At 35.0% G+C, this 70,511-nt stretch overlaps 9 protein-coding genes and 1 non-coding gene across 11 annotated transcripts; 3 read left to right on the top strand and 7 right to left on the bottom strand.

Annotated features, from left to right (window-relative positions):
• Positions 1-729: 729 nt before the first annotated feature.
• Positions 730-3,993, bottom strand: LOC114762303 (G-type lectin S-receptor-like serine/threonine-protein kinase At4g27290). 2 transcript variants are annotated; one of them, XM_028951772.1, is made up of 8 exons: positions 3,982-3,993; positions 2,550-3,833; positions 2,332-2,454; positions 2,021-2,178; positions 1,711-1,921; positions 1,377-1,617; positions 1,144-1,294; positions 730-1,066 (listed from the first exon to the last, which is right to left on the bottom strand). In XM_028951772.1, the coding sequence occupies exons 2-8, from the start codon at positions 3,829-3,831 to the stop codon at positions 761-763; spliced, it is 2,472 nt and encodes an 823-aa protein (XP_028807605.1). In that variant the 5' UTR covers positions 3,832-3,833; positions 3,982-3,993; the 3' UTR covers positions 730-760. The 2 variants fall into 2 exon arrangements, with proteins under 2 accessions (XP_028807605.1, XP_028807606.1); XM_028951773.1 differs by lacking the exon at positions 1,144-1,294 and having other exon boundaries at positions 981-1,066.
• Positions 3,994-5,358: 1,365 nt separating this feature from the next.
• Positions 5,359-5,982, bottom strand: LOC114762305 (calcium-binding protein KRP1-like). The gene has a single exon (XM_028951775.1). The coding sequence runs from the start codon at positions 5,855-5,857 to the stop codon at positions 5,501-5,503; it is 357 nt and encodes a 118-aa protein (XP_028807608.1). The 5' UTR covers positions 5,858-5,982; the 3' UTR covers positions 5,359-5,500.
• A 2,608-nt stretch (positions 5,983-8,590) lies between these two features.
• Positions 8,591-16,070, bottom strand: LOC114762309 (G-type lectin S-receptor-like serine/threonine-protein kinase At4g27290). Its single transcript, XM_028951779.1, has 11 exons — positions 14,755-16,070; positions 14,100-14,434; positions 13,812-14,022; positions 13,495-13,732; positions 13,264-13,408; positions 12,538-12,839; positions 10,458-10,570; positions 10,283-10,305; positions 9,996-10,206; positions 9,680-9,917; positions 8,591-8,997 (listed from the first exon to the last, which is right to left on the bottom strand). Coding segments are annotated over exons 1-11 (3,111 nt in total). The 5' UTR covers positions 16,049-16,070; the 3' UTR covers positions 8,591-8,996.
• A 1,390-nt stretch (positions 16,071-17,460) lies between these two features.
• On the bottom strand, positions 17,461-20,411 carry LOC114762304 (50S ribosomal protein L19-2, chloroplastic-like). Its single transcript, XM_028951774.1, has 5 exons — positions 20,175-20,411; positions 18,466-18,717; positions 18,298-18,384; positions 18,066-18,199; positions 17,461-17,964 (listed from the first exon to the last, which is right to left on the bottom strand). The coding sequence occupies exons 1-5, from the start codon at positions 20,301-20,303 to the stop codon at positions 17,859-17,861; spliced, it is 708 nt and encodes a 235-aa protein (XP_028807607.1). The 5' UTR covers positions 20,304-20,411; the 3' UTR covers positions 17,461-17,858.
• Positions 20,412-31,704: 11,293 nt separating this feature from the next.
• LOC114762312 (calcium-binding protein KRP1-like) lies at positions 31,705-32,641 on the top strand. Its single transcript, XM_028951780.1, has 2 exons — positions 31,705-32,151; positions 32,425-32,641. The coding sequence occupies exons 1-2, from the start codon at positions 31,778-31,780 to the stop codon at positions 32,426-32,428; spliced, it is 378 nt and encodes a 125-aa protein (XP_028807613.1). The 5' UTR covers positions 31,705-31,777; the 3' UTR covers positions 32,429-32,641.
• An 8,737-nt stretch (positions 32,642-41,378) lies between these two features.
• LOC114762307 (zinc finger protein CONSTANS-LIKE 9) lies at positions 41,379-42,553 on the top strand. Its single transcript, XM_028951777.1, has 2 exons — positions 41,379-41,955; positions 42,085-42,553. The coding sequence occupies exons 1-2, from the start codon at positions 41,416-41,418 to the stop codon at positions 42,202-42,204; spliced, it is 660 nt and encodes a 219-aa protein (XP_028807610.1). The 5' UTR covers positions 41,379-41,415; the 3' UTR covers positions 42,205-42,553.
• A 1,981-nt stretch (positions 42,554-44,534) lies between these two features.
• LOC114762306 (universal stress protein PHOS32-like) lies at positions 44,535-48,785 on the bottom strand. Its single transcript, XM_028951776.1, has 3 exons — positions 47,963-48,785; positions 45,026-45,068; positions 44,535-44,860 (listed from the first exon to the last, which is right to left on the bottom strand). The coding sequence occupies exons 1-2, from the start codon at positions 48,726-48,728 to the stop codon at positions 45,061-45,063; spliced, it is 774 nt and encodes a 257-aa protein (XP_028807609.1). The 5' UTR covers positions 48,729-48,785; the 3' UTR covers positions 44,535-44,860; positions 45,026-45,060.
• Positions 48,786-52,545: 3,760 nt separating this feature from the next.
• On the top strand, positions 52,546-52,627 carry TRNAS-AGA (transfer RNA serine (anticodon AGA)). The gene has a single exon. It is a non-coding gene; the product is annotated as a tRNA-Ser (tRNA).
• Positions 52,628-55,278: 2,651 nt separating this feature from the next.
• Positions 55,279-56,652, bottom strand: LOC114762308 (protein SPOROCYTELESS-like). The gene is made up of 3 exons (XM_028951778.1): positions 56,035-56,652; positions 55,665-55,868; positions 55,279-55,533 (listed from the first exon to the last, which is right to left on the bottom strand). The coding sequence occupies exons 1-3, from the start codon at positions 56,650-56,652 to the stop codon at positions 55,279-55,281; spliced, it is 1,077 nt and encodes a 358-aa protein (XP_028807611.1).
• A 7,910-nt stretch (positions 56,653-64,562) lies between these two features.
• On the bottom strand, positions 64,563-66,607 carry LOC114762313 (uncharacterized protein DDB_G0271670-like). The gene is made up of 2 exons (XM_028951781.1): positions 66,246-66,607; positions 64,563-65,363 (listed from the first exon to the last, which is right to left on the bottom strand). The coding sequence occupies exons 1-2, from the start codon at positions 66,510-66,512 to the stop codon at positions 64,779-64,781; spliced, it is 852 nt and encodes a 283-aa protein (XP_028807614.1). The 5' UTR covers positions 66,513-66,607; the 3' UTR covers positions 64,563-64,778.
• Positions 66,608-70,511: the final 3,904 nt, after the last annotated feature.

The raw sequence follows: 70,511 nt of genomic DNA, 5'->3' as shown, positions 1-70,511 counted from the left end.
TAACATTCTTTTCTGCAGTATGGTTGACAAACCAATCACAATTAACTAAAATAATTTGGTAAAGACCACATACCGAATCCTGTAATGCAAGAGATGATAAATTATAGAATATGTTTAATTTTTCTTTTATATTCCTGCATCTCAATAATTGAACAAATATCAAAATGAGGACAACAATTGCCTCCTCCGCACTGCAATTTAAATCCCACCTGACTAAGAGCTACGCAGATTGGCTTACTCTTAAATATTGTGAAAGCAGAAGATAACCCAAGAGACCTAATGTTTTTATATCTTTGGAGGTGTTGTGTTTGGGGTGGGGTGGGGGTGGGGACCAACCTCCTTCCAACTAATTTTCCTCCCCCATGTGGATAGTCGAAAAAAATAGTAATAACTAATAGCTGATGGAACTTGGAAGAAAAAGGATCAAATTTTGGGAAAGCAGGATAAAAGGCTTCAAATACAGCAAGAACATTTCTACATGCCAAAACAAAAAAATTCAGACTCCTGGCCAAGAACACTTTCCTCATTTTGTCATGTAAAAGGAAAAACAAAATGTCATGCACAGGTCACATTTCTTTTGTTCAGGTGTGGAAAGATCACTGGAATAGCACATAGCAGCATAAAAATGGTAAGCAAGCAACAAGCTAAGTTGAAATCAAACATCCGATTTAAGAGAGTTCTAGTCTATAATCAGTATCATCAAAATATAAGTAACTGGTCCGTTTTCAGTAAGAAGAAAAAGGAAAGTTAAAATCTTTCTCTATCTGGCCTCCGGCAGGGAAATAGATAATTCGTTGGTGGAACAAGTGATAAGATCGCCAGATGAGGAAGTTGCTTTGACTGAGATTTTCTTCATTAGGAAACCTGGCTCCTTTGGCCAAGGTAAAGCAATCTCACTGCTCAACATCAATACAATTGATGCCATGTCTGGTCTATCATCAGGATGGTGTTGCACACAAAGAAGACCAATATTGATGCAGCGCAATGCTTCTGACTTAACAACAGAATCCCGCAAGCTTATATCAATCAATTCCAGTGGAATTTCTTCCTTCCACAACCTCCATGCCTGCGAAATTCAGAACATCCGTCAAATGCCAGTTCATCTTAAAGGTAAAAAATAAAGTTAGACTATTTGCAACTCACATGCCCGATAAGATTAATATTCTCGTTTGGCAAAGACAGCCTTCTGTTTTTTATTCCGCTTACTATCTCCAATACTAATATGCCAAAGCTAAATACATCGGATTTGACGGAAAATAGCCCATCAAAGGCATATTCAGGTGCCATATAACCACTAAAAAGAGTCACAAATGAGTTAATTACATCTTTAATAATGTGTAGATATGCAAGCCAACATAAAATTAAAAGACACTCACTATGTGCCAGCCACTCTCCTTGTATTTCCTTCGACTTGATCTCCTCCAAATATTCTTGCCATGCCGAAATCAGAAATTTTTGGAGTTAACTCATTGTCCAATAATACATTACTTGCTTTGAGATCCCTGTGGATAATTCTTAATCTAGAATCCTGATGAAGATAAAGAATCCCCCGAGCTATTCCACATATAATGTTATAGCGCTTGGGCCAATCTAGCAATTCACTTTGAGCAGTAGAACCTGAGTTTCAAAGTTATAAAACTCATTGTTATCCAAGATGAAGTTAGGGAAATAGACAAATATGCGGACTAAGAGTTTGGCAAGGACACTAACGAAAAATGAATGAATCTAAGCTCTTATTGGGCATGTATTCATATATGAGCATCTTCTCTTCCCCTTGAATGCAACAACCAAGAACTTTAACAAGATTTCGATGCTGAAGTTTTGCACACAAAACAACTTCGTTCTTAAATTCTTTCAATCCTTGTCCGGATCTTTGTGAAAGCCGCTTGACAGCAATCTCTTGTCCATTTGCCAGTATACCCTAGGAGTTTATATTTTTAATATATCATCAATCGTGATAAACAAGAAGCATAGCACGAAATGTTTTTGCTTTTGTTTAACATGAATATTGCATGTCTACCTTATATACAGGTCCAAAACCACCTTCTCCAAGCTTATTGTCAGTTGAGAAGTCATTAGTAGCACTGGCTACTACAGACAGGTCATAGAAAGGAAGTTCCATGTCGTCTTCTGCGCCTTCATCATTATCTTCTGTTGGCAAAGTTTTCTGTGTTTCCACTGGAGTAAACTTGATAAAATTAGGAGCATAAATAAGAAATTTGTTAAATCTTTTGAGCAAATAGTCATATGCTAATTAATCATGTCCGGTTCAAACTTACCTTCATTATGAAAAGGAAAGGAGAAGGCATTTGCACTAAAAAAAATGCTTACCTTCAGACTTTCTGTGGTTCTTACAAATGAAAAATAAAGTGAAAAACATCACAAGAGCCAAGAAAATGGCAACTGGTATCACAATCACCCTTATCTTCTTTCCATCTGCATCTTCACGGTCAGCTTCACAAATGATTGAACTAATAGTCAGTACACAGAAAAAAGAGGTAGTTATGCTGTCAAAAGATAACGATCATATGATCTACAAAAGGGTATACCTGTTTCAGGAACAGCAGACCGAATATATAGATCTTGCCCAGCACCTGAAACCTGTCTTATATCATTTAGATCACCAAACCAGATGATGCAACCGCTACCCCCTCTGCTGATATCTGAGTTACCATAAGCAGTACAGGAACAATTTTCCAAGCATTTGGCTTTGCACTCCTCAAGTGTCATAGTTCCATCAACCCAAGAATTTGTGGTATCTGGCAATTTAATCCCACCGAATTTAAGGAAATTATCTCTGTTTTTTACCTTGCAGATCCATGGTTCACTGTGGATACATCCTTGAGTCCAATCCATTGCATCCCAGTTCCGGGATGATTTTGGCTTGAATCCTTTCAAGCATTGGCATACTGGTGACTCACCCATGACGCAATTTCCAAATGGACCACAAAGATTATACTGATCACAATCATCTCTTGGCACAGAAGAAAAAGGCCTCCAACTTTTAGCTTCTTCAATCCATGTGAGACGCTGACGAACATATATTGTTTGATTCATAACAATTCTTGAAATTACTGACTCATGCCTTAGATTGTACATGTAATATACCTCATCCTTGGTGGATACAAATCTGAAATCGAAAACCATATTGTTCCTCAGCTCAGGAGCCCCACTAAAGCGAAGACCATTCCAAGGACCACTCCGGTAATACTTTGTTTGGCCCTTCCATATAATTCCCTCAGGGTTATTATGATTTACGAGCTCCCATATGAAGTCTCCTGGAGATGGGTCATCTGAGCTCTTCCATGCTATTATTCGTCGATTAAGACCAGTTCTCAAGTCCCATCCAAACTTCATTCCTGGCAAAAAGGTGTCAGAAGGATAGTCAAAGCTCTGCCACAAATAGTTCTGAGGATTCTGGTCTTCCTCATCTCTTAGTACCAGGTTTCCGGAGCCTAAAAGTTGTACAATTGGACTTGAGGCCTTTGTTCTTGAATTTGCCAACCAAACAACAGTATGATTCTGGCTGAGAATGGCAAGATGTCCCTCTATGTTTATGCTCAGCATGCTAGAGTTGTCTTTGATTGGTTTGTCACGGTTGGCAACCCAGACAACAGTTCTAACTGGGATCTTCTTGTACCAAATTCCAAGATAACGATTTCTCGAGCTACCTGGGCTAAAGAAACCTAGTTCAAAGCTTCCATCTCTGGAAACCAAGGTCCTACCATAAGGAAGCGACTGAAACTGGGCAAGAGTGTCAGTTGCATATGAAAATCGGGTACAGAATATAAAGAGATTTGTAAGAGCAAGCACATAATGAAGAATGGCCATTGCTCAAATGAAATGGTTTCACAAGTTAAAGATATATATCCTTGAAGTTGCCGCAGTAACAAGGGAACCAGAAGCATACAGATTAAGCAATCAACTCTTCCAAACCACAAAAGTCAAGTGACGGAGAAACGTTTGTTTGCATGCATTGACTTCATTATCTGCGTCAAGGATGGCTCTGCTAATTCAGGGATGGCACAAGATAGTTGGAATTCATCGTTCAAAATGTAAATATGAACTATCCTCGTTATTGTCATCTATAATAAAATAGGTTCGACTTCCTATTTCTACAGAACTAAATTAAAAAAATCATATGATTAATGAAAATCCAGGAATTTTTTCTGACACTCAATTGAATCGTCTGCCATCACGTGGTTCTCTGCTTCCCTATGCAGAAGAAAACTAAGTTTTCAACCATAAATGAAAGATAATTTTGTTCCTTAAGATATAATTGTATGAAATTGACCCATTTCTACCACAAACCTAAATTATATTTCAACTGAAGCCAGATCATATATGAAGGGAAAATTTTTCAGCAGTAAATAGTCATGCTGCAAGTCAAAAGATTTCACGGGAAGTGTCTGTTTCCTACTACAACCCCTAGAGTAATTTTAAGGGTAAAAATTTTAGTCCACAAACAGAGGGGCAACAAGGTAGAGATCCGCATGCCACTAAGTTTTCCTTTGATCTTTTGTTCAATCTGACTGAGCTTTTCTTGGCGAATCATTGTGAACCAAAATTGCAGTCGAAGTAGTCAGGATTAGATCCTGGCCAGTTCACTCAGGACTTCCTCTAACCACAATTTAGACCACTCTATAAGTTTTAAAATAATAATAATAACAATAATCTGAGTTCTCGTTGAAGGATTCCCTCTGACCATAATTTCGACCACTTTATAAGGTCAGGTCTCAATCTGAATGTTCAGGCCTTCTTTCTGACATTCGACAATATGATTATCATTATATGTCACCAACTAGTTCTCTGCTTTGCCCTATGCAAAGGAAACTAACTCTTCAATGATAAAGAAAAGTGATAACTTTATTATTTAAGACATAATATTATGACGTTGAGACATATGTACTAGACACTTCAATTTTATTCCAATTGAAACTAGATCATATGTGAACAGAAAAATTTTGAGAAGCGAATTAGTCATGCTCTAAGTCAGTAGTTTTCCCAGGAAATGCCTGTTTCCTACGCCTTTTCTTAGGACTGATATTTAGAGTAAAATTCTTAGTCCAGAAACAGGAGGGTTACCCGATAGATACATATCTCAATCGTAATTTTTCCTTTGCTGTTCCTTTCAACCTCATTGAGTTTTTCTTTGCCATTAATTTCTGAACCAGTTGCAGTTGGGATATTCAAGACTGAATATTTACCAGATCAGATTAAAAGGGTTCGAGCCTTAAGGCTTAAACCAGAAGCACAACTCAATCATCAAACTAAAATTCGGAATTGATCGAATAAAGAAAATTCACAAAGAATTTAGAACCCCAAATTTACACTTGAAGGTTGACCAACACAACAGTATTAGGCCCAAAAGAATAATTCAATTGATCTGATGATATACATAACAGTGTCATTCGAGTTACTTTCCTTTCGTTTTCGTCACAACTATATGAAAAATCTGCCAAACATGACAAATTCATAACTCAACATAAAAAGAAAAAAATCAGAAGAAATCCTTAAGTTCTTGTTGAAGGACTTCCTCTAACCACAATTTAGAACCCTCCATAAGCTCAGGGCTCAACCTGAACATCAGGACGCAAAATTCCAGCTGACTCAGAGCGCCATCACCATCAAAATCGCCTTCCTGTAACATAGAATGAAGATCCTCATCGCTCAAACCATGTAGCCCCAGCAAAGCGGAATTCCTCTTAAGGCTCTCGAAAGTGATCACCCCTTTATCAGCATCCTTCAACAGATTAAACCCATTGCAAAGCTCGTCAATTAAGCCATCCCCACCAAGCTTTCCGGCCATGATAGGCAGAGAATCTTGGAAATGAGTCTGAGGGTTTTGTGAAGCCATTGAAGAAGAATCAAAGAGAAGAGAGATTAAGTCAAATAGAATACTCAGAGAAATAAGCGATGATAGAACTGAAGGAGGAGATGCATATAAAGAGGAAGAAGGAGGGGGATTGGGTTTTCCAAGAAGGAGGGGAGACAAAGAAGACAGCTAAGCTACAGGTCACGAAGAAGGAAGGTCGGTCGCGCCATGGACTTCGCGGAAGGTCGCCCAAGGGTAAAATGGTCCAATCAAGGAAATGAGAGGCTTACTTTGTCTTTGTTTATAAGGAAGTTTCTAGTAGTACAAACTTTTACAGGTTTCCTTCTTCACGTTTCTCACAGTGGGGACCGCTATGGACTCATTCAGTGTTGACTGATTCTCATGCGTGTTTTCCTCTGTGCCAATGGCGAACCTAAAAAGGGTTTTGGATTTCATTCACCAACCAAAATTCAGAACCGGATTTGATTGCTAATGATGTTTCTGGATTTAATTCCCTTCTAATTCGTTATCATTAAGGTTCAGGGAGGTGAGCTGGTTGCCAAGAGGCATTTTTTAGGCCCCACAAAGAAAATTATCGAGAAGGACCACTGACATTTTGAAATCATGAAATCTGGGTTAAGGTTTTGGTGGGGAATAACAATTTTGGAGCTTAAATTGTCCCCCCCCCCCCCACTTTTTTTTTTTAATTTCACTTCACAAAAGAAAGTGAGTACATGATCAATTAGGCTTCCAGAATGACAGTATTCAATACTTTCATATTTTAGGAAACTAAATATGAAAACTAAAATTAAATGAGTCTAACCGACGTCCAGTTTTTTTTTTTTTTTGGAATCTTTTTATCAATAATTGATTAATTCAGATGGAGCTTTGCAATCATGATCCCTCTCTTCATAAGTCTTTATTATTAACAAGGGAAAATTCAAACTTAGCTTGTCTGTTTTGTTATATAATTGGTACCTTAAATATTATACCTATTTACATTAGAAAGTGGATTTTATATTTTCAGATGATATTGTATAGTTATATTATAAAGTCGAGGTAGCATTCCTTGACCCCAAACAAGCATAATTTCTACTTTTCCTAAAGTGCTTTGGTCTCCATAACAAATTCTTCCACGTCTTAAAGGATATGGTTGAGGAAATTTCATTGCGTATGCGTTGTGGAGAGGAAGAATTTGCACAAAGAACATCACTTTCAACGCAGTAGCTATAGATGAACCTTGACTTCTCATGCAATGCATCCATCCATCTACCCCAGACTAATCCATCAGTTCCAATGGCATTCATTCTTCATCAACATTTGAACCCTGAACATAGTGGTCCAATTGTCAATGTCCCAGCATGGAGACTATAAATTCTGCTAACTAATGAAATGCATAATTCTCACTATTTAAATCATTTGATATGTTATTACCCAAAAAAAAAAAAAGTCATAGGCCTGCTTTGACTTTGGTAACCTTAAAATTACTTTAGTTGTTAACATATATACAGCTCAAAGAAATGTCTACAAATTATGTGCCCATAAGATTCTCATAACATCACTTACAAGTACTTTAACCAAATCGTTACCCATTGAATTAATTGATAATGTCCTTAACTCTTTACGTATTATTAAAAAGTTACAACAAGAATATTATCCATATAAACACAAACACATACTACCTTCGATCTTAATTATAAGAGTCAATTGACTAATTTGAGAAGATTAAGAAAGTAAGTTGAATTAATTATTTGGCTTAAATAGGTGTTGTCTTTCCTAAAATATCCTTGCTAATTAAATTTATTGACTCGAATTATCATTATTAGAAGGATTATTTTGGAAAAAAAATATATAAATATGAGAGACAAAGTAAATTTGGATCTTATATTTAGGACTAAAATAAAAGTTAAACAGAGTCTTATATTAAAGACCGGAGGTAGCACTTTTTTTTTGGGTCAAAATCACATATGCATACTCTACACATGCTCCTTGTTTTTCTTTTTTCTTTTTTTGTGAAATTGTAAGGAAATTCTTTTTTATAGAGACAGAATTCCTCACAATAATTTGCTTGTGCACAGAACCAAAATCCTTCACCCGTTACTTCTTAAATTCATTGAGATTCTTTATATTTAAAAGATAACCACACACCCCGCACATGAAATAGTACATACTAAATACTATGCAATAACAATAACAAGCTTATCTCATTCAGCATTCTTCTCAATCTTTCTCTGTCTTTTTTTTAAAAATGACTACTAATGTTTTTAAATTTAGATTTTTTTTAAATTTTAGATTAAATTCAAATTATAGTTTCCAACATAAAACAAATTAGATTGAGACGAAAGTAAGAAGTTTAAAAAATAAATTTTACTAGGTTATATTTTAAGTAGCAGTGAATATAGCTTCTAAAGTATTTTGCTCATATTTAACCTTTTTTTTTTGGGACCTGGTACGTCATATTTAACTTGAAGAATAGTTATGTATGTCTTTACAATAAAAGCAGAAAAATATGCGGATTAGATATTCCTGGAGAAAAATAAGACTGATTTAATTTTTTTATAGCTTTCATTAAAATCCGTATTAACAAAAACACATCAAAATTTCCAAATTGCATGTCTCTCCGCATTCTTTGAGGCTAATGAAAGGGACCCAGACATTTCTGCCAACTTTTTACCATATGAATACAAAAATCCTATATGAATGTATAACCCCAAAAAAAAAAAACACTAATTATCCTTGTCACTGAAATAATCCAATTTTAAAAATCATCTTGTATCTCTAATACTTAAAAAAATAAAAATCCATATAACAGGTATTCCAACAAGCGGTAAGAACATTGAAGCTGGATGGAATTTCTTGTGCCATTCTCTGAATCATCTTCCCCCCAGCATGCTTTGAGAAATTTCGTTTTGTGAGAATTGCGTACATCTTTGGTCAAAAGAAGTTGGATCAGGAGAAACATCACTCGTAGTGTAAAAACCAGGGGCTTTTGGCTGTGGCAACAATTTCTCACCATTTAACATTAGAACTACAACTGACATATCAGGCCTATCTTCAGCTCTTTGTTGCACACATAATAGTCCTACTTGTATACATCTTATGACTTCACATTCAATGCAATTTTCCTTTAGACATTCATCCAATAGCTCCAATGTTCTTCCTTGGATCCACAGTCTCCATGCCTAATATCATAGTAAGACCAAAAAAGGAAAAGGTTATTTCCACTTCTATGTTGGGAGAAATTCTTCATGTGGGTAATATGTAATGTTTTTGTGCAGCGAACCAGTGATCCTTCACCAACATCAGTGTTTTAGGTTATGGGGCCTATTCACAAATATTTGTGAGTACTTACTAAATCCTTATAAAACTAGCTAATGCAAAAACTCATAAGGCAGTCAGAATGATGAGTGGGAAACTTTATGCTTTGCCTGTTAAGCTACTGAGAAGTTCTTAAAACACTTGTGAGATATCGGCCAGCTATGCAGAAAGTAGATAAATGCTTATCAACAAGGGTGATTTAGGTGGTGAGATCCATTCAAACTCATTTTCATGGCTTCCTCAGTTCCTCTTGACTCCTGACTTTGCCAACTATCTAAAGTGGTACTTTGAATTAGGTAGTATACTTACATGTCCAAGAAGATTAAGGTAGTATTCTGGGTTTGAAAAGCCTCTGTTCTTCTTCCCACTAACAATTTCTAAAATTATCACACCAAAGCTAAAGACATCGGATTTCGTTGAAAATTGCCCATGCATGGCATATTCAGCAGGTATATATCCACTGAAAGTATAATTTGTGAAGTAAAATAAGTGAGAAAATGAGATTCTACAAAAAGTGATGAATAAACTAAAGATAAGACAACTTACTATGTTCCAACAATTTTGTTAGTGTTGGCCTCAACCTGATCATCCCAAAATGTGCGAGCTAGGCCAAAGTCAGATATTTTTGGATTCATAGAAGTATCTAGCAAAATATTGCTAGTTTTAAGGTCTCTATGAATAATTCTTAATCTGGAATCTATATGAAGATAGACAAGTCCTCGAGCAATTCCATGAATAATATGCCAACGCTTAAGCCAATCCAGCAACTTGCTACGAACTTCATCTGGACATCCAAAACATGTTAGGATGCTATTGGCAATCTCAACAACTATGAAATTTGGCAAAAGTCAAAGTTTCAAACCAAAAATAAAGTGGTCTAAGCTCTTGTTTGGCATATATTCATAAATCAACAATTTCTCTTTCCCCTCAATGCAACAACCAAGAAGCTTCACAAGATTACGGTGCTGAAGTTTTGCTATTAACACGACTTCATTTTTCAACTCTTCTAGCCCTTGACCAGATTTTGTTGATAGCCTTTTTACAGCTAGCTCTTGCCCATCTTGTAGAATACCCTGAAATTCATATTTAGGAGTTCTTGAAATTGTTACAGAGATTATTAAAATGATTGTTTGGATATGGTTATTGTACCTTGTATACTGGTCCAAAGCCACCTTACAAAGTTATTGATTTGTTGAATTTATTGTTTATTCAAGTATTTATTTCTTTATAATTGTTATAAGATACCTTTACTTTAACTAAAAAAATTTTCACCAAAGTATCACTATTTGGGCTTGGAAGCCCGCCCTGCCCAGCCCGTTATTGCCCAGTCCGAAAATGGTTAGGGCTTCTATGGGCAGGGCAGGGCAGCGGGCCGCAAAATGCAGCCCGCTCATTTTTCGGGCTGGGCAGAGGGCAGAGGGCATGCCCTGCCCAGCCCTGCCCATGAACACCCCTAGACTAAATGACCCAAATGAAGTCTGGGAAACATAAGTTAACGCTTGAATCATGCATTTGGATTAGCAGTTAAAAAAAAAACTTATTTTTAATCTGACTTTTAGAAAAGTCATATTAAATACTACCTCCGGTCCTTAATATAAGACCCTATTTGACTTTTTGTTTGGTCCTAATTATAAGACTCCAATCCATTTTGTCTCTCATATTTATGCATTTTTTTCCAAAATAGTCCTTCTAATAATGATAGTTCTAGTCAATACACTTAATTAACAAGGATATTTTAGGAATGACAACACTTATTTATTACAAATAACTAACTTAACTTACTTCCTTAATCTCTTCAAATAAGTCAACTGGGTCTTATAATTAGGACCGGAGGTAGTAAAAATTAGATTGGGTAATATAATTTATGTTTGAATTGACTTTTGTAAAAATTAATTTATAAAGTTGAAAAGTTGTTTAGATTATGATTAAATAAGTAAATTTAGTTTATAGAATGACCAAAATAGATATGAATTTTATTAAATAATAAAAAAGATTAAAAATATGAATCTATAAAATATAATAATTTTAAATTATTATAATATGAAAAATTTATATTTAATGAATAAAATATATTTAAATTAGAAATCATAACAATGTGAAAATTTTTTAACCGAATAATATTACATAATTAATTAAATGATATACTCTGCATAATTTATGTAAATAAAAAATAAAGAAAGATTAAAAATTAAAATATTATAAAAACTGTTAAAATTATTTTTAGTTAAGAGCATATTAAAAATAAATAACTAAAAACTAATTGAAAAGCAAAAAAATATATATATAGAGAAAAGCATAAGAATAAGATAAACATAAGGGCAAAAATATCTTTTAATTTTAAAAAGCTACTTTTGTATAGGTCATAAATAAGTTTTAGGTCATAAATAAGTTTTAGGTGATTTTACAATTGTACTTCAAAAAACAGTTTTTGACCTCTAAGTCAGATTGATCAAAAACTGTGACAGACAGCTCTCAAATTTACAAATTCTTATAAATTACTTTTTTCTCTCCCAAACGTCTTACCAAACAAGCTGATAATCAAACACAAATTGCAGAGACCACGGGAGGACAAGATTGATGTATTAACTTAATTGATGTTTAATTAGAAAAGTCGGATCTTAGAATGATCCGGACAATATAAATCAAGTGCCTAGACCAAACGGAATACAAAATTGGAAAAACTGCCCCAAAAAATAAAAAGGAATTTGTTGTACGATTTATTGGCTAAAAACATCTAAGAGCCAATGTCCTTGAATGGATACAATTTTTCTTTAACTATTTGTAAAATATGTTCAACTATACATAAATGTATTTTATTTTTCCACTTTCAATTTAATCATATAAATCCTGTTGCTTGTATATCGTTTGACTCTGAATAGTTTATTTTGCAATGAATATTATCCATTTCATTCAAAAAATATATTTTATTTTGCACATAATTAAATATAAGTAATACATAACTTTAAAATAGCCTACTTATTGAAGACAAATTGCACAGAAGTACTTAATTAAATAAATTTCAAGTATTTTTGGGTAATAAATTTTGTAATGAGAAATTTTTCAATAAATTTTCTAAAAAAATTTGCTGCAAGCCTCATTAAGTTTAAGCGACAAAAACATTGTGTGAAACATAAATTACTGCCCGTACAATTCATCCCCACATATAACGGAGTTTTCCATTTACCTATTCATTGGAATATATTGTTCTTATGCCTCTGTTTGAAATACAGTAATTTTCTTTTTTGCCAACAAGATATAATAAGGTTAAAACTAAAGAATCCTAACTAATTTAACGTCACATTACAACTGGGACACACACTCCATATGAAATAACAAACCTAAGATTAAAAAGTGGTAAGAACACTGAAGTTGGGTGGTATTTTCTTCTCTGGAATCTGAATCACCTTCCGTCTAGCATTTGAGAAATTTCATTTTGTGAGAACTGTGTGAATATTTGGTGTAATGAACTTGAACCAACGAGGACATCACTTGCAGTGTAAAAACCAGGAACTTTTGGTTGTGGCAACAATTTCTCACCATTTAACATAAGAATTACAGTTGACATATCTGGCCTATCTTCAGCTCTTTGTTGCACACATAATAGTCCTACCTGTACACATCTTACGACTTCAAATTGACTACAACTTTCCTTTAAACATTCATCCAGTAGCTCCAATGGTCTTCCTTGGATCCACAGTCTCCATGCCTAACATCATAGTAATACCAAAAAAAAGTAAACTTCTATCTCAAATTTTATGCTGGGAGAAATTCATAATACTTTTAATATGCCATGTTTCGTGCAATGAGCCAATGATCCTTCACCAAGATAAGTGTTTTAGGTGATGGGCCTATTCACAGATATTTGGGGTGAGTTCTTATTAAATCTACAAAGACTTCTAGTGAAATGAGAATAATGAGTAGGAAACTGTACTTTGCTTATAAAAGCTATTGAGAAATTCTCAAAACATTAGTCAAATACAAATCAGATAGAGAGAAGGTAGATAATGCTGGCCAACATGGGTGACTCATGTGGGAAGATTCATCCACACAGTCGGTTTTCATGAGTTCCTACTGGCTCCTTACTTTGCCAACTAGTTAAAGAAGTGCGTTGAATTAAGAAGTATACTTACATGTCCAAGAAGATTGAGATAAGGGTGAGAAAACTCTCTATTCTTCTTTCCACTAATAATTTCTAGTACTATTACACCAAAGCTAAAGACATCTGATTTCATTGAAAATTGTCCACGCACAGCATATTCAGGAGGCATATATCCACTGGAAGTATGATTTGTGAAGTAAAATAAGTGAGAAAATGAGATCCTACGGAAAGGGATAAATAATTTGAAGGTAAAACAATTTACTATGTTCCAACAACTTTGTTAGTATTGGCGACCACTTGATCATCCCAAAATATGCGAGCAAGGCCAAAGTCAGATATTTTTGGATTCATGTAAGCATCTAGAAGAATATTGCTGGTTTTAAAATCTCTATGAATAATTCTTAATCTGGAATCTATATGAAGATATACAAGTCCTCGAGCAATGCCATGAATGATATGCCAACGCTTAAGCCAGTCCAACAAGTTGCTACAACTTTCATCTGGAGATCAAAGACATGTTAGAATACTACTTACAGTCTCCACAACTTGGAAATTTGACAAAGGCTTAGAGTTTCCAACCAAAAATAAAGTGATCCAAGCTCTTGTTTGGCATATACTCGTAAATCAGCAACTTTTCTTCTCCTTCAATGCAGCAACCAAGAAGCTTCACAAGATTACGGTGTTGAAGTTTTGCTATCAATAGAACTTCATTTTTCAACTCTTCCAACCCCTGATCAGATTTTGTGGACAACCTTTTCACAGCTAATTCTTGGCCATCTTCTAGAATACCCTAAAAATCATATTTCATAGCCTTTGAAATTCTTATAAATATAATATAAAATCTTTGTTTGGATATGATTATAGTACCTTGTATACAGGCCCAAAGCCACCTTCACCCAATTTGTTAACGGTAGAAAAATTATCAGTGGCCTTCATTATGACTGACAAATCAAATGTTGGAAGATCCATGCCCTCCTCCACTAGATTGTTGTTGATCATGACAATATTCAGAGTTTTAGAACAGTGACAAAACATATTCATTTGAAAAGTTAAGCATTTACCCGAATCTTGAAGTCTCCTTTTCCTTGCAATTAAAGTCAATCCAAAAATCATAAAACTTGATACGAATATTGCACAGCCAACCACAATTGCCGCTATCTCCTTCTTGCCAATGCTTCCATGGCCTTCATCCCGAAAATGATCTGATACTAACGGACTGTGAGAAATCATCAACTCCAAGTAAAACGTCTCAATCAAAGGCATCAACTAATATAGAATTGTGACAAGAGATGCTCCCAATTGGTTAAAAAAAGGAATATATATTTACAGAATAGTACATTTTCTCATTTATTTAAGCACTCTTTCATAGAGAGAACTGGATATCAATTCAGGAAACACAATAGCATAACAATTAGAAGCACCACAATCCAACCACAATTTACGTATAAACTCATAGTAAACTGATCAGAAACCAGAGACGGGAAAAGTAAAGGATATGCTGTAAACAAGACAACAAAAGTACCTAGCTCTGAAGCAGGAACTCGTACATAGAGGTCTTGTCCACCGTCAAGAAATTGTCTCATGTCAACTAGTTGATCAAGCCATATCAAGCAGCCACTTCCTTCACCTCGAACATCCAAACTTGCATATGCTGTACAAGAACAGTTTTGCAGACATGTTCTCTTGCATTCCTCAAGGGCCATGGTCATGTTATACCATGAAGATGACGTGTCTGGCAGCTTAACGCCTGTATACTGCTTAAATCCATCGCTAGCATCACAATTCAAAGAAACCCTTTTAGTGCAGCCACTGTTCCAATCAGACCCATTCCATTCCTTAAAATTCTTGGGTTCATACCCTCTCAGGCATTTGCAAACAGGATTGCTATTGATGTCGCAGATAGAATTTGCACCACATAAGGCATAATTGTCACACGAGTCAGGAAGAGCAGTGTTCATCACCCGCCAGCTGCTTGTTTGAATTACCCAATCAAAACGCTGCCCTATGCCTGAAGGGGTCATTATATATCTAGAGAAAATTGAATTATTTATAAGACTACTCTTGTAATATGCCTCTTTTTCATTCAACACAAAGTCCAGTTTTTCAACTGGATCCGGACTATGTTTTGAATATCCCGTGAAAGAGACGCCATTCCATGACCCTGCTCTAACTATCACCTTGGAACCACTCAGTTGAAAGATTTGTGGGTACCCTCTACGGTCTAGTTTCATTACGTAGTCTCCCTGACCTGGATCATCTGAACTTTTCCAAGATGACAGAAATTTATCCAAACCCGTTTCTTCATCCCACCCAAGCTTCATTCCCGGCATTAAGGTGTCACAAGGGTGGTCAAAACTCTGCCATAAGAGTTGGTCAAAGTCACCACTGTCACCACCACCATATCCATTTTTCACCACGAGATTTCCCGAATCCAAGAGTTGAGCAAAAGTATTATATGCTCTGATTGATGAATGATTGGAGTACCACACGGTGTTGTTGTTTGTGGCATCAAGAAGGAGGAGAACTCCTCGATCATTTAACCGTAAGACACCCTTACCCCTATCGTTGTTGAGAGGTTTGTCTCGGTTGGCCACCCAGAAGATTGTAGACGGAGACTTCTTATAACATATCCCTAAATACCGGGCGTTTGCAGACCCAGGGCGGAAGAATCCAAATTCAAAATCCCCATTTGAGGAAACTAAAGTCTCGCCCTCTCTAATCAAGTTTCCGGGAGTGATGCTGTCTTGTGAAGTGAGCGGTTTTATAAAGCATAGCAGCAAGAAGTACAGATACATCACTCTGAAACTCTCCATCATTTTGCATATCGAGACCTTGCATCACCCACCCAGATGCCAGGCCACAAGAGTCAGGGGTATTTAATATCTCGGAAGCTTTTGTGAAGTCAGATGTAACGGTATGAATTTTCAATTTTCCCTTGTCCCGTGTTTTTGACCACTTCGACCAAGTGTGCAAGTTTGACATTATGATTATGCTTGGGGAGAACCACGAAACGAACATCTTAGGCGATTTCTTTTAGTCTACGCCATAACCACTGGTAAATTAGGACAGGATAGTTGCAGAGGTCCGCACAAAAAATAAAATAATCGTATTGTTTTATATGCATGTATAGACCAGAAACTCATACAACAAATATAAAATAGTGACAAGTATATAAAATAAAATATAAAAGGTTCTGACTTTACAATTCATCCCCACACACAGAAGAGCTTACAATTTAGTCATTCATATTCTTTCTATTAATTTAACCCCCCATTCGTTGAAATGTTTTCATCATTCGGTCTTCCGCCTCTATCTAATACTTTTTCCAATGCAAATTATAAACTAAATTTTATTCATATATGTTTATCAAAAAATTAGTTAAAATCAGTTTAAAATAATAAATATGTAAAGCATTTTTTTTTCAAATATGCTCTTACTAATAAAGAAAATAAATAAAAGATACACCAAGTGAATCAAAGAGGAAAGAGAATATATAGAATAAAATTGACACAAAAAAAAAAACTCATTAAATACTTAAACAAAAGTAAATATCATCTTATAAAAAAAATCAAACCCCCTTAATAAAATTTAATTCATATTTTGTACTGGAAGGAGCATATGATAAAATTAAAGGTGTGTTTAATACATAATTCACACCGACTCCCACCTCAAATCACATCTGCGACCCATTCAATCCCCCATCAGAGGAGAAGAATAGTGTCAGGAAGTTCAAAAGCGCCATAATCAATACTCCCTCCGTTCCTTATTATAAGAGACATTTAATGCTTATAGCATGTTCCAAAATATAAGAGACATTTAAAAGTTGTCTCTACTTTTTTGTGTTGATTTTCTATTTTACCCATATTTATTGTCTCCAACTCACACTCTCTCTCCTTCCCATTTCTCTTTCTTTTAAGAATTTACTATTGTTCTCTCTCATGCTCTCTCTCCTTATTAATGAGGGCATTTTTGGAAAAAAAATTATACTTTTTACACATTAATTGTTCTTAACTAATTTTAACTGTTTTTTTTATCAACGTAATTCAGTTATTCGTCTCTTATAATAAGGAACGGAGGGAGTAGATTGTATGAGTGCCAAGTGTGACTAAACATTCCACTAGGTTTCCCTTGATTTACAGACCAAAATAGGATGGAAAAACAACCCCAAGTATTCTAACAAATGCTAGTAGCGGGTGAGATCGAGGGAATGCTCCTACCTACAAAGCTCTTGAAACAAGGAAAAACCGGAGAGCTTTTTATTCGCCCCAATATCCTCAATGTCTTCAGTAGCAATTTGCAGTTAATCAGCAATTACAATCAAGCCTCGGCAGATGCATTTTTATCATAATATTAGCAAAAGATCGAGATAATCCTCACAATAGGGGGAAGTTCTTTACACTCGTTGAGAAAACTTTTAAAATAAGATATTCTCACATGATTGCATCTCGACACTACTTCTGACGTGTGGCCTCCCCAAAACATCCGCCAGCTCAAAGGATGTGTATTAAAATCATATATTGTGAAATACGTCGATAATGAAACAGCCCCAGGCGCTTGCATCCGCAGGCAGATACAGAGTAAAACTGAATCTAGAATTATCAAAAATTTCTACCAGGAAGAACTCTGTCATTGTCTTTTAAGTGCATCCATCTTCTCCCTAAGGTAGTAGAGTTTGGCCCTCCTCACTCTCTTCTTCTCAAGAACCTTTATCTCCTTTATGTTTGGTGAATACCTACCAAACATTGCAGAGGTTAATGAAAACCAAATACCACTTTATCCGCACATCATAGCTTATCTACGGGCACATCCATCAAAAAGATGAGTAGTACTCACAGTGGGAAGAGAGATTCAATACCAACCCCAGCCACTAGCCTCCTGATTCTAAATGTAGTATTAAGACCGGCATTTCGCCTTGCGATCACGATGCCTTTTATGATTGAAACACGGCGCTTGTTCTCAGGAACTTCCTGTTGTCTCAGTTTATAAGGAAAATATCCAGTTAATATGTTGAACAGGACCCAGACATAGCAATAGTACTATATATCGTCAGGACAAAATCCCATACCACTTTGAGTTGCACTATGTAACCTGGTTGTATATCTGGTATCTCCCTCTGTGTTCTGACTTCCTCTACTGCTTCCTTATCTATAATCTACATGGCAAGATACCAACAATCTTTACAATGATAAAAAATAAAATACACTAATTTAAAAGGAAAAGAGTAGTCATATGCCTGCATAATGTGCTTAGCAGTTTTATCCAATCTTTTAAATTTAATGCGAGGAGGCACGTCAGAGACAGGAGCAGAACTGTCTTGAGAAGACTCAACGGAGTTTATCTGGGTTGACATAAATCTGGAAGAAAAATGAGGTGCAAACGCAGCAGCTTGGTGAAACAAACTCGATCTAGAATCTCCGAGTATTGTTGCTAAGCCATATCTGGACTCAATTCTTGAGAGGGTCACAGTCTGGGCGAATATCCTTGTCTGATGAAAATTTGAAGGCAGCAGATATCCATTAATCAGAGTTTAAAATCTGAGGTCCCACTATTTCAAATAACTGGCCATTAATGTTAATAACATAGCACTCAAAATGACTCTAATTGCTTATTTCCTATTTAATTTGGTCATTCAATCAAGCACATATAACATGAACTAAACAACAGTTCATGCATATATAATATTAAGAAACTTTGTGGGAAACCGAAAGCAGTGCAAAATTGTTGGATGACGAGAAACCTTTAGGCCAAAAGCAAAGAAAGAACTTGAAACAGAATAAAGCAAGCAAAGGCTCTGTAAAACTAACTGTACATGAGGTTTGACTATCAAAATTGTGGTATCACTCACCAAGACCATAAAAGAAGACAAAATACAATATCGACATTAAAATCAATCAATTAAGAAGCTTATAGTCACAAAACAACAATGTAATTCAGGACCAGATTTTCTGCTGCTCTTCAAGAGCAGTTCAATGTGATACTATTATCTTTATAGCCGCTAGGTGCATCCAGTAGAACCATTTAAGCCATGTCCTTTCATGCATAAAAATGCTCAGTTTAATACCCACTCACCATTCACAGAATCCAGAACATCATCAAGTTAAGCTGAAGTACTTGATATCAGCTTCAATACCGACACAAAGTTCACATAATGCGAACAATAAAGTGTAACTATTACGTAACTGTCCATGACTTCGTTCAAAAACAAAGCTTCTTGTGTTCAAATTTATTGGTATATCAGGTTATTATGATCATACAAAGTAACATATATCCCTTCGGAAAGCCCAGCAAAAATAGAACTCCTACATGCCTTCATTGTTGTAGTTACGTCCTCCTTATGCTTTCGCAAAGTGATAATCATTTCAGCCAGTTACACAAAACCCACCAAAAATGCGAGAAAAGCAAGGTAAAGAGGAGATAAAAGGGAATGCAATGCAACCCTCGCGTTGATTGTATCCAAGACCCATCATCTGGGGGGGGGGGGGAATAAGCTTTCAAATAATGCCGCAAAAAATCGATAGTGATTAATGGAAAACCACGGCATATACAGTATCCTCATCGCTGGAGACTGATGATGGCAATGATCAAGACGAGTACGAAGAATGTAAAACAGGGACAGTTTTCGACGACTGAGGAGAGCAAAATTTGGCTGAACAGGATGGATTAGATGCATATCATGACCATAAACTACAGAAACCAATAGCACTTACAGATTGCATCAAAGAAGAAAGAGCGAAGCAACAAGTCTAACTATGCATATCTGAGACACTAAAATACTTAATTATTCTTTTTTAACCAGTAAATATTTAATTATTCAGTAAACCAGAAATTCCAAATCATCATAGAAATGAAAATATCGCTGCTTTCCCCACATTTTACACAGCAGTAGCACCATCAGATCGCAATGAACACTGAACTTTCTTTGAGAATGAAATGGAGGCTTACACTGATAGAGAAACTACGAGAGTAAGCATCTGAGGAAAAGAATCGGATGTCCGAGCTCGTAACTTGAGACCCCAAAGGAGATCGACCAATGGATGATCGGAGCGATGACAGGAGCCTGCGTGAAGCCATTGCGAAGTCGAGATTATTTCGTCGCCCAGTGAGGATGAGAAAGAGAGGGGTTAGGGTTTAGAAGGCGCTCACGTGCACCGCACGAGTCCACGGCTTCCATTAAGGCATTAACCACTAACCAGTTTAAAAAATTTCCCTATTCTTTACTGCAAATGAAATATAATACACCTTTTAATTCTAAATATAACAACTAAATAATTTGCAGTTCAAAAAAAACTAAATAATTAATTTGTATATATTAAAAATTAGTTAAATACATTATTTGTAAAAATATATACTCCTCCGATCCTTAATATAAGACCCATTTAACTAATTTGATTAGATTAAAGAAATTAGGTAAGTTAGTTAATTATAAGAAATATGACACGTTTTTCCTAAAATACCATAATTATATTTCTTAATACCCCATCTTTCTCTTCTACTTGATTATGGTTGAAAGAGTATCCATAGGGGTAATTTAGAGATATTGATAAATATGAAAAATGGGTCTTATATTTAAGACCAAAACCAACTCACCAATTGGGTCCTATATTAAGGACCGGAGGAGTATTTGTTTTCTTAAAACATATCATTTAATTATTTGCATGGAAAATCATACTTTTAATTGAGCCATGTCAAATGAATAAAAATATTTTAAGAAAATTACAAATCTAAAAAAAATCATTTTGTAATTTTTTTTATTTTTTTTTAATTTGCTTAACAAAACCAGTTAATCCAGCCTGTTTGGATGAGCAGTTGTTGGCCCAAAAGTGACTTAAACTGACGACAGGCCCGTTTGGATAAGCTGATGGCAGTGTGGGAGAGCCTTTGGGTCATTTCACTTTAGGACCAAAAGTGAGATTGCATCGTGCGTTTTGATGGGGCTGATGGCATGAGCTTTTTGAAATCGAAATCATGCTGTGGGTGCGAGCGCCGAGAAGCAGCCTCTGGAAGAGTGCGGGGGTGACGCGCACATCCGCGTGTCAGGCTGTGTCTTCAAAAATATTATCTTCACTAGTGAGTAATTATTCTAGAAACCAACCAACATAATTCTGGTTAAAAAAAAAAAAGAAACCAACAAATACAATAGATTAAAAAATTTAACTTAATTATTTATAATAAATAAATACTGCTTTTTTAAAAAAATTTACTAATTAAATGTATTGGTTAGAATTATAATTATTACAATGACTAATTTAAAAAATAAATAAATTTAATCATGTTTTATTATTTATTAAAACTCATCTATTTTAGTAATTTTATAAAAAACTTACTTTTACTCAATCATAATCCAAACAATATTTTACCAATCTCACTTTTATAAACTAATTTTTTAAACTCCAATCCAAACACAATTCACTTTATCCAATTTAATTTTATCTAATCTTATTTTTTTAAAATCAGATTAGAAATAAGTTATTTTTTTCACTATTAGTCCAAACGGCCCAACATCGTGTACGGAACTCTAAAAATAAAAGTAATCAGATCCATACCTCGATAAAGATGGTCAATACCTTCATAAAAATAGTCACCCAGTCCCTGACAACATGCTCTCGGAGCTTCAGTGACTGGCCCCCGAAGAGGTCGCGGTCCTGAAGCTTCAGCCGCTGATTTCCAATCAGGGGTGCTTATGCGGCATTATTAAGAAAAAATTTAAAAAGAAAAAAGAAAAGAAAAAGTGTAAGGGGTAGTTTTGTCATTTATCTACTGAAACGTCAATTCTATCGTCCATTTGTCATTTGTCATTTACTTAGGGAGTGTTTGGATAAAAACAAAACCATGGTTTCAGAAGTGCTTTTACGGATTACAAAGTAAATATGTGGAGGAGGTTATCTCGTTTTGCGGAAAAGTGCTTCTGAAACCACGGTTTCAGAGCATCCAAACAGGCCCTTAGTAAAGGCCAATCTGACGCTGGTCCAAAAAACAAAAAATGGAAAAGCTAATCTGATGGTTCTTTGTCACCAAATTTGGAATCACGTCCCTCTGCGGGTTTTTTTTTTTTTTTTTCCATCCGGTATTTCAGGGCAATAGACATCTTTCAGTCGTGACAGCGGCCCCAAACTAATCCGGATCTAAGGCTTGTAAGGAACTTTTCGGTCGGGGCCCTCTGGCCTCTCAGGGTGTTGCGTTCCCACGGCTCGAACTCGAGACCCGTGATTAAGTTAGGACAGCTCCAGCTAGCTAACCTAACCCGTCGGGGTTAGTTTTTCTTTTTATTGAATCCTCATGGTTTACTCAGTTGAAAGTTTCAGTCCCTTTCTATTAAATGCTGGTACAAATTTGCGTTAGAATCATATTGAAGAGGCTGCACATGGGGTCGTGGATAAGTCATCTGACTAACTTTCTCTCTCCCGGAATACAAGCTAATCTCTCTCTCTCTCTCTCTCTCTCTCTCCCTGCAGAGTAAAAGCTCATGTCCGCGATATTTCTTCATCATCTTCTCCGTCTTGCAATTCCTAATAGCATCTCTGTGCAGTAAACTAAAAGCATGAGAATAAGCAATAATGTTATATGGTATGGTAGTGCCTTATTCCCTGGCTTTTTGATTAGGGGTAACCTTTGTGTGCTCACAGACTTCAAGTTGCGGGTTTTCAAATCAAATGATGTATTCCTAATATGTTATGTTACAGGCAATCATATATTAATAACAAAGTCGTTTATATCAGAGGGAGCAAAAGAGAGAGTAAAATGGAGAACATGGCAAAGAGAAATCAAAGAGGAGTTTTAGTGGCTGGTGAGAAGCATGCGAGAGGGTAGGAATTGCAAATGGAGGAGTCTCAGGAAAAGCAAACCAACACCAACGCGGAAACAATCCAGAGGCGATTGACGCGAAAGAAAGGAGCGAAACATGGAGAAAAGATTGAAAGAGAAGAGCATGGAGAGAGAGAAAGTGAGTCCAATCCACGGGTACAGCCTCTTCAATATGATCCTAACGGAAGTTTGGAGCATTTAGCAGAAGGCACTGAAACTTTCAACTGAATAAACCATGAGGATGTAATAAGGAAAAAAATAACTAGAAGAAGCTGATTCAAAATTTAATAATAAGCACTGCCAGATTAGTTTTCACTTGTACTTAACAGTATCGTCTTTTTGATATTGTGAAATTCAAATGGTATTTTAATGTTATTTTCACTAATTAATTTGTAGATATTAAACAATAATCAAATTAGTTATTTTAAATAAATGTGTGTGTTGACTGAAACAACTATCCTCGTTTATATTGAAAACTATCCTCGTTAATAATGAAAACTTCTTATTAGCATGAACAATAGAATAATTTGAAGAAAGAGTTTTAATTCTTTAAAACAAAATAAATTGATGTGTCATCTTTAAAATTAAAACAAACTTTTTATTTAACCTTTATATTTGACACAAATTTATTAAAACAAGGGTTAAGGTGCATCCAACATCCCAAACTATTTTTCTAGGTGTATTAAGTGTCTTAAAGTAATTTTTTGTGCATCCAGTGTCCCAAACTAATTAAAACGGTGCATCCAGTGTCCCAAACTAATTGAAATGGTACATCCATATCCCGGGCTAACAGAAAAGTTAAGTTTGACCGTTAGTTGACTAAAAAATCGGACGTAGCAGACATGTATAGGCGTCTAATGTGTATTATCTTAACAAGTTAAGGTGCACCCAGCACCCTGAACTATTTTTCCAGGTGCGTCCAGTGTCATAAAGTAATTTTTTGTGCATCCAATGTCCCAAACTAATTAAAACGGTGCATCCACATCCCAAGCTAACAGAAAAGTCTCGTTTGACCGTTACCCTGTTGATTCAGCTGAAGGTTGATCGAAAAATCCTACATGACGGATATGCAGGCGTCTGATGTGTATTATTTTGACTGAAAATTCAATTTATTTCCTCATCTTCTAACATTTATCTTCTGTCAATTTTTAAACTTAAAAAAAAGAAAGACCATCGATCCACCCTCTTAAATCCTGGTACATGTACCACCCATTCAATCACATCCTTGTCTTTAACATTTTATCCCATTTCTTCCACCACTCCGATTTGAAACCACAACCGCTGTCACAGCACACTTCCATCTTCATCTCTGTCGACTCCTCATCCAACTCGCATTTGTTTTTCTCCTCGTAGAACACAGTAGACTTCCCCTTAGTTACTCCATCGACATTGTCGTCGCCTTCTGAGAAAACACCCGCCGCCATCGGGTCGTCTCGAGAGCTTTAGTCAAAATAATACACATCAGACGCTTGCGTGTTCGTCATGTAGGATTTTTCAGGCAGCCTTTAGCTGAATCAGCAAAGTAATGGTCAAACAAGATTTTTCTGTTAGTCTAGGATGTGGACGCACCGTTTTAATTAGTTTGGGACACTGGATGCACCAAAAATTACTTTAGGATATTAGGCGCACCTAGAAAAATAGTTCAGGATGCTGGGCGCACCTTAACTCGTCAAAATAATACACATTAGACGCCTACGTGTCCGCCACGTCAGATTTTTCGGTCAATTAACGGTCAAACTTAACCCCGGGATATGGATGCACCATTTTAATTAGTTTGGAACATGTATATACCAAAAATTACTTTATAACACTGAGTGTACCTGGAAAAATAGTTCGGGGTGTTGAGTGCACTTTAACCCTTAAAACAATCAATTAATTAGCCAGTACCCATATATAAATCATAATAAGTGGCCAGAATTACTATTAAAAAAGCTAGTACGTAGGTAAACGAAATCAGATGTGCACGTGATTTGTCATTATTCCCAAGCACTGCTATCATTATTGGAACTTTGATTCATAACTCGTGTTAGGAGCAAATTTAATTAAAAAGAGAGTTTTTTTTTTTTAACCGAAATTAAGAGAGAGGTTCACTCTTTACTTTTCATACGTAGCTTGGTCCCAAAAAAAAAAAATGACAAAACAATACCATCGGGTACAAAATTTATATTTATTTACCTAACTACGATTTCATAATATCTCTTTTTATTTCTCTCTTTAAAAACATATTCCTCCGATCCTTAATATAAAACTTATTTAACTAATTTGATTAGATTAAAAAAATTAGGTAAGTTAGTTAATTATAATAAAAGTGACACATTTTTTCTAAAACACCATAATCATCTTTATTAATACCTCATCTCCCTCTTCTACTTGATTATGGTTGAGGGAATATCCATAAGAGTAATTTAGAGAAAATTGATAAATATGAGAAATAGGTCCTATATTTAAAATCAAAACCAATTCAAGAATTAGGTCTTATATTAAAAACCGGAGGAGTATTACATGATGAAGTTCTCATTAATTAGGTACTTTGTTATAAGTTTTATATTGGGAAATCTTATCAATGTTGTGGGATTTATAAGCTTAAAGGACTCTCTCTCCTAATAATTAGTCTTTAGGATTGAGTTCTTTCTCTAGGCTTATGCTCATTACATTTCTAACTAATAAGCTTGCGGAAGGTTCTGACTAATAAAAAGATCGAGTGAAGTATCCCCGAGGGGTTAGGTCAGCTGGCTGAGGCTGTCCTAGCTTAACCACAGGTCTCGAGTTCGAGCTGTGGGAATGCAGCACCTTGAGGGGCCAGAGGGCGCCGACCGAAAGGTTCCTTGCAAGCCCTCGATCCGGATTAGTCTGGGGACGTTGTCACGGCTGAAAGACGCCTATTTCCCTGGGATACCGGAAGAGAAATCTAAAAAAAAGATTGAGTGAAGTATTGTAAAGTAGAGTGACGTTGGTTCTCGATAGGGGTACTATATTAGAAGTCTCACGTTGAGAAATTTCACGCGCATTATGAAATCCCTTAAGTTCATCCTCATCACACACTGTACTATGAAGTTCTTGTCAAAAAGAAAAAGGATTTAAGGAATGAAATGGGAAAATCAACTCCGTACATGATTTCACTTTTCAGTGGCAGCGCCAAAAGATTTTTGTATACACAGATTTATTCCTGTAAATATAAATGATCCGAATTATCGTACATTATTGTACATTTTTTATGTGAATGTAAAGAAATTTACCCAGGGTAAAATTCCCTGGTCCCTTCGAGGCTTGAACTCGGGGAGAAGTCACGATCATCAATAATATTAGACCCCGGTCTATTGTAGCTGACACAGGAAACAAGTCGTACATACTCTTGCCTAACTACAGCAGCTTATAGAGAAAGAAAAATAGCAAATAAAAGACTATAATATATAAAATTATAATTTGAGACTCTTAATTTGACAAATAACAAATAAAGACCTAGTCTTATATTATAAATATGAAATCTTGGTGAAATATCTGAAATGCCTCTCAATCAAGTTGTGATTTGGTCTATTAAAGTTGTCATTCGCTAAAATAAACTTATCATTTTTCATAGTCAACTTGTCATTTTACATATCATCAGCTAAGTTAAGATTTAGTCTACTGAAGTTATCATTCACTAAAATAAATTTGTCATTTCTCATAGTCAACTTGTCACTTGGTCAAGGGGCATTTCAAACATTTAACCAAAATTTCATATTTGCAATATGAGACAGGGTCTTTATATGTTATTTTTCAAATTGAGAGTCTCAAATCACAATGTCACATATTGGGAGTCTTTATTTGCCAGTTTCCCTGTAAAGAATTGCATCCATGATTTGTAGATCCTGTATAACCTCTTTTTAAAAAAATTCCAAAAAAAAGTTAATTTATCAATGATACTTAATTAGGTTTCAACAAAATTTAATATTGAAATAGAATTTGTAAATATTAATTTAAATACTTGTAAAGTTAGGATTATTAATTAGAAATCACTGTGAGTAAACTATGCGAACTAGAACTGTCTTAAGCAGAAGGTTAATCTACAATTTCCTATGCCTTTGCCTAATTCTTAATTTCTTATGGCTTTTCCTTTTATAACATGTCCATGCAATTTCATATGATTTCAATTAGGTCCCTATATTTTCCCCTTTTTATCATGTCACTATAGTTCCCCTTTTTTAATTAGATATTATAATTTCAAATAATTAATAAGTAAAAAAAATACAAAGGCCTAATTAAAATTCAGGTAAGATTATTATAACATTAATTTTTAAATAATTATTTAAATTGTTCTTTGTAACTTTTTTATAACATTTAGGGGCTGTGTGGCATGAAGGAAATGGAAGGAAAAAAAATTGTAATTAGTTTGTTTTAAAAAATTAAAGTAGCGGGGTACATTTTCTTTTTATCAAAATTTTAACTCCACTTCTTCAATTTTTTAAAATGAGTTGATTAAAATTTTCTCTTCCCTCCCATTCTCTCCATGTTTTTCATACCATTAGAGCTGCCGATTCTTTTTTCAAATTTGGATGCTCTCTTCAGTGGTCCTTAGATACTATTTATTGATTTTTGTCACTTGTATTCCAACAAAATTATCATTAAATTTAACTTTTGTATGCATTTGTCCCTTCCTTTTATTTTCTTGGGGGAAAAAAAATGGAAAACCATGAAGTGAAATTATGAAACTCATAAAAAGTTATGCGTAGTATAGACGTTGGCTTTTGAAGAACTGAGAAGGCAAAGAAAAAGGAAGTTTCATGGAAGTTTACAATTGTCTCAGACCCACACAACGATAATACAATGTGATAGTAATAGTAAAGAGTCAATGAAACGTACTTCCCTTGTTAATTATTAAGGCGAGCGTGCGACTAAAATTAGGTGTCACATGCACTCATATAGTCATATTTGTCACAGTATTAATTATTTAATTTTGACCTTCACGTAATGGATATCATTTGGGGTCGTCCGTACTTACTAACCCTTCGATACTAAATATAAAACCTACTTTATAGGATCGGAAAGAGTATTAGTTTGTGGGGACATAAGGGGAACCAAAGGAATATCACACATTATTATGAACTCGGATTCTCCCCACACACATAATCTCTAATCTCTTTTTTTCAATGGTTGGCCCTCTTTGATTGCGTAATGCACGCACACCCCTGGATGCTTAGGAAAAGACATCAATCAAAGATATATTCTGCTGGTCTTACTGATAAGTCATTTCTATCGTGTTTCATAAATTTTAAATTTTATTATTTTTATTTAAAATTTAATAATATTCTGACTTTTTAACTTTGGTCTTTTCAAAATTATTGTGAATATTATTGAAGCTTCCCTCAGGATTTTTAATTAATAATGTTTATTTGTTTAGAATCCTTTACTTTATTGTGAAAGCATCGTTGTAATTTTTGAAGGGGAAAAAAAATGAAACGAGACGGGAATTCCAGTCTATGTCTTGTTAACTTTTGATAATAAATTGTTAATTACTACTACCTCTAATCCTTAATATAAAAGCAAGTTAACTAATTTGAGTAGATTGAGAAAATTAGTTATATTAGTTATTTGTAATAAATAGATGTTGTTTTTTCAAAATATCCTTGTATTTAAATGTGTCGGTTATAACTATATATCATTATTACAAGAACTAGTTTGGAAAAAAATTATGAGAGAGAAAGAAAATTAGAATCTTATATTTAGAATTAAAATAAAAATCAACCAAACTCTTATATTAAAAACTAGAAGTAATATTTCAAAAGCGAAGCCAAGCCAGCATCAAAACAAGAATGTGTGGTTTTATTAAAATTTAATTCTCGTGTGTTCTCAATCACGTGTTACACGAACAAGCGGACATGCGCGTGGGCGTGGTACCATCTAGGTAGATCACTTTGGTTTAATTTGACCTCTTGGTTCATAAGAAATAAGAAATGTCGACGTGGATTATTTACTGTGGAATCAAAAGCGGTGGGTTGCTAATTTATCCGGAAGACTAGGCAAAGAACCCGTCACATGCCTAAAATTGCTTCCCCGTGTTTAATATTGCCTCCTGTTCTAAATTTAAGAAACTAAAAACTAGTATGTATTGTAATTTATATTAAAAAATTAGATTTTACATTCAGAAGAAGTTAGTATAATATAACAATTAGTTAATTAATTTAAATAGATTAAATAATTTAAATAAATTATTTAATTATAACAAATGCAATATGATTTTCTTTAAGGCACTCCCATATGAAACGTTATTATTATACTACTTCCGATCCTATTTATAAGAGTTAGTTGACTAATTTGAGGAAATTAAGAAAGAAGTTAAGTTAGTTATTTATAATAAATATGTGTTGTCTTTCCTAAACTATCCTTGCTAATCAAGTGTATTGGCTAGAACTATTGGCTAGAACTATCATTATTATTGTTAGAAGGACTATCTTGGAAAAAATACATAAATATGAGAGATAAAGTGGATTGAGTCTTATATTTAAAATCAAAATAAAAATTAAACAAAATCTTATAACAAGGATGGGTAATAAGTTGAATGAATTAGTTTAGAAAAAGTTGCAAGTGTGAAAGATGCTATGAACTACAGTCTTACCTTTATTACTAAAATCAAGTCACTAACAAACGCTTACGTTTGGAATAGTAGTACTCATGATGTATCCATTGAAGTTCCGTCCATGTACGTATAGGTACATTGCCCGATCGTTTAAGGAGATTACATTTCCACGTACGTACACGTTAAAAACAACATCAGAATCCATACAATTGTTCAGCAACCTGCAACTTCCACGAAGGAGAAGCTTCACCAGAATCCCTCTCTCTCTCTCTATAGAGTGAAAGAGAAAGGAGCAAGAGGGCAACAGGGACAAAACTATATATCGATAACGTATTGAAGAGTAAATTCCCTTTTATTGGCCTCTAACAATGATAGTGACTGCCTAGTACGAACATGTGACGCCCTCACAGCGGAAGCTTCCAAGACAAGAGCAAGACGAGGCTGCTGAAACGAAGGACGAAAGATGCTCCCAAACAGGAACAAATAGATTCCCTCGGCCTAGCAATATCGACAAAACTTTGAACATAAGTTATCTCTTTCTCTCTCCCTCTCTACTATCAATATAATTTTTTTCTAAAGATTTTTTAAATCATTTTATTGCTGAAAAGGTTATGTGTTGCCATAATATTATGTGCAGCTTGGAGTTTTATTAAAAATCTTCGAAGGTGATGTGATGTTAGGAGAAGATACTAATCACTCGCAAGTCACGACTCACGACAATGCAATGATTAAAAGATATGTTTATTTTTAGTGTATAATAATATCTTGAACAGGGATTCATCAATAAGAGGATATGGATGCCCTTCATTTTTAAAAAAGTTAACCAATTTTTTATTTTTCTTAATTAATAAGATATTTATACCACTATTAATTATTTTTCCTACTCATTCTCTCTCTTTTGTCATAAATAAAGGTTTTTTAATACTTTTATTACCTTAAATAAATTTTAGCTAATAATTTTTTATCTATATAATTTAGTTGTTTATATCATATATACACACACACAAGATTAGAGGGAGTATTTTATAAATTGAAAAAATATTGAACTTGATACATGTTTTTCCAAAAACAGGGTTATGTTTTATTAATTAAAAGGAAAATTGAATAGATTTGTGTCTATCCAAAGCTTTTTACTCACCAATTTCAATACACCTGTTGAGAAATTATTGCACAACGAACATTGGCAATTAATGCGATGTGCCATTTTCACCGAACATCTCTACCCTACATGTATATACCACATGGCTCACGGGACATTGTATTCTCTATTATGAATATTAACAAGGTTATTTCCTGTTTTACCCCCAGCCGTTAGCTACATCAAAAGAAGTCGCAATCAAATTCACGTTTTTATGAGGTATTGAACAGGGACATAACAGGTAAAAAAAAAACAAGGACATAAATGTTCATGCTAAAAAAACATGGACCTAAATACCGCCAAAAAAGGAAAAGGCCAAAACAATTTATATTTTTCCTTTTGAGTCTAAATTTTTAAATTAATTTAAAAAGAGATAACACTGATGAGTACATGTTTAGACGTTAATTAGTTACGAAAAATGGCACTGAAGAAACTCAATTTACAAAATCTAATTTGCATAAGTAACATTCTACTTGTATTGATGAAAAGGTTTATCGGTCATTCAATTTTGGATTTAAAAAAACATCGAACAGTTGTTTTAATTAAATGTTTGATCATTTATTTATATGAACCGTCTGTATATAACTTTAGAAACTAAAATAGTTCTTCTTTTAATAATTATCTGATTGGGATAGATTTTACCATTATCGAGCTCTTAAAAGTGTTTTATATATTCACACGGATTCAAACTCGAGATTTCATATTTAAGCATTCAAAATTCTTTTTCACTGGGACAAACAGTACAATCAGTGAAAAATAATTCATTTTTATTGCTGATAAAATTTTAAATCTTGAAAATTGATTCCAGGACAAAAATTCACTTGAAATTCGAATTCATCTGCCTCTCTTTTCAAAAAAATGGGAAAAAAAATAGTTAGATTCAAAATCACTTCTCCCCCTCGTTTAATCATTTTTCTCTCTATATATATAACCCTCTTTCCACCTCACTCACCAACCCTACCTTTCAAATTCTTCAACCTCAAGCTACCGACACACTCCCACACAGTCTTCTCTTCTTCTTCTCATCACAAGCAACGAACAAACAGTTGAAGCATGATGCAGCAATTTGCAGGTTCTTCTTCAGCAACGGAAATAGATTACGGTTGGGAATTCGACTTCGAGGACTTCTTCCCCTCCATGGTGGCGACCTTGGGAGCAGAAGGCTTCCTCGGCGAGCTCTGCAACGGATTCTGCCTTCTCATGGACTCGAACAAAGGAGTGATCACCTTCGAGAGCTTGAAGACGACGGCAACGCTGCTAGGGTTAGATGTGAGGGACGAGGAGCTCGTGATGATGATTATGGAAGGTGACCTGGATGGCGATGGTGTCTTGAGCCAAATGGAGTTTTGCATTCTCATGTTCAGGTTGAGTCCCGGGTTGATGATGGACCAGAGGCCTAGGTCAATGTGTGTGGATGATAATACGTACTCCTCCGGTCCTTAATATAGGACCCAATTCTTGAGTTAGTTTTGGTCCTAAATATAAGACTCATTTCTCATATTTATCATTTTTCTCTAAATTACCCCTATGTATACTCCCTCAACCATAATCAAGTAGAAGAGGGAGAGAGGGTATTAAGAAAGATGATTATGGTGTTTTAGGAAAAATGTGTTACTTTTCTTATAATTAACTAACTTACCTAACTTCTTTAATCTAATCAAATTAGTTAAATGGGTCTTATATTAAGGACCAGAGGAGTATTAATTAGTAAGGTGCATCTTCACGAAATCTATCTATCTCTTGTCCAAGCTAATTCCTGAGGAAGAAAAATAATTATAAAAAAAGTCTCAAAAATTATCATATCCTATTCTAAAGTTACTTATATTGTTATTGAAACTTTTTAGTAATTATTTTCTTCCTTAGGATCTAATTGTAATTCTCTCTTAATTAAATCAATTATGTGCAATATTTAGTCTTTGCCAATTATTCGTAATTAAGTTCTTGATTAATTATTTCTCTTACATCCTGAGCAACTCTTCAATCCTTGCAAACCAAGTTTTTCTTCATTGTAGCAGAGAGCAAGTGGTGTTAGGGTTAGGATTTCTGAAAAAAAAAATCAAGTGAAATAAGTTAACACCATTAGTAAAATGTTAAAGACTAGATGATGATGTGTTAAAATAAACTTTGCGTGTATGTAAAGCATGCAAAGAACTGTGTGTAAGTTTTCGAGGAAATAAAGTGGAAAAATTATCTTTAAGTCATGCAAAAAAAATAAATAAATATCATAATATTATGAAAAAAAATCATATTTACAACTTAAGTTGTATAGTTTATGTTTGCAAATTAAACTTTTATATTGACAAGTCGAGTTATGTCATTTTTAAACCAAACTCGTAAAAATATAGAATTTCTTGAGATATTTTTATTTAATTTTCTAACTATGGGCAGTTTTTCAAATAAAATATGTAAATATATGAAATTTTTATGGCGAAGTACTGTGCAAGTGAAAAATGAAGTTCCATTTATTTTTTTTCCTTCTTATGAACGCCTGTTAACAGCATAAGTAAATTAAGAAAGTTGAACAAAATTAGTTAATTTTTGTAAAAGTCCAAAATTACCTTGAATAAATTTATATATTAAGCATAGTAGAGAAGGTCGGTGTCTGATTAGTTACGCAATATCAAATTGACGATATTTAAGAAAAAATTAATGTTTTAGATAAAGTATTTTACATTGAGAACCGTGGGAGGAGTTTATACAATAATGATGGGAGAAAGAAGTGACCTTGTATAATTTTACAACAAGAATGTTTTGGTTGTAATGAAAAAGCATTTAATACCTCTTAAGTAATATCAGTCGATTGTATCGCATGGGTAGGGGAAGAGAAATTATGAATTGCAATTTGTTATTTGTTGTTATTATCAAGGAATAAAAAACTGGATTGGATACTAAACTGGTTGAGGTAGTAGTTCAAGGGTTAGTTGCTCAGATTAGGGTCAACTCAGGATCTAACCGGTCATATTAAAATAATATAAGTTAATTAAAAATAACGAAATATAACAACATTAATAATCACTAATAACAAAAGATAAGAAAATATAACAATAGTTTGATTGTAACAATAACAAAATATAACAATATTGAGAACTTGATCTTTATGGTTAATCATTAACTAAAATTAATAATCATTAATACCACAATTATCATTAAAATTCATTTAAATTTATAGCGGCTGAGATATTAAGAGTTAAATGAGAAAAAATAGGACCAATAACAACTTAATTATCCAAACTGGTTTATTACCGGTTCACACAAGTTTGACCTATTCTCTACCAATTCAACTCCCTCCCAGTTTAATATCCAGACCGAACTGAACCATTAACCGGTTCACTGGTTGAAGCAGCTGATTCGATTCGATTTTTTGTTCACTGGTTATTACTCCCTCCGTTCCTTATTATAAGAGACATTTGATGCTTATGGTATGTTCCTATATATAAGAGACACTTAAAAGTTGTCTCTACTTTTTTGTGTTGATTTCCTATTTTACCCATATTTATTATCTCCAACTCACACTCTCTCTCCCTCCCACTTCTCTTTCTTTTAATAATTTAATTGTTTTCTCTCATGCTCTCTCTCCTTATTAATGAGGGTATTTTTGGAAAAAAAGGATACTTTTTACATATTAACTGTTCTTAACCAATTTTAACTGTTTTTTTTTATCAACGTACTTCGGTTATTTGTCTCTTATAATAAGGAACGGAGGGAGTATTATATATTGTGCTTAAAGTTTTTCTCATGAATTTAGCATACGGGAAATCTTTGTTTCTCTACACTAAATGTCTAATACTATATACTGTCTTAATATAAGAGCTAATTGACTAATTTTATTCCTATATTGTTGTTGTTACTATTATATATTTTGCTTAAAGTTTTTCTCAGGAATTTAGCATACGGGAAATCTTGGTTCCTCTACAGTGAATGCCAATATTATCTACCGTCCTTAATATAAGAATTAGTTAATTAACTTAAGTAGATTAAGAAAACTAGTTAAGTTAGTTATTTGTAATAAATATATGTTATTTTTTTGAACATATCCTTGCTAATTAAGTGTATTAGCTAAAACTATCATTATTATAAGAATTATCTTAAGAAAAATAGATAAATATGAGAGATAAAGTGGATTAGAGTTTTATATTTAGTACCAAAATAAAAATCAAACAAATTTTTATACTACTCCGGTCTTAAATATAAGTCTTATATTTAAGACCGGAAGAGTACTAAAGATGAGAGGTAGTAATCTTTTTAAACGGGAGTGTTTAAAAAATGAAGAAAGGGGATTGAAAACTTAGGGGTTACAATTAATTTTGAAATTTTTTAGAGATTCAATTTTTGCCCTAAAAAAAAAAGGAAGTTGGAAGCAGGGGAGACCTCCTTGCTTGTCTCGTTTAAATCCGTTAATGGAAAGAGGACTGCGTCTAAAGAGAGAAAGCGACATCGATGTGCTTTTGGTTGAGCCACTTTAATTCATACTCTCAAATCATGTCTCTTTTCCAGGGCATACCCTCTCCAAAATTGTTATAGATAAAATAACAGTAACTAGTAGTAGTTCAGGATTACATATTTAAAATAAAGGTAAATCATGCCTTCTTATATATATAAATATAAATAAGATAGCAAAGAGGTTCAAGCCTACATTACACTACTCCACACCAGTTGTGGGTTTTATACTCCAAAGAACCAAAATAAAGGTGCATGTGAGATGGATGTGTGGGTTTCCTAACCTATTTTAATACTTACCAAGTGATATTAATTTAATAAAAATTTCTGGATATTCAATATTAAAATTTTTGAGGTAAATTGTAAATTAACCCTTTACGTACGTACTTATTCGGAGTATATTTGGTGTAGACATTATTTTTCATGCTTTGGTTTGAATTCTTTATTTCTACCCATACTCCATATCCTGCGCCACCCTTGTTGCCAGAGCTGGGATCAGATGGCTGGTAGGTTTAATTAATGTGTTCATAATTTGTCTTGAGGACTTGATAAAAATTAGCAATCTAATCAAACAACTGTGACTATTGGGAGATTCAAGTTCAGATATTGAAAGAAATTAAATTATTTACCAAAATAATCTTGAATTAACACAAATCCATATGAACATCAAGATGACTTGACATGCATAGTGACAATCATCAATTTGCTCTTGATAGGACTTAATTCAAAATTTAAATATACCAGAGTTAGATTATGGGGGTGTTTGGCTTTTTTGTCAAACACCCCCATTTTTTTTAAAACCAAGGTTTTGCCCAACAAAACCTTGGTTTCAGATAAGCAGGCGGAGGGACAATTATTGGCTACGGAGGGAACAAGCACGCGGGGGGGGGGAGGACTCATTCAGCACGCTGGGGGGTGTACTCATTCAGCTCAGGGGTACAATTATTTGGCAAAATAAATCATTTTTTTAAAAACATATTTATTTATTTTATTAATATATATACACACTAATTTCTTATTATTTATATTATTTATGCCATATTTATTATGTTGTCAAAATATATATTATTAATAAATTTATTACTTCAAATAAACATATATTATGAAATATATATTATATGTAATTATTATTTAAACTTATGTCCTTTTTAGTAATTTCTACATATCAAAAAGCACTTCTGACAATAATTATCCAAATACTCTCACTTTATCAGAATCACTTTTCCAGAAAATCTATTCTTTCATAATCTATTCTCTCCAGAATCTATTCTCCAGAAGCTATTCTACAAACCATGGTTTTGCCTCATCCAAACACCCCCTATGACTCGTTTGGTTTATGGAATTAGTGGGGATGTAATGAAATGGAATGGTCGGTGGAATGATTGGGAATGTAATGTAATGCAATTATGATTACAATAAAGTTGTTTGGTACAATATTAAAAATGATAAAATTAAATTTATTATTTATATTTAATTAAATACAATAAAATTAAAATTACAAAAGAGCCCTTGCACAAATAAAATTTCTCTTTGATTTACTGTTTTCATCCTCTTCCTCATCCACCGACACAATATTCACCATCATTATTGGCCCTCATTCATCTCCATCCTTCCTCCTCCGGAATGATCATTCCTCACCCCTACGTTCTGTCCACTCTAGGTGCGTCACATGAGTAGAATCACCACTCCCACAAGTTGGAAACAAAACACATCCCACTTCCAAAAAAATCCTCACCCCTACCTTCTTTCATGTCCAAGTGCATCATCCCTCCTCCCATTAGCTTCATTGTTAGATGATCAAAGTCTCCCCAACCTTCCTCACTGCCAACATTCCTTGCACAAGATTAGATCTAAGTTCGCCATCGAACGTCTAGATTCTCATCACTGACCTTCATCGCAACTACATCAATGCTCTGCCGTGCCATCACCTTTTGTTCCAACCCTACCTCCATCCCTCTCTTCTACTTCAGCCATAGCCCATGATTCTTGGCAACGAGGATTTCCTCCTCTGTCACATCTCCATCATCTCTGGTGAAGAGTATTCCAGTCTCATTTTCATTGTCTAGATCTTTGTTTTCATATTTTTGTTTTTCACTTTTTGCTAACACTGGTTGATTTTTCATTTTCATCCTCATGACGTGATGAAGTGAACAAGAAAGATAAACTTGTTTAGTTCATCAATAAAGCGAGAAGAAGGAATGATGGAGGGGCGTCGTCAATGTATGGAAGGGCACAGATGGAGGAGGGTTGGCAGTGGTCAACAAAGATGATGAAGAAGGCAAGGGCAAATATTGTCTTTTTTTGAATTCATACATGTTATAATCCCTATTCTTTACTATAATATGTAATCCCTATTACCTTCTATGAAGCAATCATGATGCATCTTGTAATCCCTTTTACCACCTAAATGTGCCAACCAAATGCTTGAAAGAGGCTATTGCATCAGGATTATAGGAAATACTAATGCAATACATCGAACCAACAGACACTTGAGTATATAAAACAATATAAGAGTACATGACCTATGTTATTGGATTGCCCAAAAGGATTTGCCTTATTAAACGAAAGCACAAATCCATATAGAGTTCCAAAATTAAAAAAAAAAAGAAGGGACAAAAAATAAGTCCAAGCCCAAACACTACGACCCTAAAACCCAAAAAATTCTACCAAAACAAACCTTTAACTCTAGATCAAAGATGGAGTGCCGTAAGTGTTGCCGCCATCGCTAGAAAAGAGTTAAAAAAACACCAACAACAATGATGAGCACGAGGGATGTGGGCTCAAAGAACCTCTCCGTCGGTCCCATCCCTTTTAACTTCCTATCTGTTAACAAAAGAATAGAGACCCAATCTCTACGCAGCGCCACCGTATAGAAAGATCACTAATGACAACAGCAAAACAACAACTCCATAAAGTTTTGACCAACACCACCAAAACCATCCCGACCCCAAGCCACCATATCTATGAGGAACAACCAAAAGCCAAACCCATCCGACCTATACCAAAGAAGATACAAGATTCCACAGTAGATCTATAACAAGAATGAGAGGACCCTTCAGTGTCGACATACTCGCAGTCCCCTATCTCTCTTGCTTGGTTTCATCAGGAAAATGCATAAGAAAACTCAAATCTTTGGCAAGACTTCAACTTTCCTTCTGCATCCTCACTGTTTTTTTTTATGTCCCCCTCCAATCTAGCCTCTCTTCTCTCAGACCACGTCCCATAAAAATAGCAGCATAGACAGATACTCAAAAAAAAAAAAAGCAAAATATACACCCTCGAGCCGGATAACCTTTCCTTCGACATGTGTCGGAAAGACAGGCGCCAAGACCCCAAGCGCAAAGGGACAAGACTCTCACGAACGGAAAAAGAAAACTCCAGGATGAAAAGCGGGAGCCATAGTCAAACCAATTTTTTCGTCAAAGAAATGGACACGTTGTTTTTAATTAATTTGATTAGATTAAAAAATTAGATAAATTAGTTCATTATAAAAAATATGACATGTTTTTTCTAAAATACTATAATCATCTTCTTTAATATCTTTCCTTATTTTTCTACTTGATTATGGTTAGAGAATATCAATAGGAGTAATTTAGAAAAAACTGATAAATATAATAAAAATAAGATTAGGATTTATTCAATAATTAAGTCTTATATTAAGAATCAGAGGAGTAAATGTTATCAATAATAGCATATTATTGGAAATACTAGGTGCTAAATTGTAGTCTATGTAAACGCAAAAAAACGCTTCAATGAGAACTATCTCTGTTTAAGTTTGACAATATTTAAATATAGGGTAATGCTTTATTTTTTGTGGTCATCTTTCCTTTGGTAGAAAGAACTCGTACCTATGAAGGTTCCAATATACAACATCATGTTTAAGCAATACTTAAGGAGATGCTATTAGTTGAGCTAAAAATCTCTAAGGATAACAATATACTCTTCCGGTCTTAAATATAAGACATATTATTTTCGGTCTTAATTATAAGAGCCAGTTGACTAATTTGAGAAGATTAAGGAAGTAAGTTGAGTTAGTTATTTGTCCTAAATAGGTGTTGTCTTTCCTAAAATATCCTTGCTGATCAAGTGTATTGACTAGAACTACAATTATTAGAAGGACTATTTTAAAAAAGCTGAGTAAACATGAGAGACAAAATAGATTAAAGTCTTATATTTAAGATTAAAATAAAAATCAAATAAAATATTATATTAAGAATCGAAAATAGTATTTTATAGTGTAAATTACACTATAGAACGAGTTTTAGAGGTAGAACCGGAGAAGCAATTTATAAGTTTTTAAAATTAAAATATAATAATCCAAATACATGGCCAAAGGAAGAGGTACAAGTGACACAGGTCATGGCCACACAATGGCCATTGACTTCTCCGCCTCCATTATTGGGCATTGGTCATGACTACAACACTCCAAATAAAGAACCCGATGCAACCCCCCCTCCTCTTTTTCCTGCCCACAGTCTTCATTCACCGAATCTCTCTCATCTCACCCCTCTTCTTCCATCCACAGGTTCATTCCCTTCTCTCTCTCTCTCGTCCACGTGAATCTCGCCCTCCTTTGCTCTCAGCCCATAAAAAGATTCTATCAAATCCCAATTCTCCTCAATTTACTATAAATATAATATCTCCTCGAGTTGGTTGGATATCTTGTCTATCCATCCGGGTTGCGTTAGTTCCGAAGCGAGGCAGCCCCCACCCGCCTTCACGTGAAACCGGCCCCACATCCTGCCACGTGGGTATTAGCGTGACGTGTCATGCATCGAAGGAGAAGGGAAATGAAGCAAGGCAAAAAAATCTGAAAATATCTGGGAGGATCCCCCGGCGGAGACGCTAAGCTGTTTGTGTCCACAAGTCGGGGTACACGTGGCGACGATTTACGCCGTGTGGCATTTCGGACCGAGCTTAAATCGTATCCGCTCGTAGTTTAGCCGCCTAATTAGAGTCCGCGTCTCAAAGCTCCTCATAAATCAAATCTGGCCACCACCTTCTTTTTTTAAAAAAAAATAAATTAAAAGAGATATTACAGCTCCAAGTTGCATGATTTATTTCAGACCAAGGGATTCAACTTGCATGTTCATGTTGTCCCATCACGACTGTTTGATCTTTTTTGCACAAACAAAAAAAAGCTGTTTGACTTGAAAATTAATTATTCTTATCAATTTCTTGCTTTTAATTTTAATTGAAATTAAGCACAGACACAAATTTTGCTCTTTTTTTTTGTTTTTTTTTTTTTACGTTCAATCACCTCTATTTAGCACAGACACAGTTTTCACAAGATTTTATGTACTTTTATCATATATAAATTATAACTCGTTCAATCTTAAATGAATCAGATAATTGAAAGATTTGTTTTGATTTTTAACATAAAACATCCGTTCCCTTTATTGATTGTAGAAATGTTTTCACACGTGGTAATTTTTATTGCCAATTATTATAGGATATCTTGGTAAACTTTTATTTTATTTATTTATAACTAACTCAGGTAATTCACTTAACCTTCGTTAATTAATTATTTAATTTTTATATATAGTATTAGAGACACGTTTTCAGAGGATAAGAAGGTTGACAAAAAAGGTTGAATCAATTAAATATTATAAAAATCCCGCGTGTTGGAATATGATTGTTGGACAGGGGAAGGAAGGAGAGCCCTCTAATCTAAACTCCCACAAAAAGTAGCTTTAGTGATCAGATAAACTTTTTTTTTTTTTTCAATGTAACAATAGTAGTTAGATTGATGATTATATTCTAGACCCTTTGAAATATACTTGGAGTGTCTTATTAGGTTCACACCTAATAACGACTTTTTAATACCATACTGTTTTTTAATCTCCTCACATTAAAAATTGATTAAGTCGGTTGTTGATAAGATTCAGACCAACTTAAAAAAAAAAAAATTTAAAACACTAAGGGTCAAATCATTATCATATGAGTAATGAACTAATGCTATATAACGTGCTGTTTCTGTTATGAGACATTTAAATTAAGGTGATATATTTTTTTTTTTGAAAAAAACTACACTTGGAATTTTTGTAATTTCTCATCTAACAACGCGCTGTCAATTGAAATGACGATAGTGCCCACGAGCGTGTACAGAAGAATCTAGTAAATGAATGGCAGGGAAGCAATGTAATTACGCGGTGACGACGAGGGTCAAAGTCAGGATTCGGGGTATTTATTATACGGTATGGAAGAGAGGGGGGCAAAGAGGAAGACGAAGGCGAAGAAGGAAGGAAGACGGAATGGCGGATTGCGCGCTGTGCGGGAAGAGAGCGAGGATGTACTGTGAGTCGGACCAGGCTAAGCTATGCTGGCGCTGCGACGACAAGGTTCACGGCGCCAACTTTCTGGTGGCGAAGCACACCAGAGTTCTTCTCTGCCGTACCTGTCAGTCTTTCACTCCCTGGAAAGCCTGTGGTCCTAAGCTCACTCCGACTCACTCCATCTGTAACCACTGTGCCTCCGATTCCCACAAGCATCACCAGGAAGAAGATGATCGTGATGATCATCATCATGATCTCCGTGACAGTCCTGATCGTGAGGAGGAGGAGGAGCAGTATGATGCTGGAGATTCCAGTTCCGATGCTGACTCTGGTTATGAAGATGATGACGATGAAGACGAGGGAGAGGACGAGGAGGAGGAGGAGGAAGGAGAGAACCAGGTGGTTCCATGGTCTTGCGCTTCTGCTTCGGAGTCATCGCCGCCTCTTGCAAGTTCCGCTTCAGCTGGTTCTTCTTTGTCCTGGAAGCGGCGGCGATCGAGTGCGTTTGTCGATTCCGATGTAGGTTTTCATCTCTTCAAGGAATTGATCCAAATAGTTACTGTTAATGAAATCGATTTAGAACCTATCACAATTCTGGGTGGCCAAACAGGAACCGTTGTTAATTTCTTTTCTTCTTCGTTAATGCAGGATGAGATCGGCTGTTCTTCATCTGAAATGCCCTCTGCCGCGCAACTACCAGACGATGATTCATCTTCTTGGAGCATCCTCAGGCCATGGAAGCATCCTAGAACTACTCCGCAGAGCTAATAGCCTTTGTTTGAAGATGATGCACGATGAGGACAGAGCTGAACCGTTGATTTAGAGTCTCGACCCTACTAACTCCAATGTTTTTTCTTCCGACTCTATAGCTTCAACACTAGAAAGGTCTATATTCCCATTTGATTCTTTTAACAATGGATGAGCGATTCACCCTTTAAGAGATTCTGTCATTTGTTTAGGCATTTCATGAAACTGGCCTCAATGTATGGAATTATATTGTATTATGCTTGTAACTACGAGTTTTTTTTTTTTTTTCACAATGGATTGAATACCTTTGACTGCAATTTGACTTGTAATCATAGAAATTAAAATCTAAGACCTTGTCACTTTCGGATTCCACGGATGGATGGTTCATATACTGGCCAAGATCGGAGAGGAAGTTGCGGGGTTCATATTGGGACTTAGGCCTAAATAAAGTGCATATTAACGAGTTACAATGGAATTCAATGTAAACTTTGTTCAGATTAAAGTTGGCCCGGTTTTGTTGACTCTGTTTTGCCCTTAGCGTTTTCTTTCTTATCTCGGACTTATCTCTTTTGGAGGTTTGATTGGGGAGGGACAGAGTAGGAAATAGGTTACGGTGGTTCATAGTTGTTGAGACAAGTTGCATTTTTGTCAGGCAGCTCAATTCAGTGGGCATACTAATAGTTGGTGCAGAAACTAGAAGCAGCAAGGCGTTTTTTGGCAACTTGTTTTAAAATAAAATATAAAAAGATGTTGAAATTCCGGTACTAATTTTTGTTATTTATAAATATAATTTTATTAGAGATGATATTATTTGAGGTATCAGGAACTAAATGTGTACATACCTTCAAACTTAGGTTTGCACGGTAGATTTTGAGAAGTTTTGAGGAACAACTTGATAACAAATGCTTGAGCAATTAATCGGATTAACCCTTTGCATTGAGGATAACAAGCTTGATGAATATTAGAGGGGTTAAGTTGGGCAAATAAGAAAATTGCTTCTTCTTTTTTTCTGTTTTTAAAATTTTAAGAATAGGTATTAGTGACCTGAAATTACAAACGAGTTGAGAAATGCCTTCGCTTTCCATAGATTTATATCACATGACAGCGAGGACCAATATTGAAGTGCAGGGTTGGAGAAAGGGAGGAGAGAATGAAACAAGGTTACAAATACAACGGTGCTGTTTAATAATAGGTGTGTTTGGCTGAGTGTTTTGAAGCCTAAAAATAACTTCTTGATGTGATAAGCATGATTGTAAATTTTATGGGTGTTTAATGGGGCTTTTGGGCTATACTACTTATGACTCAAAAGTAAGATTGAATCTCACGAATTAATACACAGTTGAAACAATTATTACACAGTATCACATTTTCTCACTCTTTTCCTAACTTTATTCTCTCTCATTCTCTCATTATTCGAAAACCTTTCATGCTCTTTCTTATCATTAAAATAATGTTTTAAAATATATTTCGATGAAATTTTGCTTCTTCACATTAAAATAATTTAAATTTGGAAAAAATAGCAAAAAGACTGTCAAACTAGAAAAATTATAAATATAAAGACACATGACAATATTAGTATGGATTTTGATAACAATTTTTATAAACTAACCCCTGGGTGCAATTTTTCTATTTCAATAATCTTTTTTTGTGTGGCTATTTTCCCTTAAATTTATTATGTGTAAATTTATTTTCTTAATCATTTATCATTATTTAATAAAATTTATATTTTTTTATTATCTAATAAAACTCATACCTATTATAGTAATTATACAAACAAAACTTACTTTTATTCAATCATAATCCAAATAACATTTTACTCAATCTAACTTTTATAAAATTCAATTCAAACACAATTCACATTACCCAATTTAACTTTTATCTATCCTTTTTAAAAGTCAAATTGGCAACAAACTATTTTTGTAATCATTAATCCAAACAGACCCAATATTTCCCATTGTCCCCCATAAGCACGATTTATGCAGCTTAAGAAGTTACCACCTCCCATCGTTTCAAATTTAAGAAAAAAATATAATTCATTTTATAAGCTTCAATTTAAATTTTCTAATATTACCTTTAATTATTTCTTCCTAATCACATTTTCTCAAACATTTTTTCATCTTTTTTGTATATTTGAAAACAAAAATATATTTTTAACGTATTTATTGTTTTAACTAATTTTAATTAAATGTTTAAGATTAGTTATTTGGAGGTTATAATAAAAATGAGGAGTATAACTTTACACCCTCTTTTTGGTCTTTTTTTTTTTACCAGAATCTTTTTGGTCATTGAAAAGCTAAAATTAGCGAGGCAAAAACAGAAAAATCAACTTAGACTTGAGTTGAAACTCCACCTTTTTGTCATTTTCTTTATGCCCATTTAGATGTTTAAACGAGAGGCGTAGCTTTATACTTACAGATCGGAAATAAGAACCAGAAAACCAAAGGCAGGCAAGCTTGCCCAGCTACATGAAAGAGTATAAACCACATCAGAAAAGAAGCTACAACACTCTTTGGATGGCCTGAAGAACCGAGATCACATCAAGCCATAGAAGAACATCTCTAAAATCTTTCCAGTGTTCATAAGCAAGAAATGCTCCCAGTACAAAGAAACGTGGGCACCCGAGAACATAAATATCCCCATATCATTTTCTTGGCCAATCCCAGTTGGGATATGCATTCTGCAATTTAGTATACACAAAAGAAGAAAGTCAAGATACATGAAACCTATGAACCGATTTGATAGCAAGGCCCGTCAATAACCTGGGAGGGACCGCACGAAAGAAGAAAGGGTTTTAAACATCTAAATGGGCATAAAACAACAGACAGAAAAGGGAAACGCACACCTGTCCATGCAAAATAAAGCTCAACGTGGCCTCAGCTAATCTTCTGCATGAGTTAACAATTTACCAGTCAATTCCATGACCAGCTATTTCGCCATCATGTCCAGTTATAAAATACATGAACTAAATCATATAAATAATTCAACTCTGAGAACTCACGTCAGAAGGAAAAATAAAGCATTCTTACAAATAAAATCAAACACCACCTATAAAAATTTCTTCTTCATAGATGAACATCAAGGCTACATTTATCATCTTGAGTTTGCTTAAACATTCATAAGACAGCATCGACTTGTACAAAAGAAAACCACTGGAACACGATTAGCCATGCCTCAAAACAGTTATAAAGAGCTGGGGGCAGCTAAGACTTGTGAAACTCAACTTCCTCATCTTAAACAACGGTTAATTCACAAACTTATGACGCTACATGAGTTCAACTGGCCTAAGGTATACTGTTCCATGTCAAACTCAGATGCAACCATAAGTTTAACCAATCACTGGACTAGAGAGGCAAGAGATTCACATGTTAAACTGTGTTGAAAGAGATATATCGCATATTACAATAAAATACCCCCAAAATAAGATAGAGGTTTAGCAAGAATGTACAAAAAATGACAAACTCCAAGCATTAACAATTTTCATAAATTATAATGTCCATCATAAAAAAGAACAAAGAAAGAAAGAAATTTCAAATTTTAATCCAGTCAAGGGTACTATGAACCCTCAGCGTTTCCTCTTGTCAGTTTAGGGAGGGACCCTCCCACAGGCCTTTCAGGCGGATGAAAGATGGTGCCAGTAACTCAAAAGTCAAAAGTAATATGGCCATCTATTCAAAGAAAGTTTTTGGACTTTTATGCACTTTAGTTATTTTAGCACTTCAGTTATTTTATCAACGCATGGCTGCCAGCAAGTCAGCAACATCTACTTTGGAAGTGAATTTTTTTTCCCCTGACTAACGAATTGATAACTTTAATGCACTGTTTTATATAATTATTATGATTTAGTTTGATTTATATGTCAAACATAATCACAAGACTTCATCTTTAGTTCTTTACACCACATCTTTTAGCTTTTTTCCTCTTATTCCAGCACCTTGCTTCACTAAGGCAATTTTCAAGCTAGTCCTTCCTCGAGGAAGTGGGAGCATCTAACTCTTCAGGAGCGCCTTTCACATTTGACTAACTAGAATATAACTTACCATGATCATTTCAGTATCATACTCACTCCGGCCCTTAATACAAGACCTACTTTGTAAAGTATTAAACAAAATTTTCAATTAATAATTTTACTATTTAGTCTCCATGTGAAACAGCAAGTTGGAACAATTCATAAATAAGTTTTAACCAGCTTTCAGCAGCTCAACATTTTCCAGTTGAAAAGATGAATGAACAGATAAGCAAATCAGTTAGTCCCGCTTGTAATGCAATATTATGGTATAGACTCTTCAAATTTTCTGAACAATGATTTTGCTACTATGATATCCCAAAGAAATTGAAAAGTTCAATTTTAACTATAAATGATTTGTTGTCATTTTCACAAACTCCAACTTAACCAAGGAAAACTTCTTCCCTTAACGATTATGCTTAAAAATACAATGTAATCAATATCTGATGTCTCAATCAGGTAATCATAACATCAAATTCAGCTTCCAATGTCCAGGACAACAAACCATCATGCCATACGTCCATGCTAAGGCAACTCCACAATCTAGTTTTCCGGGTATGGAGATGAACTCTAAGCTCAGGGGCCCCATACCACTATAAACAAGCGTTGAATGGTCAATATGAATACCTAAATCTAAATCTAGTAATTGCTCAGTATGTAAAATCATTTTCTTAATTTTTGGCATTTACCAACCGTTGCAAAGAGAGATCCATATCACATGGAGCAGGGGTCCTATTTATAGAAAAGACCGATCGTTTTCTCAAATTTATAGGGAATGGCAAGTCAGACATATGATCTATGAGGGGCAAGCGCTCAGCTTATATTATAAGGAACCTAGTTACGACAAAAATAAACCTGACCAATTCATGAATGTTAAAGATGCATTAAAAAGCTGTGATCACAATAAGGGAACATGGCCTCTCAGATTCTCAATAGAAGATATTCATACTATTGCAGTTTTACTCATCTGACATGCAGCTTCCAAACTAACATCTCACCCAATATAGCATCCAGGCTGGTCCTCTATGCACGATGGCTTGGTTATGGTCACAACTACTACGTAGGAATGTATTCTTAGAATGATACAAACTCCATTCCTTGCGATGTTTCGCTTCTAATAGGATGATGATCATAAATCAGGATCAAATGAAAGAAAACCTCATAGCAGGTATATATTACCACAATTCAATCGCTAAATCAGTACTAAATTTACTCAAAATTTTATCCCTACCAAAGTGCCACCATCTATCAAGCGGGCAGAATCACCAACAAATCCGCATCAATAGCAAGCAAAACCCTACCTAGACTTTTAAACCCACAAGTGTCACCATCCACCAAGTTGATAAAATCAAAAGCAAATCTACATCGACAATAAGAAAAACCCTTGACAAGTTTTTCTCTGACAGCATAGCATGCCCTCTGCGTTCACACAACATAAGAATTTTAGCCATCCACCTATTTGTTTATTATACAGCACACTCCGTCTGGTTCATTCTACCTTGTAGCAATGTAAAATTCATCTATAAGCAAACTCAAGAATACCCACGAAAAGCACGTTGATTACGCCAGTCTATAAGTATAGATCTTAAGCTTCAAAAAATTTATATTCCTAATCACTAAAATTGTTCACTCCAAAAAAGATAAAACAAAGACAAAAACGACACTTGAAGAAGGAAAACAAAATATCATCCAAAAAACGCAATCAAAATAAAATGATAACATCACGAAAGGGCATTTGTGCATAAACACACGCATACCCAAGGTAAAATCCCGAACCTTTTTTATGTTCTTGTTGGACTGGCACCGTCTTGATTACTGCCTCATCCTCTTCCTCCACTTTCATTGCCACCACGGCAGTACCATCGCTCCCGGCACCATTTCCACCATCTTTATCATCAGGATACCGGACCACCACGACCGGACAAACGCAATGATGCACGCAGTAATCGCTAACGCTTCCAAGCCTTCCATCGCTGCCACGACGTAGCGCGCCGAACCCTCGACTACCCATGATCACGGCACTCAGCCCCAGCCTCTCCACCTCTAAGCATAAACGCTCCCTCATGTCATGATCCTTCACAATATGGATCTTATACGGAATCTGAGCATCCTTAAGCGGCCTGGCAAGATCAGCAGCCTTAGACGCTGTGAAAGCATCGAAATCATCCTCAAGCTTTCTCTTGGAGTGCTCATTGTTAGTGAGGTTACTGACGGCATTTTCCTCCGAGCTGGGATCGGTATTGATGGTAAGGTCGATGGCCCCCCAATCAGCACCGAACAGGACAGACGTAGGACTAACATGGAGGAGGATCACCGCATCCCCGGGGCGGATGTAGTTCTGGACGGCCCAGCGAACGGCGAAGGCACTCTCATCGGAGAGGTCAACAGCGACGCCAATTTTGCGGCGGGCACCGGCGGTTGGGGTGGGAGTGGCGGCGGAGAGAGCGGGGCTGTGGACACGAGGAGAGGAGGGGTGGTGGATTTTGATTTGTGGGAGTTGAGGTTCGGAATCGAGTGAAGGATTGTGCTGCTGGTGCTGCATTTTTCCCGTTTGCGTCTTACAAAAATGGTGAGAGAGAGAGAGAGAGAGAGAGAGAGATAGAGATTTCTAGACAAGCTCTGCCTCTGGTGCGCGCATAAGGGAAGGGGTGTGCTCGTTAAAGGATGTGGGCTTTGAAGAAACATTTTGGGCTATTATAATCGGGCCGGCGGAATTTAAATGGATAAGTTTCTTTATTCAAGTTCTGACGTGGCATATGTTGAGCACTTGTAAAATAAAACGAGTAGTTTACTAAATTGGCAGATCACTCTATCTCATTTTTTAAATTATCTTGGTTGGTTAGCGGATGAGAAATAATACTACAATTTCAGACCTTGCGAATTAATAATTATTTTATGTTCCTGATGCTTATAGAGGAAACGGTGGCCAAATTTTGAAAGGGGGCCAACAAGGGTTACTAGGTTTAAACCAACAACAACAACAACAAAACCTTATCCCACTAAGTGGGGTTGCCTACATAGATCGCACAATACCATTGAGTTTTATTCAAAGCCAAATCTTTTGATACATTGTTAATTGAAAGATTTGGCTTAATAACTTTATTAAGTGTTATCTTCGGCCTTCCTCTACTCTTTTTTAGAGGACTCAATATTGTTTGATCCGCTCTTCTCATTGGCACGTACCAAGGCCTTCTTTGCACGTGACCAAACCATCTCAGTCGGTTTTCTACCATTTTCTCATCAATCACAGCCACTCCAATTTTTCCTCGTATATGTTCGTTATGGATATTTTCTTTTCTTGTATGACCACACACCTATCTCAGCATTCTCATCTTGACAATTGCTACTTTATGTTCATGTTGTCCCTTTAAAGCCCAACACTCATTGCCATATAGCATTGTTGGTCTTATAGCAGTGTGGTAAAACTTTCCTTTAACCTTATTGAGTACTTTCTAATCACAGATAACTCCTATCGCTTTTCTCCATTTAAACCACCCAGCTTGAATTCTATGACTAACATTTCCATCAATTTCACCATCTTTTTGTATAATTGATCCCAAACGTTTAAACTTTTCTACTTGTGGAATGACTTGATCTCCCAATTTGACCTCCAAATCTATTCTAACCTGTCTCTTATCAAAAATGCAATACATATATTCTGTCTTGTTTCTATTTAAATGAAAACCCTTCAATTCCAAGGTTCTTCTCTATGTCTCAAGTTCAGCAGTAATCTCTTCTTTTGACTTGGTCAATAGATCTATATTATTAGCAAAAAGTATGCACTTATAGATTTCTTCTTTGATATGCTCAGTTAGAACATCGAGAACTAAGTTAAACAAATAAGGGCTCAACGATGATTCTTAATGTAGGCCAATCCTTATAAGAAAGTTCTTTGTCTCACCACCCAACATTCTAACACAAGCTGTGACCCCCTCATACATGTCTTGTATGATTTTGAAAAAAGCGACATGCACACATTTCTTCTCTAAGGCTCTTCAAAGCACTTCTTTAGGCACACGATCATAAGCTTTTTCTAAATCAATAAAAATCATATTCAAGTCTCTTCTATGGCTTCGGTACTTTTTCATTAACCCCTTTAGTAAATAAGTCACTTCTGTTGTCAATCTTCCTGGCATGAACCCAAATTGGTTTTCAGAAATACAAGTCTCCTATCTCAACTTATGTTCTATCACCTTCTCCCACAATTTCATGGTATGGCTCATGAGCTTATTCCCTCTATAAGTAGCACAATTCTAGATATCCCTTTTATTCTTATAAATAGGTACATAGTACTTTTTCTCCAATCATTAGGCATTTTCTTAGAGTGTAATATCTCATTGAATAACTTAGTAAGCCACAACACACTACCTTTACCCAAACATTTTCAAACTTCAATAGGAATACCATCAAGTCTAATTGCTTTATTATTTTTCATTTTCTTGAGAGCTTCCTTAACTTCACCAACTCGAATTCTTTGATAAAAAACTAAATTATGTTCCTCTTATCCAATTGTCAAATCTTCAAACTAATAAGTCAATCCTTCGCCCTCATTGTTAAGTAGCTTATAAAAGTAGGCTTCCCATCGATCATTAATATCACCATCAATAATTTTTGTACATCTTACTTAGTCCAAATCTCTTGTTTTTCTTTCTTCATTCTTTGTAATCTTGTAAATCTTGCATTTTCGAGCCTTAGTCCCTAAATCTTTTTAGAACTTCTCAAAAGCTTTAGAACGAGTTTCACCAACTGCTCTCCTAGTCTCTTTTTTACCTAAACGGTACATTTCCCAATTTTTAACATTATCACACAAATGTATGGCTTTAAAACAATCTCTCTTATGCTTGATTTTCTCTTGCACATGCTTATTTCACTACCATGTCTCCTTATCTTGCCAACCATGACCATTCAATTCACCCAAAATTGTTTTAGCAGCCTTTTGGACCTTATTAGTTATTTCCGTCCACATAAGATTAGCATTTCCTTATAGCTCCCAAACCTCTTCTTTTAAAAGAGTCCTTTTGAAAGTCTTTCACTTCTCTCCCTTTAACTACCACCATTTGACCCTTGGAATTGACACTTGTTAGCGCTTTCATTTTATACACTTAATATGCACATCAAAGACGAGTACCCTATGTTGTGATGTCATGCCATCTCTAAGAATCACTTTACAATTTGTGTAGAGTTTTCTATTAAGATTTCTTACCAGAAAAAAATCAATTTGTGACCTAGACTTATAAGTGATTAAATGCTCCTCTCGCTTCTTAAAGCAAGTGTTAACAATCTTGAAGTTGTACATGAGGGAGAAATCAATAATAGTTTGCCCTTCATTATTTCGCACTCCAAAACTCATACCACCGTGAGTCCTTGCATATTGTCCCACTTCTTTATCAACATATCTATTAAGATCACTGCTAATAAAAATCTTTTCCATGAGTAGTATGCTTTGAATCAAACCCTCCATATTCGTCCAAAATTTTTCCTTAAGATGGTCTTCTATCCCTACTTGAGGTGCATAAGCACTAACCACATTAATAATATCCCTTCCCACAATTATTCTTAAAGAAATAATTATACCTTCTATCCTTTTGACTTTCACTATATTCTTTTTCCATTCATTATTGACGATAATACTAGTGCCATTCCTTATGCCTACCTTTCCCGTGGACCAACGTTTATATCCATTAGTAAATTTAAAAGCCTTCTCTCCAACGTATTTAGTTTTTTTGGAGGCACAAAATATTAATCTAGGTTTATACCAGTTCCATAAAAATTTACATTTCAAAACTACCCCAACCACTTAAATTATGGGAGCTCTTGTCCCTCATACTTATTACCTTAAAATGCTTTCCTTCTCAATCAAACATATATCCCATGTATTACACAGAGTTTCACAGAAAAGTGATAAAATATTTTTAAAAAGAATATTTTCTCCTTGTCCAACTCAGCTCAAATTCGTGCTCTTCTTGATTTTAATGAAGGACCTATTTAATAAATTTAATTAGATTAAGAGACCTATTAAGAGAGTACTAATAGAGATGATTTGGGAATAAAATGATAAATATAAAAAATAGATTTTACATTTAAAATTAAAATTAACTCTCTAATTAGATACTACAACAACACGAGGGGAGTATTAGTCAAAAATCTAAATATCTAATCATCTGAATGGCATTGAAATTTTCCCGTGAGTAAAATTCACGAGAATGTATCATCTTAAAAAGAGAAAAGAAAGCTTGAAAGTTGAAGCAATAAAACATTATTACTCGCGAGACATACATAAAAGGCGGGCAACATGTTTTAATATTTAATGATTAGCCAGCAACATAGATTTATGTACTTTGAGAGATCTCCAGCAAGCGGTGGACGTGCCGGAGTGGTTATCGGGCATGACTAGAAATCATGTGGGCTCTGCCCGCGCAGGTTCGAATCCTGCCGTCCACGCTTTTTTTTTCACGTTCCATAGTCTCTTCACCAATAATGAGTTGTGTTGTAATTAGTTAACACTATTCGTTAAAACAATGCACTTCAAGTACTGTTTTAGTTTATGAGTTTCTTAGAGAAAGTAATGTTTATACTGTCTTATATAAAACAGAGTCTTGAAGCTCAAACGTGTGATAGCATATCACTGAAATGGCTCTGCCAACTTCATGCATCAGAACATTCATAGCGAACATAATTTTTCAGGAGGGGGAAATTGAAGGCTTTACAGAAACTGATGGCTCACAGAATAATGAGGTAAAAATTCACGAGTAAAACACAATAACACATGTTCAAGTGAAATGCCACAAAGACCTACCCCAGCCCTAGCGCTCACTGATACCTTATGTGATAAGAGGATGCGTAAAAGCTATATATATACATATATATTTGGGGGGGGGGGGGGGAGATTGCAGCAGTAAAGAGGAAGAGCAGAGAGAGAGAGAGAAGGAAGAAGAACGAAAGGGATAGGTAGGAGAAGAGAGACAAAAAGTAAAGAAGATTGCCAAAAGTATAATGGCAGGGCAGAGAGTAAAAGAAAAGCAAAAGCTGACCTCTTTCTAACACAGCACTCTCATCCCATTCCCTCCCTAGCTCATATATCTCCCTTTCAGTAACGTGGCCCTGGACTAAAGTACCCCCCCTTTCCTCCCTCTTCTTCCCTATCCAAATTACACCTAGCCAGCTAGCTAATTGCATCTCCTCTAATCTATGTACAAGCTGTTTAGAGAGTTTTAATTCCAAATACAAGACTTTAATCCATTTGTTCTCTCATATTTATCAATTTTATCCAAACTTATTTGTGTAATTCATGGACTGATATATGCAAAGTTGTTTAACTTATATAAATTGATACTGACATACAACACTACCATAATGTTACATCTGGTCATCTAATAATTTTAGGGAGAGATTATATGTCCATTTTGTTAGAATTAAGCCATCTATTTAATTTTCCTAATATTCCCATATTAATTAAATACTTTAATAGAATGGGTGGAGTATCATTTACAAACATATATATTCCTTTCCTTCATCAATACTAATTAACAAAATAGAGCCATGAAATTTTAGCTTCACACCAAAAAAAATATTTCAAACATAAAATGAGTAATAGAAAACGGTTTAGGACTTGTTTGAATAAATTACACTGCTGATAGCTTAGATTAATGCAATCTAATAATACAATCTAAAGTTGACAATCATCATGAAACATGGAAAAACAGTATTTTTATGTTGAAGGTAATGGGAAACGGAGGGAGTGTGTGTGATGAAATAAATAAAGAGATAATTAATTAATAAATCACTTCTAAACGTAAATAAAACTAAAAATAATTCAGATGATAATGTCAATCCTTGTATTTATCAAAAATGCATACAATCAAGATTGAGTGCCGAGGAATGGCAAGTCGCAATTCGTTCAATTCAGATATTTAAATGCATGCATGCCTTTTAATTTGGAATCACTAATTTTCGATTTTAGATATGTAAGATCATTTAACACACGCGTAGGTTATCGTAATCAAAACTCAAAACACCCTTTAGAAAAGAAAACGGTTTATTATGTACTCATAATGCTGCTCACTATTATCTTTGGAAGTACACGAACCCTAGCTAGAGAGAGAATGTTTGAAAACAGTAAATGAGAATTTTAAGTATTATTAAGCAGGGGAAAGAAGACTCTCTTTTAAGTTTTGACAATACATAATGCTCCTATTTTGTCACCAAAAAATGAAAAAATAAATAAATAAAAGAGCTCTCATTTTCAAAATAAAAAGTAGCCAGCCTTGTGTAGTTAATGCTAATTAAATCGAAGAGAGTTTAATATATAAAATGTCCGAATTCTGATACAGCAGTGTTTTTCTGTGGTCTCTCCTACACAAAGACAAAGTTTTGGGAGTTCAGAAAAACCCTTAGTGATGGATCATTTTCAAGTTTTTTTTGGAGGACTCTCCAAAGGCATTACTCTGAGCTCTATATAGGGCAAGACAGAGATACCTCCCATGTGTTTCAGCACATAAAAGACGTAAACCTAACTCCAGAACAGAAAAAACTTTCACCTTCATTCTGTTAAAGTATTAAAAGTCGCCTGCAACTTCTTGCCTTTCCAGTCAGAAACAACAGCTCCAGCTGCTAAGCTATCCTAGGGTTTTGTTTTGAACCCCTCAACTCCATTTGTTCTTCTCTTCTCTTTAATTTTCTTCCTTATACTTCGTTTTGCAGTTAAGCATCTCATACTTAAACCACACACTAGAACTGAAAAATGAATAACTTGTGAAATCAATCCACCAGAGTGATCGATATATACTGTGATATATATATGTATTCATCGAACATGTTAATGCGCTTTAGAATGAGAGAGAGAGAGAGAGAGAGAGAGAGAGAGGGATTTGATTTTCCCAAGAAGGAGATGCATAGGGCTGTTTGGAAGAGTATTAGTTTAACAACAAAAGGAAATTACACAGAAAAAGGTTGTACTATTGGAGGGGTTCGGTGTTTTTCCTGCGTCTTACATATGCATATTACAGATCACTGCTCTCAAAAAACAACAGAACAAAAAGGACTCATGGGCTCTGATTCTCTATTGCTTTTATATGCCTGAAAGGCTCTGATAATTAAAGCTTGAGAGACAGATCAACAGAATTAGAAGCAGCTGCAGAAGCATCTGCATTCCCATTAAGAGCTCTAGCTGATAGCGCTGCAGTAATAGAAGAAGAAGAATAAGCTGCTTCGCCCCCTACTAAAGATAATTCCAGTTCCTTGGAAGCAGTGCCTCTCGCATTCTCTTTTCCCGGGAAAAACTCATATTCCATCAAAATTTTCCCACTCGTCGACCCTGCCTTCCTGTGAACCGCCACAACTCCCACAGACTACAAATAAATCAAAACCCGTTGTTATTGCTTCTCAGAAGACGGCGAACATTGTATATACTACTGTGCTGTGTTGAAACAATACGATGGAAAAAGGGTAAATATAGATATATATACATATACACACACACCTCATCAAGATTGGGATAAGAATAAGCATTGAGAGTAGACATTCTGGTGCTGAAATCAGTGGTTCCGGCAGGGAGGTTGGGGCATTGTTGGGGAGCGAACCTCAGAAAATGATCCGGGCCATTGATCATGGACCATATATCTAAAGAACTGTCTCTCCTTGTATTTGATCCTCTAACGATATTGTCGTCGGCGAAACGCTTTTTCTGGACAAATCACAACAGCAAAAACATTTAAAAAAACAACCTAGGAAGAAAAGCCGACAAATCAGAGGAATAAAAACATTAAAAAAAACAAGCTATGAACGTGTCTCGAATCCTGCAAGTTTAAAACAATCAGACCCATATATATAAAGCTAAACTATACGAGTACCTTGAAGCAAATATCACAGGGCTGAGATTCAGAATAAGGATTTGGCATTGAAGAGAGCTCTCTCGAGGTCTCCACAGGGCATCCGACCAAGGGACTCCAAGCCGGAGCTCCGAATCCATACGAGTACCCTCCACCACCAACACCAAGCACATTGAACGCAGCATTATTGGCCGCAGTCCCAACGGTCGGACCCTGACCCGACCCACCAGGGATTACGGCGGTGCCATTTAACATACATGGCGGAGGAGGAGGGCAATGAAGCGGTCCATGGTTAGTGGATGCACCGTAACGCAGAGGAGGACTGGCGGCGAAGGAGTCATTGACGGTGGGGAACGATGGAGAGAGATGAAGTGGTGTTATTACAGCTGAAGACGATGACCTCTGCATCTGGTTCATCTCTTGAACCCTGAGAATACTTTCAAGCTGAGCCACACCCATACCTCTCTGGGGTTGCTTCTTCTGATTCGGACCCTTTCCATTATTACCGGCCTTCCTTCCTCTGCTGCTTTTGGAGGGTTCCGTCTTGGGTGGTTCTTCCTCGGACAAACCAAAAAGAGCAGGAGGCGGTTTCATGGTCTTGTTTTTGTCGGAGGCCATGAGAAGAAGCGAAGCAGCCATGGCCGTGTGCGTGTTGAGAAATGAATGAAACAGTGAAAGAATCAACTGGGGGTGGGTTTTAAACGACAAGAGAGAGACACAGAGATGGAATTAAAGGTCTCAGTATTATATATGCTACTGGGTGTTTTGTATTTGTTGATTGATTTAAATTTAATTGGGTCTGTAAATATTAATTTTGTTTTCTTCTTTGTTGGTAGGTCCACCCTACTGTGATGTTGTTCCACACATGTTGCCACTTTGAGGTATAAATGGGGAAGGGTTTTGATGGAAGGGGGAAGGCAGGCGCGAGCTTAGCACATACTAGCTTAATTATTGTTGCTGTGATGGTGTTTGTGTGTGTGTACGATACGCCCCAGAAGCGCGTTTGGAGCACGCTCCTTTTCTCCTTTTTGCTTCCTCTCTAAATATTCAGTCTCGTCCCAAGAGATTCATGTCATTTACTTAATTTTTCTTTTAAAATAAAAAAACTAATTCCTCTCCTCATCACATGAACTCGAACATGTGGTACGGTGATAGATATTGTTGATCCAACCCATAAATATGAATAACGAATGACAAAGTTAAATTGAATTCCTCGTGTTTAAGAGATCAAGGTTTTGTCGGATTTGTTGGTCGGGTCTTCCTTACAAGTTTTGCACCTAACGCCCTTACCTTCGCTACTTATAATCAAGTTCTATACCGTATGAATCTAACACACATATGTTGACTGCTCATTACTTTTATGAGTACTCTAAACTCATCAGATCTAGATTGTTCATATTTCATTTGGATAATCCGGATTTGATTTTTTATTTGTTCAAAATAATTATTTTAATATATAGAATCTAAAATAAAGATAATCTCTTAACTATCATTTTAAAAAATATTTTTCTATTTAAAAATAATTAATTAAAAATTTAAATCAATACGATTTAAATCAGATATAGATAGTTCAAATTTGATGAGTTTAGGGGTGATAAGCACTAAAGTTGGTTTCTACGTATATGTACTGCTGAGATTATAAGCGGAATTAAATTCATGAACTCTTAGTTACAAGAGAATCAAAACTAATACTATGAATTAAGCAGGGGGACAATAATGAATGAGCTAGAAGGTGGAGAGGGTGATGACACGTGTCAGGAGTGGGAGTAGTGGCCGGGGGGACCAAAGAGCAGCATAATGCATGGTGGTGGCAAAAGAAAGCTTTTTGATTGTAGTAGACACTATGTGTCAGAATTATCCAAAGAAGCTAACAAATCATGAGGCTAATTAAAAATATATATATATATATATATATATATATTCACGTTGAGAAAGCAGCTAGCGAGGGACGTTGGTTATGGCATGGCAGTGGGAGTGTTTGTGCGGCTTGAACTCGCACATCAAACGCAGCTTCTCACGGATATCACTCAGAGTTGTTAACAGTAAAATATGTGTGAGTCCTAAACAAGAAAAGAAAGGCAGCTAGAGAGGAATACGATGGTGGTTAGGCAATGATATATATATATATATAGGGGGAGTGAGATTTTGTGGTCAATGGAAGAAGAGAATCTGCCCTATGGAATAGCCTCGCAATGATGCCTGTTTCTTTCTTCTTCAGAAAAAGCTTCCTCTTCTCTCCAGATTATACATGAGTAGGTGTGGAAGCAAAGTGGTAGTATGTTATACTCATATACTAATATGGGCATGCAATGATTAAATATGGATGCCAATATTATTATTTTTGTTTCCTTCATATGTATGTATATTTGTGGGATGCACATGCATTTCAGTATTTCAAAACAAACACGCAAATCCCATGCCACCACCTTCATTTTTAGTGTTATTTGGGATTGAACCTCCCAAACCGCGTGACCCCCCAATTTTGATGATGATGAGCAAAGAAACTAAGATGATCCAAATGAGAGCGATTATTGGCTCACCAATCAAATCCCATCATTCATAACAATGGACACACACACACATGCATATATATATATATGGGTGTGGGATGACAATACTATCTTTGATCCTTAATATAAGATCCTGTTTGACTTTTATTTTGTCATAAATATAAGACCTCAATCCACTTTGTCTCTCATATTTATATTTTTTTTTCAAAATAACCCTTCTAACAATGATAGTACTAGTCAATACACTTGATTAGTAAGGATATTTTAGGAAAGACAACACCTATTTAGGACAAATAACTAACTCAATTTACTTCTTTAATTTCCTCAAATTAGTTAACTGGTTCTTATAATTAAGACCGGAGGTAGTATGCTTATTTATCATTATGGTGATATATATGGATTTGTTATTATTTTGCATTTGAGAAGGGGAAACTTGTTATGTGGAGTGACGGCGGAGTCTGGAAAAGAAGAGGAGAGACGGAGGGGGAGGGAGTAGCGCCGGTGGTTGCAGCGCATAGGAAGGGGCCACCAGTGGTCCCCGTGGCTAGAGGGGGAGTGGGGTGGCTTCTTCCTGTGTGGCCGACCGTACAGGATTGGGGCGGCTGAGAGAGAGAGAGAGAGAGGCGTGGCACGTGGGAGAGACGCGTGTAAGGTAGGATTGGGGTTGCTGTGTTTGGAGAGACACGGTGGATTCTAAGATGCCTGGAGCCCGGATTGTGCTCTGCATGGAATGATTGCCGTTTGTGAGCCTTTGCGGCTCCCCTGGACCACACCTCTCTCGCCGCCCTCCTCATTCCTCAAATGCCATCCATCCATTTACCTTCTAATCCAGCCTTGTTTCTTTCTTATATGTCATGTTTGTTTCGCCAATTCTCTGAGGTTTATGATTTATGAGTGGTGCTGTCTATTGTAACTTTTATACCTCATATAGTAGTACTCCTCCGGTCCTAATTATAAGACCCAATTGACTTATTTGAGGAGATTAAGGAAGTAAGTTAAGTTGGTTATTTATAATAAATAAGTGTTGTTATTCCTAAAATATCTTTGCTAATTAAGTATATTAGCTAAAACTATCATTATTAGAAGGATTATCTTGGAAAAAATGCATAAATATAAAAGAGAAAATGGATGGGTCTTATAATTAGGACCAATAAAAAGTCAAATTGGGTCTTATAATAAGGACCGGAGGAGTATGAATGTATGGTCAGTTTTGGATAAGACGTGGATCCACGTTTTAAATTTAAAATAAACTGTAACCTAAGCAGTGGAAATCCGTAAATAACATGGGTCATGAATTTGATATCATATATTCCTCTTGTTCTAAATATAAGACCCACTTCATAACACTACAAAGTGGGTCTTATATTTAGAACAAGAGGAGTACATATACTACCTCCAATCCTTAATATCAAATCTAGCTAACTAATTTTGAGAGATTAAAAAAATTAGTTAAGTTAGTTATTTGTAATAAATAGGTATTGTCTTTCTTAGAATATCCCTATCAATCATATATATTAGCTAAAACTATTATTTAACTAAATATTTAACATGTGTAACTATTACAAGAATTATCTTGAGAAAAAATGAATAAACATGATAGATAAAATAGATTTGAGTCTTGTAACTAGAACCAAATTAAAAATTAAACAAACTTTTGTATTAAAGGCAGAAGGTAGTATATATAGATTATGTGGGATGGGTGATTACGCTATACTTAAATAAAACATGCCTAATTAGTTCCTGTCGTCTAGCGGCAGAAGGAGGGATTCAACCCAAAGCTCATTTTCTCTGTAATTCATCTGGACTTTTGGTTCAAGTAATTTAGATTTAATATTTTTAATTATTTATTTTTTAAATAAAACATTTTAAAAAATAATAATTAAGAGATTGTTTTATTTTATTTCTCTTAAAATAATTATTTAAAAATAAAAAAATCTAAACCGTTCAGACAAATCTAAAGTAAGGGAATTAGGGACAGGCGGAGGGAAGGAGAACTGGGGAGACAATAAATATAAATAGAGCAACTGTAACGCTTGGCTTTATTGCAACTGAGGAAGGACCATCCCCATTTTTGGTACAAAATAGCAACACCCACTCACGCTCTCACTGGATCCCAGTCTCCATCTCTCCTCCTCTTTAATTAGCGTCATTAATGGTTAGTTAATTACATGTTTCCATAATGGAGAGTGAGACAGACACAGAGGTCCCGGAAGGAGTAAGGACCACCGCAGAGGAACCCTCCCTCCGTGCCCCGCAGTGGCAGTCCCAGATGCATGATATGTGTCATTATTTAGATCTGAATCTGAACTAGGATTTCCTCTGCCCTCATCCCCCCCACTTCAATTCCCCATTTTACCCCCACCCACCACCCCAATTTTCCCCCAACAAGATCTTCATGAAAGAAACACAGATCCACCTTACTTCAAGTTCAAGGCCTCCGGATTCTTCTCCTCTTTCCTTCAACCCAAAATCCAGTAATGCTACTTTTAACCCTATTTATAAGAGTTCATTTTGATTGCAAATATAGCATCTTAATTCTTTTTTTTTTAATTTATAAATTTATGAGAGTAAAAATTAAAGAGTATGAGAGATTACTTCAGAAAAATTAATACATATTTATTACAAATTTCAAATTTATAAATTAATTATCTCACTTTTATATTTAAAAGTAAAGGGAGCATAAATAACATACTCAATTATGGGTAGCCCATAATGTTAACTTTATCAAATAGAGAAACAAAATGCATCTTCAGTCTTTAATATAAGACATATTTAACTAATTTGATTAGATTAAGAAATTTAGGTAAATTAGTTAATTATAAAAATATGATATATTTTTCCTAAAACACTATAATCATCTTTCTCAATATTCTCCCTTTCTCTTCTACTTAATTATGGTTGAGGGAGTATCCGTAGGGTTAATTTAGAAAAAATTGATAAATATAAGAAATAGGTGTTATATTTAGGATCAAAATTAACTCAACAATTAGTTCTTATATTAAGGACCGGATGAGTAATATATTTAGTAAAAAAAAAATAATGGTTTCATATAGGCACTAAATTACACCAGACTTCATATAACTTTGAATCATGTACAGATAATTTCTTACTTTTTAAAAATAAAAACAGGTAATAATAAGAATGAATTATTAAATATTGAAAGATGAGGGAGGGCCGAAGAGGTTGGGGATACCTGGCAGTTGGGGAGGTGCAGAGAAAAAGCAAAACAACTACGAAACATAAGGCCAGACAGAAAAGCAACATGTGTCTCTAGCATCTGTCCCCACCCTTCTCTGTCGTAGGATTTTTAATATTTATTTATGTGAAAAAAAAGGAACAGGTATAGTGACATGGATGAAATTTGAAAGATAACTGGATAAATATTGATTAGTGAAAATCATTTTTAGCAACAAAATCAAATGGATAACCTTTAAATGAATATATATTTATATTATATTATCATAGTTCTTAATATAAGAATTGCATAACTAATTTGATTCCATTAAACAAAATATGTTAAGTTAGTTATTCATTTTAAAGTATTTTTATTAATCATGTGCATTAAAACCATACCTTGATATAACTTCTTAACATGGGTAATTACAATAGGAATTACTTGGGGGAAAATAGATAAATAATGGAGGTAAAATGGACTGAAATCCTATATTTAGAACTAAATTGAATATCTAGCTAGCTTTTATACTATCTCCAGTCTTTAATATAACAGTTATTTGACTAATTTGAATATATTACAAAAATTTGTTAAGTTAGTTATTTGTAATAAATAGACGTTGTATTTCTTAAAATATTCTTACTAATCATATATGATAAATAGAACTACCGTTTGATAAAATCTTTAACAAGAGCAACTACTATAAAAACTACCTTGAAAAAAATGGATAAATATAATAGACAAAATCAGTCGGGATCTTATATTTAAGATCAAATTAAAAGTCAAACTAACTCTCATATTAAAAATCAGAATTTGTATTAAGAATTGGAGGAAGCAAATTTTACATTGGGGGTTGTAAGAGTAATTAATGCACATTTTTAATGAAAGATGCTTTCAAGTTGGTAGTGTGTGAACAAAAGTCATAATAAATAAAAGTAGAATATGGTCCAGGGATATATTGAATGTGGCGAGTGTGCACTAGCACGTACGTACTCTATAATGCATCTGCAACATTTGTGAGTGGACAAAGTTCAGAGATACTTATCTGTTATGCATCCCCTTCCCCACAAAACTTGGCAGTTTTACGTACATTCACACTCTACATATCTACCTCCTTCTAAAGTCTCCCACCACCAATGCCTCTGAATAGCCCTTTATTAGTTTCTTCTTATCAATCCAGCCATTGCTGAATCTCCCTGTTCATCATTCAATGCCTCTCTCAACATGCATAAATAATGCTCGGTTTACAATTCACATGCATCCTCGTCACTTTTAATTAGATAATAACGTCAAATAATTGAGCCAACTTGGGGAAAATTCAAATATTAAAAATAAGAAAAATTAATCAAAAGTTCCTAATTTAAAAATTAATTATGCGGGCATGTCTAATGACCTAAGCCTTTGAGCGGGTACAATTACAACTCTTTATCAACGATTTACAACATATCTTCGACCGTGTATAAATATATTTCATTTCACACATAATTGAAGATAAGTTATACCCGATTAATAATTTAGGTTATTAGCCTGCAAGGGTTGGGTCCGACTGGTCGCAAACGGGGACGCAAGGCGCGTTCTCCTACCGGGTCATGGGCTCGATTCCTGGCGAGGCACCCTGGGATTAATTTGACCGATATGCTGGGATACCCTGAGTTAGCGATAACATCCTACTCAAAAAAGAATTTAGGTTATTAGGAATCCGTGTACTATAATCAGGGAATTTTAACTGGTAACAGTGATTGGCAGTATCGAGGTACTGTGGGGGAAAATAAAAGGGGGACCTAACGGTGATACCAAATACCAGCCTCTTCGTGCTACCTCTTTATGTGACCATTTCAAATTCACATCAGAGGCGAAAATGTCTTTGTGGGTTAGTGGCCAAGCTGACCAACCGCCAAGCACCACCGGGCCCAACAGAATTGGACTAAGGTCTTGACCGGGAACGTGCTCTTGCGAGCCAGAAGCATTATTAGAGCCATGTACGTGTTTCACATGTAGAACCAGTCAAATATTATACGTTAAATTTAATTCTAAATATAAAATATTAATCTATTATATTTTTTAAAAAATATTTTTATTGATCATAAAAAAATTTTATTAAGAAAGAATTCTAGTAATCCCATATATAAAATTTAAAAAAATAGTTTAAAAAGACTAACATATATTTGTAATGAATAATTAACTTAATTAATTTTTTTAATATTTTTAAATTAGTTATATAATTCTTGTATTAAATACCTGAAGTAATATGGAGGTCACGTTTCAGTGTGTTTTCAAGCACAAAGATTTGGTGACTTTGACTCTTTTCATGTAGATTTCTAGGGTCACCTGAGCTTCTCGCTAATATTATATCGCTTCTACTCTTTGGAGGCCGACTGGAAAGAAAATAAAAAAAAACCGTCATTTCTTTCGTCCAAGATAAGAACGAGAAAACAAGTTCTTTTATTTTCAGAAATACTACCTCCCGTTTTCAATATAAGGTCTAGTTGACTAGATTAAAAAAAACTAGGTAAATTAGTTATTTGTAATAATTATGTATTGTCTTTATTAAAATATTCTTTCTTAAAAAATGGATAAATACGAGAGACAAAATAATTAAAAACTTATATTTATAATCAAAATAAAAATTAAATGAGCTTTTATATTAAGGACTGAAGGTAGTAATAATTCCATATACTCCACATCTTGTTGATGATTTATACACTAATCGAGCCTGGAATCTTTCTATTCTAAAAGAAAACTACTCAGGTAGAACTGGTGGAACGCCCATTGCTCAAGTCTTTCATTAGTATATATCATTACAAATTTTAAAAAATGCGTCCCATTCACAACCAAAATCTTAAAAATCTCACCTCCAGAACAAGGAATTAACAAGAAAACAAAAATCTCACATGACTAATATATATAGCATGTACAATTGTCACTGTTCAGTAACTCAACTACAGATTTTCACACTTAGGTCCAGTATTTCCCGGAAAATGTACAAATCCCACATGCACTAAAAGACGTGCTATATCTCCAAAACAAATATTGCTCCTAAAAAAAAAAAAAATATCTACAACAGACATTTAAAACTAAATGCTTCAAGCACAAGGCCTGGCAACAGAATCCATGCTGATCAAACGGCTCCGATTCCTGTCAAGCAATCCTTCCATGATAACCTTCTTCTTATATTCCACCGTATCAAAATCCTCCTCCTCTTTCTTCACCGGTCCCGGCGGCTCACTTAGCTCGCTCCGGCGAGGCAAGAGATACAGCCAAAAGGATATACATATGATAGCAAAAACCTTACCCCACAGAATCAAAACTAACAGACTAGTAACCAAAATGTAACACAGAGCTTTAGTCCTGTTATCATCATCAGGATTTGTCGTTCCTTTTTTCTTATCTCTGAGTTTGGGATCTTCTCGTCGCTTAACTGTGGTGACGCTAATTGTAGTCGTGGAAGAAGTCGGAGAAGAAGAGGAAGAAGATCCCAAAGTCTGTGACGAGGAGCTTGAGTTTGCTGAAGATGATAACGAAGATCGTGTGAATAGAGAGGAGTTGCTTGATTCTAACGATGATCGGCTATTTTTGCATTCTTGTTTTGGATTCTTTTCAAATTTCATGTTGCTGCTTCTGGAAATTTTACTCTTGCTGGCTGCTTTCCTTGTTTTAATCTTCTTCATCTGTAAAAATTGACAGAATACGTGTTAGCTGGCCATCTCATAAGCAAAACAAGAAAATTTCATCAGTTCCGTTTTTTTTAATTCATTGCTTATTTGTAGTTTATTCATACAAACATTAATTGATCAATTATTTATTGTTAACTCTAATCAAATCTTAAACAAGTAACAAGATACTAGTAATTAGTATTAAAAATTCATTGTTATGCCAAAATAAATTATAAATTCATTGAAAGTAAAGAGATAAAAAAATGCCATTGTTTTAAAAACTAATAACCAACATATTGAAGAGACTTCATATATCATTTTTTTAAAGGAAAAAAACGCGAACCAAAAATGGATTTTTTTTTTGGCGGATAAAATAAAACGGTGGGATCGATCATCAACCAAATTTATTCAGGCATTGACTGAAGATAACATAACAAGGGAAGGCAATACGTAAGATTGAAAATTCAGTTTTTCTCATTTAAAAATTGCAATTTGTCAAGTTTAAATATTTAAAAACGAACTCGACGACTTTTTAACTTGCAAGAAAACTCGTGGGAGGGGAAACCGCCATGGAATTTTATCGAATAAAAGATAAACATTGGGTGACGTCTAATTTATTGGATTAAAATACGGTTGGGAAGTTATATATTCATATATGATCATATATGTAATTGAAATTAAAATTGTGAAACAGACGAACGACAAATGGAAGCTTAGATTCCGCTTCAAGAATAGAGAAAATTTGGCCGATATATCTAACTATCAAGAACGTTGTGAGTAAATCTGTGGATTGGATTCGAACTAATCAAAATCCAGTATATATAACTATCAGAGATAGAAGGAATTAAGAAATGAATGAAGAACATGAAGAAAGAATGAAGGAAGGGCAAAGCGTACCAAAGCGGTGTCGTTGAATGCCTTCTTGAGAATCTGCCAGAAACAAGTATCGTTATCGTCGACTTTCTTCTTGGAGGAACGGCGCCAACCGTGGGTTCCTTCCCTGCAGTCCGCCATGAGCGCCGACGAGAAAATGGTGGAGAACGTAGCGGGCTCGAGATCATCGTCGACGGAGGAGACCGGCTTGAAACAGAGACAGAATTTGGCCTTGAAACTTGCGTTGTGGTTGATCTTATACCGGCCGGTCTTGGTCTTAAAGGACTCCATGGGAGAAGAAAAGCGGTTGATCGTGAAGAACAGAAGGAGAAAGGAATTAAAAAGAAAAAACAGAAAACGATGAGAAAGATAATGATGGAGGCAACGACGGGGGGTGTGTTTCGCGTGGAATCTGGGGGGAGAGAGAGGGAAGAGAGTGGCGTTTGAGATTTCGTGAGTACCGGTGAAGTCGCTGAGGGTAGGCTATACTTCTTTCATTTTTGGGTGCCATCTACAATATTTTTCTCTCTCAATTTAAAATTTAAAATTAATACACACGCCGATCAACAGTGCATTTGTTTGAATGTCAAGGGAAAGATTTTGAGTTTTTTAAAATATCTGCTACCTGCGATTCTTAATATAAAAATTAATTAAAAAATTTTAAAAAATTATTAAGTTGGTATTTATAATAAATATGTGTCGTTTTTTTAAAATATCGTTAATAATCAAATATATTAGTTAAAACTACCATTTAATAAAAATTTTAATATGTGTAACTATTGACTACTTAAAAAAATAAATAAATATAATAGACAAAGTGAATTGAGATATTATATTTAGAACTAAATTGAATGTCAAATCAACTCTTATACTAAGAACTTGTGATAATATTAAATATTACGTATGACAATAATATTTAATAATTACGTGCGGTATGGATATTGACTCATTTTTACATTAATTCATGCTGGCGAAAAAATCTTACATTAATTTATATGGTAGTCAAAGAGAGAACAGAATGTTGTAATAAAAAATCAACACGTACGTGAATTCGAATTTTTAAATTCAGTTTTTATCTGTCAAGATAGGTCCATATAATATATGTCTGCAGAAAAAGAGGCTACCTTCCTGGCATTGTGAGGCAAGTTTTTCATATGCGTATTATGAAATTTAAAGAGCCGCAGCCGCACGTAAAATTTAGGGTTCAAAGCATGTTATGGGATATTACTACCAATTTCGAGTGATTCGTTTCGCATGTGATGCATAAAGAATTCAAAAGTCAGTTGTATTACAGTATATGACAGACGCCACTTTTTTTTTTTTTTGGGACCGGTTATGAAAAATGCGGCCGGGTTCAAATATTTTTACTTCCCTATCCTTATTTTTGGGTGAGGACCATGGTAGCCAGCCCAACTAATATGGTTCGGTTATTGCAGAGGTACATATAGGAGGTGACCCTCCTAGGTAGGCCTGCACATGAGTAGGGCTGCCCAGCCCGAAGTATCTGCGGGCTGTACCAGCCCTGCCCGTAGAAGCCCAAACCATTTTGGACAGAGTATGGGCAGGACGGGCTTCATTGCCCAAAAACTGATGCCTTGCTCATATCATGAAAAAAAAATTTCATTCATAGCTGAAAATCACATTTCATAATTCTATATTTTAACACATTAAAATCATCCAAAAATAATCCAAAACAAGTCTTAACAAATATCCAATTAAATAACATCAATAATCCATTCAAAGCAAGATTTAATATTGTAATTAGAGCCTAGAAAATTGAACGGTTTGCACTTTGCATCAATCTCTATAATTTCCAGAAAAGGATGGAGCACCTGAAAAAATACAAATAAAAATAACAAAGTTTAATGTATTAGAAAGTAAACAATAAAAAAATGTACTTCTAGATTTTAAAGGATGTACTGATTCACCTTACCAACTTAACTAGTCATGCTTATAAAATGACCCTTCAATTACCAATAGCCATTAAATTCTCCCATAATTCTCCCCTCTAGGTGTAGTAGAATCTAGGGGGGAAATCAAAGAACAATGACATTACAAATTATGAAGTAAAATATGAGTTATTGTGGTTTAGGGGGGAAATTACTAGCAAGTTGAATGACATGTTCTGTCTCATCAAAATTATCAAACTCCCAAAGCTTATCAACAAATTCAGACATTGATTGCTCAGATTGTAGCCAATTTTGGCTACAAATTAGTGCTTCTGTCATCTTAGAAGATAAATAGTTTCTATAATGATCAACCACACGTCCTCCAGTGCTAAGGGCAGACTCAGAAGCCACTGTAGAAACTGGCATAGCCAATCATCTCGTGCCATGTGCGAAAGAATTCTATATTTTTCTGAATTAGCTTTCCGCCATAACAATATGTCAAACTCAGCTGCAGAAGAGATTTCATCTCTTGAGTCAGTTGTTATATATCTATCTAACTCAGTTTGAGGATCTGTTGAGGTTCTTTGTTTCATAGATTCTAATCACTTATGACCTGGATCCTCTTCACCATCATCATCATCATCATCAAAAGAAGGCAATGAAGTTGCAACTGTTGTACTTGTGGAGGTAGTCCCTGAGTCAATAGAAACCCCATCAGAGTACTCATTAAACAACCGATACAAACAATCTTTGACCCTCTCCTTCATAATCAAGCATACTTCAGGATCAATGTAAAGAAGATCAAACATATGATTCACATATGCTAGTTTATACCGAGGGTCCAAAATGACAGCCACAAAAGCAATGGATTCATATTGTCTGCTTGACCCCAATACTTATCATATTTCACCTGCATGATAGTGCTCATTTCTCTCAAGAAGCTATTAGCATTATTTGTGATATTCCTTTGCAGCATTTTCTGAACCCGAGCAAACTGGTGGAAACATTCATTTTCTAATACAGAAAGGGAGCTTGAAAATTTAATGTTATGTCATAGAAGACCTTCAAGAATTTGATGAAGATTCAAGCATTATTCCAATCATCAATAACAGGACCAGAAAAGTTATCTTGGTCACGTCTGATACCATCATGCTCACGCCTAGAGCTTGAAGTGCTTGAGCTGAAGTATGAAATATAGTCATCATCTTCATCACGCATTCGCTCAAACACTTTTTAAAACTTCATTGCAGCTTTTAACATTAAGTATGTTGAATTCCATCGAGTGGATACATCAAGGCAAACAAGGCTTTTAGTGTCTATTTTTTCAACTTCAACCGAAGTTTTGAATCTTAGGGAGCATGAAAGAGAAGAACGAACATATTTAACAGCACTTCGAATAGTTTCAAATCTGTCTTTCATTTCTTTAATACCTTCATTGACAATCAATTTAGGACATGTGCACAACATCTTAATTGTAGATAATCACCATCATAAAGTAAGCCCTTCCAACTCCTCAAACGTCTTTTAAGATATCCCAAAGCTGAGTCAGTAGTTGAGGCATTATCCACAGTTATGGTGAACACTTTCTCAAACTCCCAATCTAACAAGCATTGCTCAATGGTCCTTCCTATAGTATCACCTCTATGATTTTCAATCATAACAAAATTGATAATCTTTTTGTGAAGCTTCTATTCATCATCAATAAAATGTGCTGTCAAGCATAGGTAGTTGAAATTCTGATTTGATGTCCAACAATCTGTGATGAGACAAACACGTTTAGCACTCTGCTTCAAAAATTTCTTCAATACTTTAACTTCTCCAAGATATAATTGCCACACATCTCTTCCAATTGTTGTTTTTGAAGGGATTGGAAAGCGAGGTTCAAACTCATTCAACAATTTCCTAAATACAGGCTTCTCCACAATTCTAAATGGTTGCTCATCACTGATGATAAATTCAGCTAAAGCTCTTCTGCATCACTTCTCATCATATACATGTGGAATTAAAGATTTTCCTTGTCCTGCTGTTCTACCCAACAAAAGAGTTAACATAGATTGTTTTTTATCTGTCATGGCCTTATATGGATTCTTTGAACACTTTGGGATATGCCTCAACAAAGAATTTGTCCCATGGTGGTTTGGATCAGCTTTATAAGTAGTATGACAGTACTTGCAAGCTGCTAAGTGAACTCCATTAGTTTCTTATATTGGCAATCTGACAAAGTATTCCCATACCTCTGATGTGTGTTTAGGTTCTTTTGCATTTCTCTTTATACCCCTTCCATCAACATTTATTTCTGGTGTGGCAGAATTTGTTTGTGGGGAGTAGGGGTAGGAGAAGAAGAGATGGGACAAGGGAGGGTAGGATAAGATGGAGGCTGAATAGGAAGAACAGGGCTAGG

The sequence above is a fragment of the Neltuma alba genome, unplaced genomic scaffold (genome assembly GCF_004799145.2).
Source record: "Neltuma alba isolate B1F8T4 unplaced genomic scaffold, ASM479914v2 tig00011208_pilon, whole genome shotgun sequence".
Taxonomy (NCBI): Eukaryota; Viridiplantae; Streptophyta; class Magnoliopsida; order Fabales; family Fabaceae; genus Neltuma; species Neltuma alba.
The sequence above is the reverse complement of the archived record's forward strand: the minus strand, read 5'-3'. Positions and strand labels throughout refer to the sequence as shown.

Excerpts from the sequence above, each read along its gene's own strand:
- LOC114762305 (XM_028951775.1), bottom strand. The coding sequence starts at position 5,857 with ATGGCTTCACAAAACCCTCAGACTCATTTCCAAGATTCTCTGCCTATC.
- LOC114762306 (XM_028951776.1), bottom strand. The coding sequence starts at position 48,728 with ATGCAGCACCAGCAGCACAATCCTTCACTCGATTCCGAACCTCAACTC.
- LOC114762304 (XM_028951774.1), bottom strand. The coding sequence starts at position 20,303 with ATGGCTTCACGCAGGCTCCTGTCATCGCTCCGATCATCCATTGGTCGA. Across the intron at positions 18,385-18,465 it reads CTGCTAAGCACATTATGCAG|ATTATAGATAAGGAAGCAGT; the intron begins GCATATGACTAC and ends CTTGCCATGTAG. Across the intron at positions 18,200-18,297 it reads ACATAGTGCAACTCAAAGTG|GAAGTTCCTGAGAACAAGCG; the intron begins GTATGGGATTTT and ends CTGAGACAACAG.
- LOC114762313 (XM_028951781.1), bottom strand. The coding sequence starts at position 66,512 with ATGGAGTCCTTTAAGACCAAGACCGGCCGGTATAAGATCAACCACAAC. Across the intron at positions 65,364-66,245 it reads CATTCAACGACACCGCTTTG|ATGAAGAAGATTAAAACAAG; the intron begins GTACGCTTTGCC and ends CAATTTTTACAG.
- LOC114762307 (XM_028951777.1), top strand. The coding sequence starts at position 41,416 with ATGGCGGATTGCGCGCTGTGCGGGAAGAGAGCGAGGATGTACTGTGAG. Across the intron at positions 41,956-42,084 it reads GTGCGTTTGTCGATTCCGAT|GATGAGATCGGCTGTTCTTC; the intron begins GTAGGTTTTCAT and ends TCGTTAATGCAG.
- LOC114762312 (XM_028951780.1), top strand. The coding sequence starts at position 31,778 with ATGATGCAGCAATTTGCAGGTTCTTCTTCAGCAACGGAAATAGATTAC.
- LOC114762308 (XM_028951778.1), bottom strand. The coding sequence starts at position 56,652 with ATGGCTGCTTCGCTTCTTCTCATGGCCTCCGACAAAAACAAGACCATG. Across the intron at positions 55,869-56,034 it reads CCTGTGATATTTGCTTCAAG|AAAAAGCGTTTCGCCGACGA; the intron begins GTACTCGTATAG and ends TGATTTGTCCAG. Across the intron at positions 55,534-55,664 it reads CTTATCCCAATCTTGATGAG|TCTGTGGGAGTTGTGGCGGT; the intron begins GTGTGTGTGTAT and ends ATTTATTTGTAG.
- LOC114762303 (XM_028951772.1), bottom strand. The coding sequence starts at position 3,831 with ATGGCCATTCTTCATTATGTGCTTGCTCTTACAAATCTCTTTATATTC. Across the intron at positions 1,922-2,020 it reads GTTTTGGACCTGTATATAAG|GGTATACTGGCAAATGGACA; the intron begins GTAGACATGCAA and ends ATAAACTCCTAG. Across the intron at positions 1,295-1,376 it reads AGGAGAGTGGCTGGCACATA|TGGTTATATGGCACCTGAAT; the intron begins GTGAGTGTCTTT and ends GACTCTTTTTAG.
- LOC114762309 (XM_028951779.1), bottom strand. The coding sequence starts at position 16,048 with ATGATGGAGAGTTTCAGAGTGATGTATCTGTACTTCTTGCTGCTATGC. Across the intron at positions 12,840-13,263 it reads ATCTCAATCTTCTTGGACAT|GCATGGAGACTGTGGATCCA; the intron begins GTAAGTATACTT and ends CTATGATGTTAG. Across the intron at positions 10,306-10,457 it reads CCTAACCATTTTCGGACTGG|GTGGCTTTGGACCAGTATAC; the intron begins GCAATAACGGGC and ends TAACTTTGTAAG.